This window comes from Triticum aestivum, chromosome 4B, assembly GCF_018294505.1.
Source record: "Triticum aestivum cultivar Chinese Spring chromosome 4B, IWGSC CS RefSeq v2.1, whole genome shotgun sequence".
NCBI lineage: Eukaryota > Viridiplantae > Streptophyta > Magnoliopsida > Poales > Poaceae > Triticum > Triticum aestivum.
The window spans coordinates 567,717,914-567,790,002 of record NC_057804.1 but is presented as its reverse complement, the minus strand read 5'-3'; the positions used below and the strand labels follow the sequence as shown (position 1 = coordinate 567,790,002).

At 46.3% G+C, this 72,089-nt stretch overlaps 2 protein-coding genes and 1 pseudogene across 2 annotated transcripts; all 3 read right to left on the bottom strand.

Annotated features, from left to right (window-relative positions):
• Nucleotides 1–8,024: 8,024 nt before the first annotated feature.
• LOC123090222 (uncharacterized) lies at nt 8,025–12,276 on the bottom strand. Its single transcript, XM_044511628.1, has 3 exons — nt 12,263–12,276; nt 10,311–11,602; nt 8,025–8,472 (listed from the first exon to the last, which is right to left on the bottom strand). The coding sequence occupies exons 1-3, from the start codon at nt 12,274–12,276 to the stop codon at nt 8,438–8,440; spliced, it is 1,341 nt and encodes a 446-aa protein (XP_044367563.1). The 3' UTR covers nt 8,025–8,437.
• Nucleotides 12,277–17,027: 4,751 nt separating this feature from the next.
• On the bottom strand, nt 17,028–50,812 carry LOC123090221 (uncharacterized; annotated as a pseudogene).
• A 15,122-nt stretch (nt 50,813–65,934) lies between these two features.
• LOC123090220 (uncharacterized) lies at nt 65,935–66,935 on the bottom strand. Its single transcript, XM_044511627.1, has one exon. The coding sequence runs from the start codon at nt 66,739–66,741 to the stop codon at nt 65,935–65,937; it is 807 nt and encodes a 268-aa protein (XP_044367562.1). The 5' UTR covers nt 66,742–66,935.
• Between the last annotated feature and the right edge of the window lie 5,154 nt (nt 66,936–72,089).

The window sequence follows — 72,089 nt, the reverse complement described above, 5'->3', positions numbered from 1 at the left end:
CTCTCGTGAAAAAGACAAATTTCCGCCGATTCAGGTGGAAGCGGGTCAAATTTGAACTGCAGCTGCCTCATAGTTTTCTATTTATTTTTTCCAAAAATCATTTATAGTTACATAAGTACCTATTTAATCATATATACATGGTTTGGTGGCGATACGTCGAGGTTTGGGCGGTGGCCGAGGGCCCCAACTCTAGAGCGCGTAAACTCGCATGCCTGCCGTGTGGTCACCGCGTGACCATGGTGTTGCCATGTGTTCTGGGCGGCCTAGGTATGTCTAGTGGGTTGGGCACTCCCCAGGTAGGTGCTAGGAAGAAAATCACAACATAAGATTCTCACGAGGAGACCGATCGATGCTCAAACATGAATAAGCAGCCAAGTGTTTGATTTGCGGTACGTGAAATGCACATGGCTAATGGGCGTGAGTTTTGGCTGAGGATGATCAGTTACTAAGAAGACCGTCTTTACAAATTTTCACCTCAAAAGGAGGAGCCTAGGTGGTACTTGCTTTACAAAGTACCACACTGGACATAAATACGAATTTTGAAGCTCGGCTCAAAATAATGAATGGATTGAGCTGGCATTTGGTGGAGGATGGTTATTTGGGCATAGGAAAGCACTGTAGAAAATGGATACTATTTTGACATGCCAAAGTGGTACTTCCTTCACAAAGTGCTGCTCTGAACAAAATAGGAAAATGAATATTTTCGAATTATTTTTGAACTAGGCAAGGAATGTTTTTGACATTTTTTATGAAGATATGATCCAAAAAACTTATGAGATTTTTTTGGGAATTTTTGGAATAACAGAAATATAGGTTGCTTCACAACCTAGGGCAAAAACTGCCACATGGACATGACACATAGGCAAAACTGATGAGATGACGCCTAGTCATCACAACCCACCACAATCTACAAGGCTATGACCATCTATATTGGTCATTAACAACTAGAAATAAGGCAGCGGACTAGCACTGTTTGCTTTGTGACCATTTCATGTAAGGAAATTACGACCTTTCTGACCAAAATGGTCGCAATGGTTTAGGGTTTGGAGCCCTCCGAACAGCTTTTGACCAATTGGTCTGAAATGGTCATAGATCTATGACCAATTCTTCCAGGGTCATTGACAGAAGGTCACTAGTTGACATATTTCTTGTAGTGAAAGTGAGCGTAAACGGTATTGCAATGATAGGAAACAAGGCCTAGGGTTCATACTTTCACTAGTGCAAGTTCTCTCAACAATAATAACATAGATAGATCATATAACAAGCCCTCAACATGCAACAAAGAGTCACTCCAAAGCCACTAATAGCGGAGAACAAACGTAGAGATTATGGTAGGGTACGAAACTACCTCAAAGTTATTATTTCGGATCGATCTATAAAAGTGTTCGTACTAGAATAACACCTTAAGACACAAATCAACCAAAACCCTAATGTCACCTAGATACTCCATTGTCACCTCAAGTATCCGTGGGCATGATTATACGATATGCGTCACACAATCTCAGATTCATCCAACCAACATAAAAGTACTTCAAAGAGTGACCCAAAGCTACTACCGGAGAGTCAAGAACGTGTGCCAACCCCTATGCATAGGTTCCCAATGTCACGAAACCCGCAAGTTGATCACCAAAACATACATCAAGTGGATCGCAAGACATATATCAAGTGTTCTCATAAAAGACTCAATCCGATAAGATAACTTCAAAGGGGAAACTCAATTCATCACAAGAGAGTAGAGGGGGAGAAACATCATAAGATCCAACTACAATAGCAAAGCTCGAGATACATCAAGATCGTGTCATAGAGGGAACACGAGAGAGAACACGAGAGAGAGAGATCAAACACATAGCTACTGGTACATACCCTCAGCCCCGAGGGTGAACTACTCCCTCCTCGTCATGGATATCCCCGGGATGATGAAGATGGCCACCGGTGATGGGTTCCCCCTCCGGTAGAGTGCCGGAACAGGGTCCCGATTGGTTTTTCGTGGCTCTGGAGGATTTCGGTGGCGGAACTCCCGATCTATCTTCTGTTCTAGAAGTTTTATGATACGTAGGTATATATGGGTGCAGGGGGTACATCGATGGAGCTACGAGGGCCCCACGAGGCAGGGGTGCACGCCCTAGGGGGTGGGCGCGCCCCCCACCCTCGTGAGTACCTCCCGTATCTCCTGACATGCACTCCAAGTCCATCGGGTGGCTTTCCTTCCAAAAATAACTTCTCCAGTTGATTTCGTTCCGTTTTGACTCCGTCTGATATTCCTTTTCCACGAAACACTGAAATAGGAATAAAATAGCAAATCTGGGCTGGGCCTCCAGTTAATAGGTTAGTCCCAAAAATAATATAAAAGTGGATAATAAAGCCCAATATTGCCTAAAACAATAGATAAAGTAGCATGGAGCAATCAAAATTATAGATACGTTGAAGACGTATCAAGCACCTCTGAAAGACTGAGCCGGCATATCATCTTGAAATTTACAAAGTCACCGTAGGCACCTCGGGAACGTCTCCTCCCACTTAATGCGCATCGCCAAAAATCCTGAAATAAATCCAGGAACATATGCGAGCACCAGGATTTGAACCTTGGTGGGCTAGGGATACCACAGTCCATCTAACCATCCAACCATAAATTGGTTTGCGTGCCGCACAGTTCAGAAGGTTGCCATCATGTTTCTCAAAAAAGAAGTGTTGCCACATTTTCTCTAACCTTTTTATTTTTATTAATTAAATTTTATATTGTAATAATAGAATTATGGGTTGAGGTCAGACCATCAGATGGTTAGCGACAGAACTGTGTTAATGAAAGTTTCACGGTTATTTTATCTAACCCTTTTATTTTAATTTTTCTATTAATATAATTTAATAACATGATTACTTGTTGTGGTCCCGTAGCTGTCCGATATGAGGAAGGTCATGGGTTCAATCCCCCATCGAGACCAGTCTTTTATTTATTTTTTAAATTTAATTGAAGTTTTTTTAAGTTTTTTTTGAGGGATGAACATAACTTTATTCATCGAAAACCACAGTTTGTGGGATACAGTTTGGATCATGTTGGTTTAGAAGCCACACATGGCGCCCATGTACAAGAGTTAACGAAAATTTAGCTAACCTATGAGCATCTGTATTTGATCTACGACCTTCATATACAATCTTGCTAGTGAAATTCACCGCCCTTGCTCTAATCTCATTGATGATAGAGCCATATGGTCCTCTAGCATTGCTGTGAATGTCAACAACCAATTGCTTTGCATCCGATGCCACAATAAAGTTGTGAAGCACTAGATCCTCAGCCAAAGCATACGCTTCACGACAGGCAATTGCTTCAAGTGTAGCCGCATCATGAACTCCCGTGACCACTAGGGAGGAGCTCCCCAGATAGTTGCCATGCTCGTCTCGACAAACTGCCGCTGTTGCACCTCTCCTATGATGGATAGATACACCGGCATCAACGTGTATTTTGGCATGTCCCAGTGGCGGTGCCCTAGGGCGAGTTCTTCCAGCAGCTCGCCCCTGGTTCCTGGTTGCATTGTGCGTCGTTTGCGGCTTCTCCTTGATGATCTCCAAGTCCATCAGGTACATGTTGATGAATGCATGTGTGGCTCCTGGACTCTGGAAATCTCCTTCATGGATGGCCTTCCTTCTTGCAGACCAGATCGCCCAAAGTGTTACTGCAAGCCTGAGAAAAGCTTCATGCAATAGTGCTTGAATCATAAAGAACAACCAAGATTTTGCGGCTGGTTCCGATGTTAACCTCAGTTGCTCTGCCAGCTCTCCATGAACTAACGCCCAAATGCATCGTGACATTGTGCACTCTAGCAAAGAATGCCGCCACAAGTCTGGAGCGCCACATAGTGCGCATGAGCTTGTCGAAGACATGTGTCGATGTTCTCTGACATCTTCCGTTGGCAGCGAATGCCTAGCAAGCCTCCAGAGAAACATCCTTATCTTCCCCGGTACCTTAGTGATCCACAATGACCTCCAAGAACTGCGCTCACGCGCTGTGTTGGACGGTCCTGCAACTCCCTCTAGCCACGCTTCCCGGCGCTCTTTTGTGTGGACAAGCATTTTGTATGCAGATCTAACCGAGAACAGGCCATATCTTTCATGATTCCAAGCCCAAAAATCTGCAGTTGTTCTGGTGCAAAGCGGGATGCTAGTTATGATTGGTATGTCGATAGGGAGCATAACTTGCTGCAGGCGGTCCATGTTCCAGCTGGCTGTAGTTGGGTCGATGAGCTCGGACACATATTGGGGAGGGTTTGATACCTTGCAACCATATGGTCTCATCATCTCCTCCCTAGGCAGCCAATTGTCAGCCCAGATGCTTGTGGTGGCGCCGTCCCCAATTCTACGAATCAGGCCAATTTTGAGTATGTCTCTCCCTTCTACTATGGCTCTCCAAATTTGGCTTGGGTGGTTTCTGAGTGCTGCCTCAAGAATAGATGTATTTGGAAAATAGACGGCCCTGAGAACACGTGCACTCAATGAGTCTGGCGACTGTAGTATCCTCCACGCCAGCCTAACAAGTAATGAAAGGTTAAATAGCTCAAAATCCTTAAACCCAAGACCTCCCATGTCCTTCGGTTTGGTCATGTCCTCCCAGGCCACCCATGCAGGTTTTCTCTTACCATCCCGGCTTCCCCACCAGAATTTGCGAATCAGCATGTTGAGATGTTCACACAAGCCTCTAGGGAGCTTAAAACATGACATAGAAAATACCGGAACTGCCTGAGCCACCACCTTGACAAGAACCTCCTTCCCCGTCATTGCCATAGTCTTTCCTATCCATCCCTGTACCTTACTCCATAATCGGTCTTTGAGATATTTGAAAGCACCATTTTTTGAAGAACCTACATCCGATGGCATACCCAAGTATTTCTCACTGAGGGTTTCATTAGGGACATTGAGCAATCCCTTAACTTCTGCCCTCACACTATCTGGAACTCCCACACTGAAGAAAATCGATGACTTGTCATAGTTGATCCTCTAACCTATGGCCTGGCAATAACTATCCAACATCTGAAGCACACCCAATGCTCCCTCTCCATTTGCATTGAAAAATAGCAGGCTGTCATCTGCAAATAACAGGTGGCTAACTGGTGGCGCCATTAGAGCCACTTGTATACCACTGTGGTTAGATGACTCTTCTCTGGATTTTATAAGGCACGAAAGGCCCTCTGCTGCTATCAAAAACAAATAAGGGGAGATCGGGTCCCCCTGTCGGATTCCACGTGTAGGTGTAAACTGGTGAAGTTTCTTACCATTGAACAAAACGGAAAATTTTACCGACATGACCATGTTCATCACAATGTTCACCCGGCCTTCTGTGAAGCCAAGTTTTATCATAATAGCCTGAAGATAAGACCACACCACCCTATCATAGGCCTTCGTCATATCTAGCTTCAAAGCGCAGTGTTGGTTCTTCTTAGCTTTGTTCCGTTTCATGAAGTGAAGGCACTCATATGCCGTGATAATGTTGTCTGTGATTAATCTCCCAGGCACAAAGGCTGACTGCTCCTCTGAGATTATATCCGGCAGAACTATCTTCAAACGATTAGAAATAACCTTGGAAGCAATCTTGTACAAAACGTTGCATAAGCTGATCAGGCAAAACCGAGTTAATAACGTTGGTTTTTTTACCTTTGGAATAAGGACCAACATAGTATCATTGATACTTTCTGCAGACTCTGTTCCAGACACAATTCTGAGTACTGCTTTTGTTACCTCATCACCACATACCTCCCAGTGTCGCTGGAAAAGTGTGCTGGAAAGCCGTCAGGGCCCGGTGCCTTCAGCGGAAACATTTGGAACAACGCTTTTTGACCTCGTCCTGTGTGTATGGGGCATTCAAGATGACGTTCATATCATCAGTGACTCTACGAGGTACTGTATCAATAACCTGCTCCATGTTTTGTACACCCTCCGAGCTATATAAGTCAGAATAAAATGCTGATGCAGCTTCCTCCAACTCATTTTGTCCTCCGTGACTCGGCCATCAGGTAGCTGAAGGGATTTAATTTGATTCTTCCTTCGTCTCCTGCTTGCTCTTAGGTGAAAAAAGTACGTATTTTTGTCCCCGTGAGCTAACCACTCTAGGCGAGCTCGTTGCCTCCAAAGAATCTCTTCCCGATGATAGAGCTCGACTAGTCTATCAGTGATTTTAGTTTCCACGTGAGATGGAGCAAAACGCCCTGGAGCCGGTCACAAAGTGTCCAGTTCCTTTTTTAGATTTGCAATTTCCTACCTAACATTCCCAAAGTTTGTCCGCTCCCAGTTTGACAAATCAGTTGAAAGTGCGTTGAGCTTTTCATGCATGGCCGCAACGCTGTCCGCCGGGTTTGAAGTCCATCCAGCAGCGACCACCTGCTGCAGCTCCGGATGTCTCTCCCAGGCTAGCTCATATTTAAATGACCGCGGACCCGATCTGCATGCATGCACGCAGTCTCGTCGTAGTAACAGTGGTGAGTGGTCGGACGATGCAGCCGTTTTATGTTCCAATATTGCATGTGGATATTGGGCGATCCAGCTGGGCGTTGCTACGCATCTGTCCAGGCGCACACGCGTAAACGTCCCGCCCGTAACTTTCTTCTCAAACGTCCAGTTGTTCCCGTGATATCCTATGTCCACCAGTCCGCAAGTATCGAGTGCATCTCTGAATGCATCCATTTGCGCCTAACTGCGTTGCCCGACGCCATCATGTTCTTGGGGTGTAAGTACCTCATTAAAGTCCCCTATAACTGCCCAAGGTAAGTTAGACACACTGACAATGCCCGTCAACATGTTCCATGTCTTGTATCTTTCCGGGACTTGAGCCTCTCCATACACAAAAGTTAATCTACAAGCTGATCCTCCGTCCTCGACAGTAACATCTATGTGATATTCCGAATAGCCAATTACTTCTAACTTTATTGATTCATTCGAAAATATTCCGAGTCCTCCGCTCCTACCAGAGCTACTTACAGCAGAGCTACTATCAAAACCAAGTGTACCAGCAAGATTGTCTACTCTAGAGCCCTCTATTTGGGTTTCAAGGATACAAGCTATAGAGGGGCAAATTGCCTCGTCATATCACGAAGCTCGCGAACTGTCGCGGGTTTGCCAGCCCCACGACAGTTCCAACATATGATATTCATTGCGCTAGGCGCGACCCCCCAGGAGAGAAGCCCGTTGGAAAGAACACTGCGGTTTTTTTAAGTATGCATCGAAAGCACGATCTGGGCTGAGCTGGGCTGGGCTGGGCTGGAGAGGGACGAGGGGAAGAGGACCCTTACGCGCGGCCGAGCCATCACCTAGTTTAGAAGAAGAAGAAAAAACCTGGTTTAGAAAGTACATTCTGAACCCATGGCAAAACAATAACTCATTTCGCAATGCCAAAAAATTCTAAAAACAATTTCACACCGACAGCTTCACATTCTATGCATGTGCAGAAAGTTTCGCGGAAAAACAACTTTTTCTTTGACCTATGCAAAAAAGATACAAAAAGGTGTCGTGGAACACTATTTAGAAGCACTGAAAATTGTCTTTTTCGAGGATTCAAATAAAAAGAGGTTTTCCCACAATATTTTGTGCCGCGCACACATTATGTGAAGATGTATGCATGAAATTTTGTTTTTAATATTTGACATTTTAAAACACGTTTAAAATGCATTCTTTTAAAGCGGGTTCATATGCACATGGGTTCAGGGGGTCCTCACTCTACAAGTGAAGAATTTTTATTTGTGCTCTGTGACAATCCGCACTTCCCGAGATGCAAAGATCATCGTCGACACATAAGACATAAGACATAGGACGAAGAAGATGCGCTTGTGGCTATATCTTGCGTGATTTATCTAGCGGATTCGTGGCAACTTCCTGTGGTTTCAAGTAATACGTGATTGCTGAGAGCTCAACAAATTAAGACCACCACAGCTTGGCCACAGGCCATCCAACAAATAAGTGACAAATTGCACCAAAAAGACGTGTTTTATCACTAATAATCTGTCTCTTGGCCACATTGTCCATAGTTTAAAGCCAGACAGAAACAGTGAACCCGGGTGGGGATTTACTTCCCCTGAAATTTCTTACTGCATAGCATAGAGAGATTCCACATCAAAAATCTCAGTAGAGTGCATTTTCGAGACAACAACATCATCTCTAACAGCCAAAGATAGAGAAGGAGAAATCTGCACCAATTCATCATGCCACAAAACCGCCAACCGATCGCTAAAACTTCTCCTGATGGACAGTTTGAGCTGCACCCAACTCGGACGAACAAACAAACTCGAAGTTTATGGCACAAGCACAAATAGGACAAAAGCGCATCCACACTAACCAAACTGTTCAACACAACCGGCAGTGAATGAGGCTCAAGTTCACTTCAAATTCTTCCTGGGTAGAGAAAGTAAACCCAAGTCCTGGCGCCATTTGGTTATATCATTGTAGCATCAACAACTGCGCGTTAAGCTTCATCAGATGCTGGCAAAGGCCCCCATGCTGCACCATAAGAGACAAGGCTTCATAAGATGACATGATGACTAGAGAGTGCCCTCAAAATCATTTCATTTCTAGCTGTTCAAATGAACAAAAGTGATAGCAGGAAGCATCCACATCACAACACGATTCAATCTGGACCTACAATGCTACAATGAAATCATATCTTTCATTCGGGCAGGCTCGTGGGCAAATGCCAAATGCATACATGGGACTAGGTTATCCTACCCAAAACACCACAGGGATGTTTGGCTTCCAGAGACCTCTTGGCTCACAGCAAAGCTCTCATCACTTAGTTGCTTTACAAACTGCTCTTGGCAATCTTAGGGCCTGATCAGCAAAGCTTTGACTAAGGCTTACCAACTCGTAACACCAATCAGCGAAACATATAATAGAGCAGCCAATGAAACATAAATCTATACATCCACCATCAAATTCTTTGGTCAGCCGCCTAGTTAGTCTGGCTAACCCAATTCCACACAACTATTGTATCCTTGTCTCTGGCTTCTATCAACACAAAGACAAAGATGGCAGGAAAAATCACAGGCCACTCATGGTTGCCTACAATCACCAAGGTATGCAGCACGACTCAACATCTGAATGGTATAACAGCACAAAGAATGGGCTCCTACTTCCTACTCCCTCAGTCCCATAATATAAGAGCGTTTTTTACACTACACTAATGTCAAAAACACTCTTATATTATGGGACGGAGGGAGTACATCTCTACAAATCACCCACAAACTAGACCGCATACAGATATGTATCTACTTATGCAGAAAAATAGAAGAAAAAACTCTACATACTCTTTGACATTTAGGAATCGCATACCACACTAGGAACTCTCAGACTTAAATTATTCAACAATCTAAGCTATAAGCAATAATAGTAGTCGATGGTATGCTTAGCATTCATGACTTAATGTGCGTGTCTGTACCTCCAGTGTAGAAGCTCATGTAGAGACAAGGCTTCATAAGATGACATGATGAGTAGAGAGGAGCACACTGCTCTCAAAATCATTTCATTTCTAACTGACCAAATCAACAAAGCGATAGCAGGAAGCATCCACATCACAACACGGTTCAATCTGGACCTACAATGCTCTAAGTACGCAACAATGAAATCATCTCTTTCATTCGGGCAGGCTCATGGACAAGTGCCTAGTGCATGCCTGGGACTAGGTTATCCTATCCAAAACACTACACAGATGTTTGGGTGCCAGAGACCTCTTGGCTCACAGCAAAGCTCTGATCACTTGACTGATTTGCAAACTGCTCTTGCCAATCTTAGGACATGATCAGCAAAGTTTTAACTAAGGCTTACCGGCAGTAAAGCCAATCAGCACAACATATAATAGCGCAGCCAATGAAATTATACATCCACCATGGAATTCTTTAGTCAGATGCCTAGTTAATCTGCCGGACGCCAATTCCACGCGACTACTGTATCTTTTTCTCTGGCTTCTATAGACGCAAAGACAACATGGCATGAAAAATCACGGGTTACTCATGGTTGCCTATAATCACCCAGGTCTGCAGCACGACTCAACACCTGAATGAATAGTATAACAGCACAAAGAATGGGCTCCTGCTTCCTAACATCTCTACAAATCACCCAAAGGCCAGAAAAATGCGAGCAGACCCACATACAGATATCTATTTAGTTATGCAGAAAAATAGAAGAAAAACTCTACATACTCGCCGATGTTTAGGAATCACATACCACACTAGGAACTCAGCCTTTAAATTATTCAACTATCTAAGCTACAAGCAATAATAGTAGTCGATGGTGTGCTTAGAGTTCATGACTTAATGTGCATGTTTGGAAACAGTTATCTGTACCTCCAGTGTAGAAGCTCATGTAGGGTATGACCTTATTGATGTACCCTCTGTGCACCAACCTTATTGCCTGGTCGCTTTGTTTTGATTTGAGCTGAATTGTGTACAACCCAACCCTTGTCTTGATGAAGATGATACCAACACCTTCCGCAAAACCAACCGCCGACACTTCGGTGTTGTCCACGAGGACAGTACTAGGGAGCAACGGCCCGAGCTCGATGAACCTGCTTCGTGCCCGTCCCGCAGCTCCCCTGGGACCAGCCTCCATTGACCATAGGTAGAGTCTAGGCTTCACCACAGACGCAAACAGCAGCATTCCGTCCTCCACCCCCATGAGCTCAATCTTCTGGTCCTGGACCTCAAATGGCGCCTTGATCACAGATAGCTTGTTCTCAGACGTGTTGTACTCCACGACACTGCCATCCTTCACACAGGGGACATAGACCTTATTTCCCAGCACAGCACTGTGCCCCCTGCCATCGATGACATTCGGGTGCTCGAGGAAGGCCGGGCCAATCCACCTGCGAGTAACTGATGAGTAGAACATGGCGCTGGCTATCCTCCGGTTCCCTGCCACGACGGAGACCACGCAGGCCACGAGGAAAGGGCCGCCATGGCAATCACGGTGGTTGCATCCGTCCTTGGCACAGAGCACTGCAACATTACACGCATCCGGGGACGCTATGTGGGCGTTGATTCTCCAGTGCTCCCCGGTGACGAGGTCGGAGACGACGAGGCGGCCGTTACTCTCAGGGGCGTCGAAGAGGACGAGGCCGTGCCGGGAGTCGAGAGCGCGCCAGTGCTTGCGGTCGCGGCGCACCCGCTGGGGGAGGGCCGCGGCGGCGCGGAAGTGGGACGTCCAGTAGGGCGCTCCCTCGTCGGTGTAGCGGTAGTTGTAGAGGAAGCCCAGCATGGGCGGCGCGTCGCGGAGCCTGCGGTAGGCGGGGGCGAAGTTGGGGTCGGAGACCATGGCCAGCCAGCTCTTGCAGCCGCCGGCGATGCGGACGAGGCTCGCGGGGTTGTCCGCCGGTAGGCGGAGGAAGATCTCCTCCATGACGTCGTCTGGCAGCTCCAGCGTCCGGCGGGAGCGGCGCGGCGGAGGCGGGCTCGTCGCCATGGCCGGGGATTGGGGATTTTGTGGAGGGATTTGGTTTTGGTTTGGGGGGCGAATTCGGAGGTGGAAGACGCCGCGGCGTGCAGTTTTCCCCCCTTTTCTTCTCTTCTTTTGGAGAGAAGAGAAGTGGAGTCGGGTTTTTCCTTTTTCGCCTCGATGGACTCGTGTCGTCTGTGGGTGGCTGGTCACTTACGGGAATGGGCTGGGCGGCTTATACCTGGGCGTATCTCGGGCCGGGCAAAAAAAGCCTGGTGCTAAAAACCCAGGCCTGAGCCCAGCCCGGCCCAACCATCAGGCCTACTAAATCGGGCCCAAGCCCGAGAAAGCCCAACCTGGCCCGGTTGGCCCGGCCTGACTACGCCGAAAATTGCATTTTCTTCAGGCCCGAGCCCGGCCTGATGGCACACTCGGGCTCAGTCCGGCTCGGGTCGGGTCAGGCCATCCGGGCCGGGCTGCCCATGGCCAGGTACAGTTGGGCTGCTGCAATTTTTTTTAACTTGTGATATATATTCATTTTTAATCATGGTTGTATAACGAACATCAAAAATTATATAAAAAATAAGCACTCAAAAGAGGCGAAGGCGTGCCGCCATCATTGGCCCTCCATCGCCGGAGCTGGGCAATTTGTTGTTTATAATATATTGTTGTAAATTATGATTATATGTTGTTGTTTATGACTATGAGTTGTTCAAATTGATGCTTTGCAAATATGGGTAATTTTACCCGTGGGTACCCCCCCCCACCCCCAATCGTTATGGGTGTTGGAAAAAAATGGGTAAGGGTGATGGGTAAGCTCAGGGGGGCGGGCAAGGGTATGGAGTGGCTCCACCCGTACCCATACCTTGCGGGTGCCATCCCTAGCAGGACAAAAAACCTAACAAAGCTCAAAGAAGATAAAGCCCTCCCGTCAGCAAGGTCGGGATCCACCGCGCTTTCATGGCCCGAAACGGACCGATCACTGCGCCGGCGAATGGCAGAGGAACCCTAAGTTTTTTCTTAGAAACGGGAGGAGGCAAAGTCATGCTCCATGCAAAGTTTTTTTAGGGGAATGTTTTGTGAAAACTAGAAATGGTAGATTCCACTAAAATTAAAAACGGTAACTTCTCTAAAAAAACTATAGTATAAATAGTAAAAAAAAGTAATTAAAGAGAATATGAGTAGTTGATTTAAAAGCACTCATGTGTGTGAATATGAATACAAGAAGAAAACGACTTGTCAAACATACTCATGTGTTTGATTACGAATACAAGAAGAAAACAACTTGTCAAACATACTCATGCTTGTGAATGTGAATATAAGAAGAAATGAAAAGAAAATGACTTTTATTTAGTCAATTTAAAAACCGTTGCTATTTTTTTTGGTCAATTCTTGAGAGTTGTCGAATCAAGATGGATGAGAGTTTTTCAGCTTGAGATCAAATGAGCTCGGTGAATAGTAAATTTTGAAGAAAAAATAAAATATATTGAAATTTCTCCGGGGCAAACATTGAGGAAAGTTTACAGTGCTTACAAAAATTCATCAAACAATCACATTTATGGATGCCGTGGCAAAAAAAATTGATGCTCCACAAGTGTTATTTCCGCAAGCATTTTGAAGTGTTGATTTTGTTTATTTTTTCATGACTTCCACGAATGTGATTTCGTGCTCACATTTTGCAAGCACTTAAAACATTTGTCAAAGATCATCATAAAGAAAATGGATTTTTTTTATTTTTTTTTTCATTTTTTTTATGATTTTATTGTTTACCGCGAGCTCAAATGAGCTTGCGGGCAGAACATGACTTTCGCATCAAGATTTTATTCTCCCATTAGCATCTATATGAAGTTTTTTTCTTAAAAAAAGCATGCATAACGAAAAACCCTAACCCTGCCGCCCGAGGAGCTGGTACGAATCTACTATAGAGCTCAGTCTAATATGCTCTGGTGGACGAACTTGATGAGTTTGGGAGCCTAGAATACTGACTCGAAGAAGAGCTGCCATCTGTCCGGGTGTCGCCCCTGTGAGAACTAAAACTCTAGTCTATCTACTAGCCGGAGCCAAGACATTAGGATTCCTCTCACGGTTGGCAGAGGCGAATCCACAGGCTCAACGACGGAGATCGAGGGTAGGAAGGTTTTGCTTTAACTGCCTTGCGATAGGGGAAAGAAAGACCTTCATCATCATCATCTTCGTTCCACAAAACCTAAAGTTCGACCGTGATGGTTTTGAATTGGGAACAATTAGTTCTTAGCCGCCGACAGAAAGCATGGAACTATCTTTTTAAGCACAAACGTATGTCTGCCATGTAAAAAGTTAAGTTGGATTTGACAACCCCACAAATTAAAAGAAGAGATAATTCGGTTGCAAATTTAGGGTTGCATGAGGCGGTGAATTTAACCCGATAATCCACGGACTCGCCTTTCTTTCTTTCTCAAGCAACGAATTAAATTAGAAAAATTGTGGGAAAATTTAAAAATTATGATGTTGTTATATATGTCTATTGATCTATGTAACAATAGTCCCAGAAAAAAATCATGGGTTATGGCAACACTGTTGACTTTAGAATACAACGAACAAACTATTTGAAGTACCTGAACTTTTTAAGCACAACGTATGTCTGCCATGTAAAAAGTTAAGTTGGATTTGACAACCCCACAAATTAAAAGAAGAGATAATTCGGTTGCAAATTTAGGGTTGCATGAGGCGGTGAATATAACCCGATAATCCACGGACTCGCCTTTCTTTCTTTCTCAAGCAACGAATTAAATTAGAAAAATTGTGGGAAAATTTAAAAATTATGATGTTGTTATATATGTCCATTGATCTATGTAACAATAGTCCTAGAAAAAAAATCATGGGTTATGGCAACACTGTTGACTTTAGAATACAACGAACAGACTATTTGAAGTACCTGAACTTTTTAAGCACAAACGTATGTCTGCCATGTAAAAAGTTAAGTTGGATTTGACAACCACACAAATTAAAAGAAGAGATAATTCGGTTGCAAATTTAGGGTTGCATGAGGCGGTGAATTTAACCCGATAATCCATGGACTCGCCTTTCTTTCTTTCTCAAGCAATGAATCAAATTAGAAAAAATGTGGGAAAATTTAAGAATTATGATGTTGTTATATATGTCTATTGATCTATGTAACAATAGTCCCAGAAAAAAATCATGGGTTATGGCAACACTGTTGACTTTAGAATACAACGAACAAACTATTTGAAGTACCTGAACTTTTTAAGCACAAACGTATGTCTGCCATGTAAAAAGTTAAGTTGGATTTGACAACCCCACAAATTAAAAGAAGAGATAATTCGGTTGCAAATTTAGGGTTGCATGAGGCGGTGAATTTAACCCGATAATCCACAGACTCGCCTTTCTTTCTTTCTCAAGCAACGAATTAAATTAGAAAAAATGTGGGAAAATTTAAAAATTATGATGTTGTTATATATGTCTATTGATCTATGTAACAATAGTCCCAGAAAAAAAATCATGGGTTATGGCAACACTGTTGACTTTAGAATACAACGAACAAACTATTTGAAGTACCTGAACTTCTTAGGAAAAAAAATGAGACCAACTCAAGGGCTAACCCTCGTTGGCATTTATTTATAGGAGAAACTCCGCGAGCACCACGCGTCCAAGCTGGGACTTGAACTCGGGTGGGCTGGCAGCAACCTCAGCTGCCCAGCCAACGGGTCGACGCCCCGTCCTCCCATTGAAGGTGGTTGTTCATGGTGATAGCCAAAGGAATTGATCATCAACGAGGGAAATTTTTCGTTTGTAAACGGTCCCTCCTTTTCTTGTCTCAACACCATCCAAACCATGCTGTCTTCTTTAACGAGGAATAGGCCGCATCCACTCTACTTCTGTTGTATATTGATGAATGTCTAGAGCAGAGGTTGTGAAGTTGCTACTCTAATACTCAACTTTACAATTTAGCTAGTACTGAAGTCTAAGCTCATAAGTTAGAGAGTGTTTGTTTCCAGGGACTTATTGGTCTAGGGACTTAAAAAAGTCCCTATAAGTCCCATCTAAACCAAACAGGAGGGACTTATAGGGACTTAAATGGGCATTTGGGACTTATGAAATAAGACTCTCAAGAAGAGACTTATAGGGACTTATAGTTGTAATATGGTCTTATAGGGACTTATAAGTCTCAGGAACCAAACAGGTAGGGACTTTTAGGGACTTGGAACTTATAAGTTGGGACTAAAAAAAAATCGTAGGACTTATGAACCAAACAGTGCCTTACTTGTCACCACCGATCAAGTTCATGCATGGCTTACTTCCTTATCTTAATTCGCGAGTAAAACATAAATACCTCCTGGGGTTACACACACAGTACACGCCACTCGTAGCAATGGACTAAAGTTTTGGCACATGCACAAACAAAGCAAAAGCGCATCCTTCCAACCTGACCAAGCATTCCAACACAACCAGAACAAAAGACACGGAAGCTCACTTGAAATTGTTCCAAGGAAGCAAAAGTAATTAGGTCCATCGCCTTGACGCCATTCAAACCGCCGTAGCACCAACTAGTCGTGAAGCTGCATCACAAGACAAAGCTTAACAAGACAATCTCATGAGTAGAAGAAGAGCACACTTTGCCCCTTGGGTAAGTGTTTAGCGGCCTGCATAGGACTATCTTATCGTTTAGCTGCTCTTGGCAAAGTTAAGGCCTGATCAGCAAAGCTCTGACTAAGTTGACCTATCCGTAAGGCCTGATAAGGCGCAACATATATACTAGAGCAACCAGCGAAACATAGAGCACCCAAGTACGCAATCACCATGGAGTTCTTTGGTAAGCTGCTTGGTGAATCTGCAAGCCCAATGCAGGTTCCACACAACTACTGGAACGCCACATACAAATGTCTAACTAGCTATGCAGAAAAATGAAAAGAAACCACTGCATACTTATCAAACTGCTCAAAGGTAGTCAATGGTGTGCTTACTGTTCATGAGTTCATGTGCATAATCAAAAGCAGTACTGGAGTCTAGTCGGTACCTGGCTCTAGTGTAGAAGCTCATGTAGGGCACGACTTTTTCGGCGGATGTCTCTCCGTGTACCTTCTTGCTTAGGCCTGATCTGAGTTCAATTGTGAACAACCCAACCACTGTCTTCAGCAAGATGACACCAACCACATTGGTCTGTTCTTGTTCTATTATATGTTCCCATCTTAATTTGAACTAGTCCAGAAAGTTCAGACCACCACAGCTTGGCAACAGGGCATTCAAAGACCAAGTTAGAAACAACACAACTAAGAAGCAACAGGAACACATAAAACTTGGCGAGAACTTTCAGTTTGCAACAGACCAAAAAGCATTGTACACCATAATCCTAGAAGAGTGCATTTTTTTCAAGACAATAACATCCTCTCTATCAGCAAAGGGTATAAGAACAAATATGCAGCAATTCATGCCACAAAACCGTCAATCAGTTTGAGTTGCACCCATCTCAGACAAACGAACTCAAGTTCTTGTCACGAGCACAAATAGAACAAAAGCGCATCCACCCCAACCAAACTGTTCAGCACAACCAGCAGGAAATAAGACTGAAGTTCACTTCAAATTCCTCCCGGGCAGAAAATGTAAGCCAATCCAGATGTCCTGATGCCATTTGGTTATATCTTAGTTGCATCAACAACTGCACGTGAAGCTTTATCAGATGCTGGCAAAGGCCCCCATACTGCACCATAAGAGACAAGGCTTCATAAGATAACATGATGAGTAGAGAGGAGCACACTGCCGTCAAAATCATTTCATTTCTAGCTGCCCAAATCTACGAAGCAATAGGAGGAAGCATCCACATCACAACACGGTTTAATCTGGACCTACAATGCTGGAAGTACGCAACAATGAAATCGGCTCTTTCATTCGGGCAGGCTCACGGGCAAGTGCCTAGTGCATGCCTGGGACTAGGTTATCCTATCCAAAACACCACAAGGATGTTTGGGTGCCAGAGACCTCTTGGCTCACAGCAAAGCTCTCATCACTTAACTGATTTGCAAACTGCTCTTGCCAATCTTAGGACATGATCAGCAAAGTTTTAATTAAGGCTTACCGGCTAGTAAAGCCAATCAGCGCAACATATAATAGCGCACCAATGAAACATAAACAACCATGGAATTCTTTAGTCAGCTGCCTAGCTAATGTGCCCAACGCCAATTCCACATGACTAATGTATCTTTTCCTCTGGCTTCTATCGACACAAAGACAACATGCCACTAGTAGAAAAGGGGGCACTGGTCCACGCCGGGTCAGTCCATTAGTCCCGGTTCAATCTAGAACCGGGACCAATGGTGGCATTGGACCCGGTTCGTGAGCCCCGGGGGCCGGCCGGGCCACGTGGGCCATTGGTCCCGGTTCGTCTGGACCTTTTGATCCCAATTGGTGGAACGAACCGGGACCAATGAACCTCGCTCCTGGCCCACCACCATTGTTCCCGGTTGGTGCCACGAACCGGGACCAAAGGCTGCCCTTTAGTCCCGGTTCAAGCCACCAACCGGGACCAATGAGTTGCCTATATATACCCCCTCGCGTAAGAGCAGAGCACACTGCTCTATTTTTTCTGGTAGCCGCGAGGGGGAGAGGGCTTGGTGGTGCTCTAGCTCACCTCCTATGCACACAAGGTGTTCGATGGAATGCCCGAGCCACACTACTTAATCTTTCTCCTCTCCAAGCACGACCTCCGAGCTCCATTTTCCTCAGTATTTGTCTAGGTTTAGTGGTCCGTCACGCCTCGTACCCGTCTTCACCACCGTCGATCACCCGCGCCGATCTCATCGCCGGCACCACCGTGGTGAGCCTCTTGTTCTTATCTTCTTTCTGGAAGGAAAGTTATCCTTACTTGTATGTTTAGATAGATACTTATATTATTTTCTTACTTTTATTATTGCATCTTATATAGTGTGATGGTTTTGGTATCCGCCCCCGTCGGCCCTCGTCCTGTCTATGATTCGGATGTGGTATATATTATCTTTTCATAACTATTGGTTCATTTATTGTTTATAAAAATTATGCCTACCAACATTGACATAGATTTTATTTATCTAGGAGGTTGTTGAACCGAAAATTCCAACCGACCCTATTGTCGAGAGGTTAAATTTAGTTGAAGAAGAAAACAATTTCTTGAAGGAAAAAATAAGAAAAATTGAGGAGGAGAAGATGATATTGGAGTTGCATGTTGCGGATGTCGTCGATGATCACAAGATCAAGATGGATGCAATGCGCTTGAAGATTAGAAAGATTAGAAAATATGTCATTCATACCGAGGCTTGGTATCATTATGTCGTTGGATCAGTTGTTACCTCGGTTGCGATTATGATCACATTTGTTTTTGCATTGAAATGTTTTACATAGTTTCAATGTATGATTTAATTAATTTAGATGCTCTGCAGAGCTTTATGTTGTTCTGTAATAATTTTTGCTTGAAGATGAGAACTATGTATGTACTTTGGTTTTAATATGATGATGAACTTCTACTAATTTGGTCACTTAGTTATCCATTCATAATGTTCTGTAATGATTTTTGACACACTTAATTATATATAATGCACGCAGATGAACCGGCAATGGATGTACGATAACAGACGCACCTCCGAGTATATTAAGGGCGTGCTTGATTTTCTCGAAGTGGCTGAGGCAAACAAGCAGAATGGTTTTATGTGTTGTCCATGCCCTATATGTGGGAATACGAAGTCTTACTCTGACCGGAAAATCCTTCACACCCACCTGCTTTACAAGGGTTTCATGCCACACTATAATGTTTGGATGAGGCACGGAGAAATAGGGGTTATGATGGAAGACAGCGAAGAAGAAGAGTACGATGACAACTATGTACCCCCTGAATACGGTGATGCTACTGAACATCAAGAGGAAGCAGACAATGTGCACGATGATGCTGCAACGGGCGAAGCTGCTGAAGATCAAGAGGAACCAGACGATGTGCCCGATGATGATGATCTCTGCCGGGTCATTGTCGATGCAAGGATGCAATGCGAAAGTCAAAAGGAGAAGCTGAAGTTCGATCGCATGTTAGAGGATCACAAAAAAGGGTTGTACCCCAATTGCGAAGATGGCAACACAAAGCTCGGTACCGTACTAGAATTGCTGCAGTGGAAGGCAGAGAATGCTGTGCCAGACAAAGGATTTGAGAAGCTACTGAAAATATTGAAGAAGAAACTTCCAAAGGATAACGAATTGCCCGACAGTACATACATACGCAGCAAAAAAGGTCGTATTCCCTCTAGGATTGGAGGTGCAGAAGATACGTGCATGCCCTAATGACTACATCCTCTACCGCGGTGCGTACAAGGATCTGAATGCATGCCCGGTATGCGGTGCATTACAGTATAAGATCAGACGAGATGACCCTGGTGATGTTGACGGTGACCCCCCCAGGAAGAGGGTTCCTGCGAAGGTGATGTGGTATGCTCCTATAATACCACGGTTGAAACGTCTATTCAGAAACAGAGAGCATGCCAAGTTGATGCGATGGCACAGTGAGGACCGTAAGAAAGACGGGAAGTTGAGAGCACCGGCTGACGGGTCGCAGTGGAGAAAAATCGAGAGAAAATACTGGGCTGAGTTTGCACGTGACCCAAGGAACGTATGGTTTGCTTTAAGCGCGGATGGCATTAATCCTTTCGGAGAGCAGAGCAGCAATCACAGCACCTGACCCGTGACTCTATGTATATATAACCTTACTTCTTGGATGTGCATGAAGCAGAAGTTCATTATGATGCCAGTTCTCATCCAAGGCCCTAAGCAACCTGACAACGACATTGATGTGTACCTAAGGCCATTAGTTCAAGAACTTTTACAGCTGTGGAATGGAAACGGTGTACGTATGTGGGATGAGCACAAACAGAAGGAATTTGACCTAAAGGCGTTGCTATTCGTGACCATCAACGATTGACCCGCTCTCAGTAACCTTTCAGGACAGACAAATAAGGGATACCACGCATGCACGCATTGTTTACTTGACACCGAAAGTATATACCTGGGAAGCTGCAGTAAGAATGTGTACCTGGGCCATCGTCGATTTCTTCCGACCAACCATCAATGTTGAAAGAAAGGCAAGCATTTCAAAGGCGAGGCAGATCACCGGAAGAAGCCCGCCATGCGTACCGGTGATCACGTACTTGCTATGGTCAATGATTTACACGTAATCTTTGAAAAGGGTCCCGATGCACTAGCTGTTCCGAATGACGCTGGGGGCCACGCACCCATGTGGAAGAAGAAATCTATATTTTGGGACCTACCCTACTGGAAAACCCTAGAGGTCTGCTCTTCAATTGACGTGATGCACGTGACGAAGAACCTTTGCGTGAACCTGCTAGGCTTCTTGGGCATGTATGGAAAGACAAAAGATACAGCTGAGGCACGGGAGTACCTGCAACGTTTGCACGAAAAAGACTGTAACATCCCAATTTTCAATTTGGATGTTTATAATAGATCATTCATATGCATCCATGATTTATGCATTTTGCCCCATTTGCTTTATTTGATTTTTGATCCAAGGAACTTTGAGCAACTCAAGGACCAAAAGAGAGAGTTGGAAGTTTCCCTAAAAACCAATTTTGAATTTTTTTTCGAAGTTGGGAGTTTGGATCAAATTTAGTTTCACCAAAAAGATTCATTTCCATTATATCAAAAATAAAATAAAGAGAGAAAATAAAATGACTTCTTCAAAAACACAAAGAAAATATTGAAAATTGAATTTGGAACCAAAATATATTTGTTGATTTTTATTTGCAATTTATTTTATTAGCACATCAAAAAATTTATTTTTGAAAACTTGCAATTTTAGGCCAGATAAAAGTTCACTAGGTCATATATAAGACCATATAACTATGTGAATTTTCTGGGATTTTTTAGGCTAATTATTATTTGTCTTTTGGTGCTTTAATGCTGCTGTAAAAAAACGATTTAAAAAAAAAAACAGGCGGCCCAGCTAGCGCCAGCCAGCCCAGCCAGCGAGCCGAGCGAGGCTCCAGCGCTCACTCAGCGCCCAGCCCCACAGTCCCACCTGAAAAAAAAGGGTCGTTCGCCTCAGCGCCCCACGCACGTTTTCTGTTCGCTAGTTCGTTTCCTCTCCAGGAACAGAAAATTAAGCTTTCCTGCTCCTGACTTTGCTTCGGTTCCAATTCCTGAAAATCAATTCTCCAACTCACTTCACGTCCAAGAAAGATGTCCTAAATATAGCCACGACTCTTCTTGACCGATTCAGTCGAAAATCTCTCGCCAAAACTATCTCTAGACGACGCACTCGACGTTTCAATCTCGCCTCAGAAGCTGCAGTTCATCGCAAGTTTCCGATGCCGATGAGCTGTCCCGAGCCTTATCCTTTTTGTTTCCGACTTCTCTCGATCCCTACAACCGTTTTGACAAGGTCTCGCGCTCCCTCTTCATCTACAGAGGCCACCTCGACCACGTTGTCTTGACCGGAGCACCCGGAGCACCGAGCTTCGCCGCTTTGTTTCGTCGCCGTTCGTCCTCCCTGATCATCACTGACTACACCACCGGACGAGAAACTCTCCACCGCATCGCCTAGACACCTCCGCTGCCGCCCACAATCGCCGGAGCCGCCTCCACCACCACGCCACAGCCGCCCCAGTGTACGTACATTTATCTGTAGGTTTCAGTTTGTTTCAGTCTAAAAAAACGTTTTCTTTATGGATCGGCCGCCCTCTTCAAATCTAGCAGCAAACACCAGCCCAACTAAGCACAGAGCGCCACTTGTCGCCGGCCGAAATTAGTTGTTTTTCAGATAAATTCATATTTCAGATTTCTGTCAGATTTTTCTTTTAGCGTATCTTTTAATCTATAGATCCAAATTAGGTGATTCTTTTTCGTACAAGTTCATAAAAACCCCCTCTAGCCAGAGAACCAAACGAAAAATATTTTTGAAAATTTTAATATTTGAATTCAAACAGATCTGAATTCAAATTTCGTTAGGCCGTAACTCGAGTTTCGTAACTCCGTTTTAGGTGATTCTTTTTGCAAATCGAAGCTCGTGACGTGTATTTTCTGTTAAACCCAAACACACATATTTTTGCTACTATAAAAATTGCGTTCTGTACAGAAACTTTATTTGGATGTTTTGGAGTTTTTCGAAGTCTTTCATTTGTTTTCTTTTTGGATCTTTGCTTATATGCTTATGTATGTTATTGCTTGCTTATGCTAGATCATTCGGAGTGCGAAGCTTGCTACTACGAATCTTTACAGTTCAATGAACGTCAGCAATGCAAGTTCACACTTTGATCATAATTTTTTAATACCCAGTTTTTACTATGCATTAGTTTAACCCTCAAAGATTGCACGGATAGGATTGAGAACATGTGGATATGCTATGTAGTTCATGTGGTAGGAACCTATGACCTTTGATCACCCCAGGAATTTTCGTTATGTTATATATTGCTTAGCCATGCTCGTAGACGGGGATTGGTATGAGTGATCCATGCAAGTTGCGAGAGATAATAATTTTGAGACAACATAAGGTGGCAACTTTAATACACATCTGGGTGGATTGTTTGGGGCACCTGGAGTAACCAGTGCTTGCCCAAGGGGAATCCCGGAGTACCCGTGTGATTACCCTAGGTCCGCCACCCAGGCTCAAAGGGATCATAACATATTTCATGCCTAGAAACTTCCGTATGCAGCCACAAGCCATTATGGGCTCTGGCATAGTTGAGTAATTTGTGTGACCTCTTTACGTGGTAGACTAGCTGATGTAGGGGAAAGTAGGTGTACCGGTCTACCCAGGGTTAAGGGTAAACGCTTCTGAAAGGCTATGTCTCGATCTTCCGATCATGGAGGTGGTCGAGTCTTGTGAGGAAAAGTGCGCAAACCTCTGCAGAGTGTACAAACTAATCATGATTAGCCGTGTCCCCGGTTACGAACATCTTGAGTATCTAGAAGTGAATTATTGGTTGATCTCATCACTCTATTTAATGAAATTATTGGGTTACTAATAACTTGGGAATTTTGGGACTGAGTTGGAGGAACCTTCTCAATAATGGCATTTTAATTTAGTAGTAAGAAAAAAATTATTTCTTTGTTGTAGGGTAATTTGGCTTTATGCAAAAATTAAACTTAGAGCCTCCACCAGCTAAATTTGCATATAGAGATAAAAAAAATTTCATTATTATTCTATGGTGTGAAATTGCCAGCATATTCCATGTGCTGACCTACACGGCTGCAACTTCTCATGTTGCGGACTTTTCCGACGAGGATTAAAGGTGCGATAGGTCGTTGTTCTGCACTCAGTTTGCCGTGGAGTTGGATGGACTCATTTACCTTCGATGCTTCCGCACTTATTTTATTTTAAATGGCCTTTGGCCATATTATTGTAATAAATACTCTTTTGAGGATCTCGATGTAAGAAAGTGTGTGATTGAACTCTGTTATAATTCCTCGAGTACTGTGTGTGTCAGCATACCGATTCAGGGATGACACATAAGCACAGAGACTTCGATCCATTTGGGTCGGGTCGCTACAAGATGGTATCAGAGCACACGCTGACTGTAGGACACGACCACTAGGAAATGGAAAGCCATAGGAAGAAAACTCTATTTTACGACTTCCTTCAATATCCGTTGGTCCATACAGAGTTGACTTTGATTTGAGAAGATTTAGTTCAGACCACCACTACCAAGTTGAGTCCAACGAGTGATTGCGGTAGAATGAAGAGATCATCTCTCTTGTAGATATGACCTTACCTGTAGGTTTTTGCTTGTGTGGTGTGATATGTGTGAATTTCTTGATTTGAAATTTTCTTGCTATCATAAGCATATGGGTAGTGATTTCTCTCATTAGGCCTTTATTCTATTCTAATTTCTCATCCACTCTAAACCTAACAGATGCCTCCAAGACGTGACCCGGAATTCCCACCGGAACTTACCCAGTTGATCCAGAACCAGAATGCCCTCATGTAGCTACTCATCCAGAATCAGAACCAGAACAACAACAACCCACCACCACCACCCCCGGTCGACAACCTTACCCGTTTCCTTAGGTTGAATCCACCAGTGTTCTCGAGCAGCACGGAGCCGATTGTTGCAGATGACTGGCTTCGCAAGATCGGAAGAGAGCTGACCACCGCAGGATGCACTAACACTGAGAAGGTGCGCTTTGCCGCACATCAACTGGATGGACCAGCAGCCTCGTGGTGAGAGAATTACACCACCACATTCCCCATAGCCAATGTGACTTGGGATCAGTTCTAGCAGGCGTTCCATACCGCACATGTTTCAGCCGGAGCTATGAGTCTGAAGAAGCGTGAGTTCCGCAACTTACGCCAGGGAAATCATTCTGTTGGTGATTATGTGGAGGAATTCAACAAGTTATCCAGGTATGCTCCCGGAGACGTGGCTGATGATGCCGCTAAGCAGGAGAAATTTCTGGAGGGACTAAACGATGATCTGGGACTTCAGCTGACTGTGGCTACCTTTAACAATTATCAAGAGTTGGTTGACAAGGCTCTCATTCTGGAAGGCAAGCAGCAGCAGGTGGAGAATCGCAAGAGGAAGTACGGACAGGGAAAGTACAACTCTGGTGTTCAGCAGAAGCCTCGCTATACCCCGTACTCGGGAAATAATGGATCAGGATCCGGCAAGTATGGTGGACACACTCACCATAACCATGGAAGACATTCACATCATGGAGGGAATGGACACAACCATAATGGCCATAGGAATGGCAATGGGAATGGAGGAAACAACAATCAGCATCAGTCGAACCCCGCTACACTGGCAAAGAAGGATCTGAGTCACATTACCTGTTTCAAGTGCGGGAAAACTGGACACTATGCCACCGATTGCCCTGAGGCGAAGAACGGGAATGGAAATGGAAGCTCTGGAGGCAAGAAGCCCAATCCTTTCACCAGAGGTCAGGTGAACCATGTCAATGTGGAGGAAGTTTATGACCAGCCTGACATCGTTGTTGGTAAGTTCTTGGTTAATTCATTTACGGCCCTTGTTCTTTTTGACACTAGTGCATCACATTCATTCATATCAAGGGGGTTTGTGGATAAGTTTAAGTTGCCGACCGTAGCCCTTAAGTCACCTATGTTAGTGAGTTCCCCAGGAGCAGAGTATATGGCTAGTCGGGGATGTTTTCAGTTGCCATTGACCATAGGGAGACACGTTTTCCCCACAGACCTCATCATCCTAGAATCACAAGGATTGGACGTAATTCTAGGCATGGATTGGCTATCCAAGTATGAAGGGAATATTGATTGTGCCCATAAGTCGATTCTTCTCACCACCCCAGAGGGGAAACAGATCAAGTATATTTCGAGGCATACACCAAGGAGGACTCAAGTGAACTCTCTTTCGGGAGTTGTTTAGGAGGAAGTGCCAGTTGTGAAGGATTATCCCAATGTATTCCCCAAGGAATTGCCCGGCATGCCATCGGATCGGGACATAGAGTTTTTGATCGAATTGTTACCAGGCACCGGACTAATATCCAAGAGACCGTACCGGATGCCCGCAAATGATCTGGAGGAAATTAAGAAGTAGATTAAGGAATTATTGGAGAAAGGTTATATTCGACCGAGTTCATCACCTTGGGGAGCACCACTGCTTTTAGTTGAGAAGAAGGATGGAACCTTGAGAATGATTGTAGATTATCGTGCGCTAAACGAGGTGACGATTAAGAACAAATACCCTCTACCAATGATCAATGATTTGTTTGACCAGCTACAAGGAGCAAAAGTTTTCTCCAAGATCGATCTTCGATCAGGATATCACTAGCTGAAGATTCGAGAACAGGATATACCCAAGACATCCTTTACCATGAGATATGGGCTTTATGAGTATATGGTCATATCTTTTGGTTTGACTAATGCCCCTGCCTATTTTATGAGTATGATGAATAAGGTATTCATGGAGTTCTTGGATAAGTTTGTTGTGGTATTCGTTGATGACATATTGATTTACTCGAAGAATGAATAAGAACACAAGGAACATTTGCGCTTGGTTCTAGAGAAGCTTAGGGAACATCAATTATACGCAAAGTTCAGCAAGTGCAAATTCTGGTTGAAGGAAGTCAGATTTCTCGGACATGTTATATCAGGAGAAGGAATAGCAGTAGACCCCTCCAAGGTTGAAGCCGTCACCGACTGGAAGGCACCCACCTCAGTCAGAGAGATTCGTAGTTTTCTTGGACTTGCAGGATATTACCGGAGGCTTATTGAGAATTTCTCCAAGATCGCGAAGCCCATGACAGAGTTACTGAAGAAAGACACTAAGTTTGTTTGGACCGACGAATGTGAGGCCAGTTTCCAGGAGCTAAAGAAATGTTTGGTCACAACCCCAGTGCTAATTCTTCCAAATATACGCAAGGATTTCCAAGTATATTGCGACGTTTCTCGTCAGGGACTTGGAGGTGTTCTTATGCAAGAAGGAAGAGTTGTTTCATATGCCTCACGTCAGCTTCGACCTCATGAGCAGAATTATGCCACACATGATTTGGAGTTAGCAGCCGTAGTGCACGCACTCAAGACCTAGAGACATTTTCTTATTAGAAATAGGTGTGATGTTTACACAGATCACAAGAGTTTGAAATACATCTTCACGCAGAAGGAGTTGAACCTCAGGCAGAGAAGATGGTTGGAGCTCGTAAAGGATTATGACATGAAATTGCACTCTCACCCAGGAAAGGCCAATGTTGTGGCAGATGCATTGAGCTGCAAGAGTTATGTCAATACTCTCACAGCAGGAGGACTACCTCAGGAGTTAATTGATGATCTCAGAGATCTTCGATTGGAGATAGTACCACGAGGTTTTGCTGCCGCAATGGAAATTCAATCCACTTTGTTGGGAAAGATCCGAGAAGCCCAGAAGTTAGACAAAGGTATTGCGGAGATAAAGGGAAGGATGAACCAAGGAAAGGCAGAAGGATTTCGTGAGGATCAACATGGAACCTTATGGTTTGAGCAGCGTATTTACGTGCCAAATGACCCAGAGATCGGGAAATTGATTCTTCAGGAGGCTCATGATTCGCCTTACTCGATACACCCAGGCAACACCAAGATGTATTTAGACTTGAAGGAAAGTTTCTGGTGGACGGGTATGAAGAAGGATATTGCCGAGTATGTTGCAGTATGTGACGTATGTCAGAGGGTTAATGCAGAGCACCAGAAACCAGCAGGATTACCTCATCCTTTGCCGATACCAGATTGGAAGTGGGACAAGCTTTGCATGGACTTCATTACAGGATTACCCAGGACCCGATCAGGCTATGATTCTATTTGGGTAGTGGTTGATCGCTTGACTAAGGTAGCTCACTTCATCCCCGTGAAAACCACATATACAAGTGCTAAGTTAGCCAAGATATACATGACCAGGATTGTATGTCTGCATGGAGTTTCAGGACCATCGTATCAGATAGAGGAACACAATTTACCTCAAAGTTTTGGCATCAGTTACACGAAACTTTGGGTACCAGGCTGGAGTTCAGTACAGCTTTTCATCCATAGACAGATGGACAGACCGAGAGAGTCAATCAGATTCTGGAGGACATGTTGAGAGCTTGTGCGCTAGATTATGGATCTAGTTGGGATGATAATTTGCCTTACGCAGAGTTCTCATATAACAACAGCTATCAAGCTAGTTTGAAAATGGCCCCTTTCGAAGCTTTGTACGGAAGGAGGTGCAGGACACCATTGATGTGGGATGAAGTTGGAGACCATAAATTATTCGGACCAGATTTAATTAGAGATTCGGAGGAGAAAGTCAAATTGATCCGTGACAGACTCAAAATAGCCCAATCCAGACAGAAGAGTTATGCCGATACTAAATGCAAGGAGGTAACCTATGAAGTCGGAGATAGAGCATATCTGCGTGTGTCGCCACTTCGAGGAGTTAAACGATTTGGAGTCAAAGGAAAGTTAGCACCACGGTTTGTGGGGCCGTACAGAGTTTTAGAACGCATGGGTGAAGTTGCCTACAAGTTGGAATTACCCGAAGCCTTGTCAGGAGTTCATGATGTGTTTCACGTTTCCCAGTTGAAGAAGTGCCATGCAGAGATGGCCGATATTCCTCTAAGAGATACAGTGCCACTGGAGGCCATACAGTTGGATAGTGATCTGGCCTATGAGGAGAAGCCCGTCAAGATTTTCGAGACTGCAAGCAGGGTTACCCGCAACAAGGTCATCAAGTTTTGCAAGGTTCAGTGGAGTCATCACACTGAGGAAGAAGCCACTTGGGAACGAGAAGATGATCTCCGACAGGACCACCCACACCTTTTTGCTAGCCAACCCGAATCTCGAGGGTGAGATTCATCTTTAGGGGGGTAGGTTTGTAACATCTCAATATTCAATTTAGATGTTTATAATAGATCATTCATATGCATCCATGATTTATGCATTTTGCCCCATTTGTTTTATTTGATTTTTGATCCAAGGAACTTTGAGCAACTCAAGGACCAAAAGAGAGAGTTGGAAGTTTCCCTAAAAACCAATTTTGAATATTTTTTTTTTGAAGTTGGGAGTTTGGATCAAATTTAATTTCACCAAAAAAATTCATTTCCATTATATCAAAAATAAAATAAAGAGATAAGATAAAATGACTTCTTCAAAAACACAAAGAAAATATTGGAAATTGAATTTGGAACCAAAATATATTTGTTGAGTTTTATTTGCAATTTATTTTATTAGCACATCAAAAAGTTTATTTTTGAAAACTTGCAATTTTAGGCCAGATAAAAGTTCACTAGGTCATATATAAGACCATATAACTATGTGAATTTTATGGGATTTTTTAGGCTAATTATTATTTGTCTTTTGGTGCTTTAATGCTGCTGTAAAAAAACAATTTAAAAAAAACAGCCAGCCCAGCTAGCGCCACCAGCCCAGCCAGCGAGCCGAGCGAGGCTCCAGCGCTCACTCAGCGCCCAGCCCCATAGCCCCACCTGAAAAAAAGGGTCGTTCGCCTCAGCGCCCCACGCATGTTTCCTGTTCGCTCGTTTCGTTTCCTCTCAACAGAAACGTAAGCGTTTCTGCTCCTGACTTTGCTTCATTTCCAATTTCTAAAAATCAATTCTCCAACTCACTTCACGTCCAAGAAAGATGTCCTATAAATAGCCACGACTCTCCTCGACCGATTCAGTCGAAAATCTCTCGCCAAAACTATCTCTAGACGACGCACTCGACGTTTCAATCTCGCCTCAGAAGCTGCAGTTCATCGCAAGTTTCCGACGCCGGTGAGCCGTCCCGAGCCTTATCCTTTTTGTTTCCGACTTCTCTCGATCCCTACAACCGTTTTGACAAGGTCTCGCGCTCCCTCTTCATCTACAGAGGCCACCTCGACCACGTTGTCTTCACCGGAGCACTCGGAGCACCGAGCTTCGCCGCTTTGTTTCGTCGCCGTTCGTCGTCCCCGATCATCACCGACTACACCACCAGACGAGAAACTCTCCACCGCATCGCCTAGACACCTCCGCTGCCGCCCACGATCGCCGGAGCCGCCCCCACCACCACACCACAGCCGCCCTAGTGTACGTACATTTATCTGTAGGTTTCAGTTCGTTTCAGTCTAAAAGAACGTTTTTCTTTATGGATCGGCCGCCCTCTTCAAATCTAGCAGGAAACACCAGCTCAACCAAGCACAGAGCGCCACTTGTCGCCGGCCGAAATTAGTTTTTTTTCCAGATAAATTCATATTTCAGATTTCTGTCAGATTTTTCTTTTAGCGTATCTTTTAATCTATAGATCCAAATTAGGTGATTATTTTTCCTACTAGTTCATAAAAATCCCCTCTATCCAGCGAACCAAACGAAAAATATTTCTGAAAATTTTAAAATTCGAATTCAAACAGATCTGAATTCAAACTTCGTTAGGCCGTAACTCAAGTTTCGTAACTCCGTTTTAGGTGATTCTTTTTGCAAATCGAAGCTCGTGCCGTGTATTTTCTGTTAAATCCAAACACACATATTTTTGCTACTATAAAAATTACGTTCTTTACAGAAACTTTAATTGGATGTTTTGGAGTTTTTCGAAGTCTTTCATTTGTTTTCTTTTTGGATCTTTGCTTGTATGCTTATGTATGTTATTGCTTGCTTACGCTAGATCATCCGGAGTGTGAAGCTTGCTACTACGAATCTTTATAGTTCAACAAACGTCAGCAAGGCAAGTTCACACTTTGATCATAATTTTTTAATACCCAGTTTTTACTATGCATTAGTTTAACCCTCAAAGATTGCACGGATAGGATTGGGAATATGTGGATATGCTATGTAGTTCATGTGGTAGGAACCTATGACCTTTGATCACCCCGGGAATTTTCGTTATGTCATATATTGGTTAGCCATGCTCGTAGACGGGGATTGGTATGAGTGATCCATGCAAGTTGTGAGAGATAATAATTTTGGGACAACATAAGGTGGCAACTTTAATACACATCTGGGTGGATTGTTTGGGGCACCTGGAGTAACCAGTGCTTGCCCAAGGGGAATCCCGGAGTACCCGTGTGATTACCCTAGGTCCGCCACCCAGGCTCAAAGGGATCATAACATATTTCATGCCTAGAAACTTCCGTATGCAGCCACAAGCCATTATGGGCTTTGGCATAGTTAAATAAGTTGTGTGACCTCTTTACGTGGTAGACTAGCTGATGTAGGGGAAAGTAGGTGTACCGGTCTACCCAGGGTTAAGGGCAAACGCTTCTGAAAGGCTATGTCTCGATCTTCCGATCATGAAGGTGGTCGAGTCTTGTGGGAAAAAGTATGCAAACCTCTGCAGAGTGTACAAACTAATCATGATTAGCCTTGTCCCCGGTTACAGACATCTTGAGTATCTAGAAGTGAATTATTGGTTGATCTCATCATTCTATTTAATGAAATTATTGGGTTACTAATAACTTGGGAATTTTGGGATTGAGTTGGAGGAACCTTCTCAATAATGACATTTTAATTTAGTAGTAAGAAAAAAATTATTCCTTTGTTGTAGGGTAAAATTGGCTTTATGCAAAAATTAAACTTAGAGCCTCCACCAGCTAAATTTGCATATAGAGATAATTTTTTTTAATTATTATTCTATGGTGTGAAATTGCCAGCATATTCCATGTGCTGACCTACACGGCTGCAACGTCTCATGTTGCAGACTTTTCCGACGAGGATTAAAGGTGCGATAGGTCGTTGTTCTGCACTCAGTTTGCCGTGGAGTTGGATGGACTCATTTACCTTTGATGCTTCCGCACTTATTTTATTTTAGATGGCCTTTGGCCATATTATTGTAATAAATACTCTTTTGAGGATCTCGATGTAATAAAGTGTGTGATTGAACTCTGTTATAATTCCTCGAGTATTGTGTGTGTCAGCATACAGATCCAGGGATGACACATAAGCACAGAGACTTCCATCCATTTGGGTCGGGTCGCTACAAAGACGGCATGCCTCCAAAGTAGTATGAAGGTCCTGCCAGCTATGCTCTTACCAAAGAAGAGAAGGAAATCTTCTTCGAATGCCTGCTTAGTATGAAGGTCCCGACTGGCTTATCGTCGAATATAAAGGGAATAAGAAATATGACAGAGAAAAAGTTCCAGAACCTAAAGTCTCATGACTGCCACGTGATTATGACGCAACTATTTCCGGTTGCATTGAGGGGGCTTCTACCGGAAAACGTCCGATTAGCCATTGTGAAGCTATGTGCATTCCTCAATGCAATCTCTCAGAAGGTGATCTATCCAGAAATCATACCAAGGCTAAGGAGTGATGTGGTGCAATTTCTTGTCAGTTTCGAGCTGGTGTTCCCACCATCCTTCTTCAATATCATGACGCACGTCCTAGTTCATCTAGTCGACGAGATTGTCATTCTGGGCCCCGTATTTCTACACAATATGTACCCCTTTGAGAGGTTCATGGGAGTCCTAAAGAAATATGTCTGTAACCGTGCTAGGCCAGAAGGAAGCATCTCCATGGGCCATCAAACAGAGGATGTCATCGGGTTTTGTGTTGACTTCATTCCTGGCCTTAAGAAGATAGGTCTCCCTAAATCGCGGTATGAGGGGAGACTGACTGGAAAAGGCACGCTTGGAAAGGACTCAATAATATGCAGGGACGGATATTCTTGGTCTCAAGCACGCTACACAGTTCTACAGAACTCTACCTTGGTGACCCCGTATGTCGATGAACACAAGAATAGTCTGCGCTCCAAACATCCGGAGCAGTGCGACGACTGGATTACATGTGAACACATCAGGACTTTCAGCAGTTGGTTGGAAACATGTCTCAGAGGTGACAACACTGTTTGTGATGAGCTGTACTTGTTGTCTACGGGACCATCTTCGACTGTTACAATTTGGAAAGGATACGAGATAAATGGGAATACATTTTACACGATTGACCAAGATAAAAAGAGCACCAACCAAAACAGCGGTGTCCGCTTTGATGCAACAACCGAGAGGGGAAAGGACACGTATTATGGTTACATAGTGGACATATGGGAACTTGAATACGGACATGATTTTAAGGTTCCTTTGTTTAAGTGCAAATGGGTCAATCTGTCAGGAGGCGGGGTATAGGTAGACCCACAGTACGGAATGACAACAGTGGATCTGAAAAATCTTGGGTACACTGACAAACCGTTCGTCCTAACCAATGATATGGCATAGGTTATCTATGTGAAGGACATGTCTACCATACCGAGAAAAAGAAAAGATAAGGAAGCGAATACATCATATGATGAGCCAAAGCGCCACATAGTTCTTTCAGGAAAAAGGGACATCATGGGAGTGGAGGGCAAGACAGACATGTCTGAAGATTATGAAAAGTTTCATGAAATTTCTCCCTTCAAGTCAAGGCTAACCCCAACATCCTGATAAATGATGAAGATTATCCATGGTTACGGCGCAATAAGCAAATGACACAAGCGAAAAAAAAGTGAAGACTTTCTCCCGCAACTATTATGATGATACCATGCCAACTTTGTAACAGACGAAATTATGATACCATGCCAACTTTCAACTTTCAACTTTTTCAGAGTTCATTTGGAATGCTTTAATGTCTTATGGTTCGGCCCTCGTAATACCATTAATCCCGGTTCCCTCCTTTTCTAAAACTAAAAGCAAAAAAGAATTAAAAATAAAGCAAAAAACAAAAGAAAATAAATAATGCAGAAAGCAAAACAAAAAAACTGGGAAAAAAATAGCAACAATAAGTATTTTGTTGTAAGTAGAAACAAAATAAAATAAATAAAGCAAGAAACAAAAAAAGTGTTTTCAAATTTGAGAACTAATGGCACTAACAGAAAGTTTATAATTTTTCTAAAACTAAAAGCAAAATGGATTAAAAAATAAAGCAAAAAAACAAAAAAAAAATGTAGAAAACAAAACAAAAAACTGGGAAAAAATAAAAATAGCAACAATAAGTATTTTGTTGTAAGTAGAAACAAAATAAAATAAATAAAGCAAGAAACAAAACAAAAAAACAAAAAAAGTGTTTTCAAATTTGAGAACTAATGGCACTAACAGAAAGTTTATAATTTTTCTAAATCTAAAAGCAAAAAGAATTAAAAATTAAAGCAAAAAACAAAAGAAAATAAATAATGCAGAAAACAAAACAAAAAAACTAGGGAAAAAAAATAAAAATAGCAACAATAAGTAAAGAAAAAAAGTGCCTCCTACTGGGCCCCAACGGTCTGAATACGACTAGAAACCCACCATGGGCCAGGATTCAGGCCCGCAGGAGGCCCAGTAAGCCCATCAGGCAAAGCAGTAGTAAGTAGGCCCGTAAGCCTGCAGTGGAGAGGAGCTCGAGAGGGGTGCGACAGTGGGGCTTATAAACCACTACGCACCCCTCTCAGCTAGCGAGGTGGGACTAAACTTTCGTGCCGCACCGTGCCAGCACACGACCTTTGGTCCCGGTTGATGCCACCAACCGGGACTAAAGGAGGGCATTGGTACCGGTTCGTGGCACCAACCGGTACCAATGCCCACCCTTTAGTCCCGGTTGGTGGCACCAACCGGGACCAAAGGCCATCGCTTCACGCCCTTTGGGCTGCTGAAAAGAGGCCTTTGGTCCCGGTTGGTACCACCAACCGGGACTAAAGGGTGTATTAGTCCCGGTTGGTGCCACGAACCGGGACCAATGCTCTTGATATATATACAACACTTAGCAGTTTTTGACCAAATCCCCCACTTCTCCCCCGACGCCCCCTGCTCCTCCTCGTCGATGTCACCATTGCCGCCCGACGCCCCTGCTCCACCTTGCCGTCGCCGCCGCCACCGACGCCGTCAGGCTGCTCGCTTTCACCGTCGCCGCTGCCCCCTGTGAGCAGTCCCGCGCCCCTCCCGTCCCGCGCACCTGCGCGGCCGCCGCGCCGCCGCCCTGCCCTGCGCGGCCGCCGCGCCCCGCCCTCTCCTGCGCAGCCACCGCGCCACCGCCCCTGCCCTGCATTTTTTTGTATATGTGTATATATGCATTTTTTGTGTATATGTGTATATATGTGTTTGTATGTGTATATATGTGTATTTTTTGTGTGTATATGTGTATATATGTGTATATATGCATTGTTTTCATATATATAATGTATATATGTATATGGTAGCTACATGATGAATGGATGTGGCTATCTATGTATGAATATAATGTTCATAGCATTTTTTTGTTTATATATGTTTTTTAATATATGTATTAATTTTTTATTTAGGTTGTTAGTATTAGGTTTTAGGTTAGTGCATTTTAGTTTAGTGTAGAGAAAAAAGTAAAATAAGAAGAGGAAAAAAGAAGAAAAAGAAGAGGCTCCTCTATTCCTTTCTTCTTCTCCTATTTTTTTTCTTCTTCTTTTTTCTTCGATCTTCTCCTCTGTCGTCGTCGATATACCCCCCTCGGCCCTCTCGCTCGAACAAAACTCTCGAGAACACCCAAACCCTAGAGAAAAAATGATGTTGGTCTCCTACCCCCTCCCGCTGCGCCCCTACCCGACAAACTCTCTTGAGGCCACCCAAATTTACCAGGTTAAAAGAGCGTTGTCGTCGAGGCCACCCCAAACCCTTGAAGAGTTGTGTCGAGGCCACCCCAAACCCTTGAAGCGTTGTCTAGGCCACCCCAAACCCTAGAGAAGCAGCGTCGAGGCCACTAATTAACATGATTCCTTATTGTGATTAGCTAGCTAGTTCTACGTTTGCCACTAATATATATCCATCTGTACCATGCATGTTTGAATAATAATTGACATGTTGTAAATATTTGCAGAAACTATGGAGCACTACCGAGACGAAGCAACAGAGGCGATGTTGGGGGAGATAATCGCAGAAGGAACTGATGTCGTTGCGTCATTTTTCATCGACGTCGTTGGTCAGGAAGGACTGGGTGAAGAAGAGGGCTATGTTCATGATGGCTCCGGCCCATTAATGCCGGTACAAGAAGAGGGCTATGTTCATGATGGCTCCGGTGATGACCCAATGAAGGTACAAGAAGGAGACAGTGTTGACTGCTCCGGTGACCGAACCGAGTCCGGCCAGGTATATATATATTAGTTAAGCCCATGGTGACTAGTTAAGAGATGCATTCATTGTTTTGGTATATGTACACATATTAATTAACTCTCGTCTTTCTTCCTTTTTCTAGCCCTCCAGATCGAGCACAACTTCGGTAAGGAGACGAGGCCCGAAGAAAAAGTTAAGCTTGGATGAAAAGTTTGAGATCACAACAATCGCGCGCGACGGCGAACCGATTAAACCCATCCGGACAAAGAACACATTTGTTGCTCAGTGCGGGGTTCTTGTTATTGACAAGATCCCGATCAGCATCCACCAATGGTATAAGCCTAAGGAGGAAGACCCTCAGGTGTCTTATGTCAATGATATGCAGAAATATGATCTTTGGACTAAGCTGAAGGCAAATTTCACCCTACCGCCAGAGGAGGATCCGAAGAAGCCAGTTAAAGAGCAATTAATCAAGTCTTCTGCTCTTAAGAAGATGGTAGGCCTATTTAGGAGGTGGAGGAAAGAGCTGAAAAAGTTTGTCGCCAAAGAAGAGACACCAGAATTCATCGGCAGATATGAGAAGATCAGAGATCACTGGCCCGCATTTGTGGCCTACACGACATCGGAAAAGAGTAAGAAGATGTCGGCGACAAACAAGCAAAATGCTGCGAAGAAGAAGTTTCACCAGCGCACGGGGTCAGGTGGCTACCTGCAAGCCCGGCCTAAGTGGTCCAAGGCTGAGAATGATCTGCTTGATAAAGGGATCGAACCAGAGACAATGAGATGGCCAGACTATTGCCGGACTTGGTTCTTCGGGGCTGGCGGAACCTTGGACCCTGTAACAGGGGAGTGCCGTTGGACGGACGAGCAACTGAAAACACCAGTCACAAGGCTTCGGTAGTATATCCGTGCAGCGCAGCAAGGGACGTTCGTTCCAGACAGGGAGAAGGACGAGCTCACAATGGCCCTCGGGAATCCTGAGCACCCTGGACGGACACGAGGCACGCCAGGCTCCATTCCGTGGAAGGTTGGTTTCCCGGACGCAGGGAGTTACAAAACCCACGAGAGGAGGAAGAAACTGGAGCAGAGTCAACTGCAGGCGCTGCACGAAAGGGTAATGGGGCTAGAGGAACGAGAAGCAGATCGCGACAAACGACCTGCCGAAGCTTCCCCCGAAGCTACCCCGCCATCTCAGCGGAGAAGCAGCGTGGCTTCCACGGAGCTGCTTCAACCGGAGCATGTCTTGACGGCTCCTGCCAGCTATCCCGTGGATGCTATCACGGGGACTCAAAATTGCCACCTAATGACGCGATGGATGAATTTGAAGGTCAAGGCCGCTGTTGGCTCTGTTTATCCTACTGAAGAAGGCACAACTTTTCACTGCCGGCCGATTCCAGAAGGATATGCCAGGGTGATGGTGGACGAAATAACGGAGGGATTTGAGGACCTTCAGCTTGACTACCCTACCGGTGAAGGGGAGACTAGGCTGGGTGCTGCTCTGAAGACTCCATGCCTATGGCGGAAGGAGCTCATCAACCTTCCGAACTGGACGCCTCCGCCTCCTCCTCCTCCTCCAGCGAGTCAGGGCACTCCGCCTCCTCCACCGCCTCCTCCTCCCGCGAGTGTCGATCAGGGCACTGGGCCTCCTTCTCCGGCACGTGGCGGCACTCCACCTCCTTCTCCGCCTGCGCCGGCGTGCCCGAGCACCCAGCAGCCTCCTCCTTCTCCGGCGCGTGGTGGCACTCCGCCTCCTTCTCTGCCTGCGCCGGCGTGCCCGAGCAACCAGCAGCCTCCTCCTTCTCCGGCGCGTGATAGCACTCTGCCTCCTTCTCCGCCCGCGCCGGCACGCCTGAGCAGCCAGCACCTTCCTCCTTCTCCGCCTCGCCAGCAAGGGCGGAAGAGACCCGCCGCCGCCCCGGCTGCTCCAGCGCGTCGTAGTCCTTCTCCTCCGCCTCGTAAGCAAGCACGAAAGAAGACAAGCGCCACAGTCGCTCCGTCTGCTCTGGCGTCTAGCAGTACAGCAGCCAGTAGAGGCGGGAGGCAATACAGATACGGTCCACCTCTCAAGCCTCTAGAGAAGTTACCGTACGAGAGGACCGAGGAGGAAAACGAGACGATTGTGCGGGCCCACATGAAGGACTTCTTTGAAGGGGTGAAAGCAAAGAGACATCCACCTCTGGAGGAGAAGGTAGATCTGGTGAAAGCAAAGCGCACTATCGATGCCCTGAGGAAACCACTAAAGTCTCCGCCGAGAACCAACTATCAACGCATTACTGAACAGATATATCTCGAAGCCCAGCGGTCGGGAAGTACTATCAGTGATAAAAGGTTAAAAGAACGAGCAGCTGGGAAAAAAATGCCCAGCTCGGTGAACAAGCACAGCAATCGTGCCCCCCCCCCCGCTCAATGTGTCTAATGCTCCGGGGACGGTGGCCGGTTATGGCAATCTTGCAGATTACCTGCCTGACGATCAACTTCCTGATTTCTTGGAGGTGGACGAACACAAATACGAGTACGGGAAGCCTCTCATCAAAGATGAAAAATCTCTAACAACTATGATGCGAAGATTCCATAATTGGTACATGAAAACCTGCAGAGAGTCTGGGGGGGACGAATGCTTTGTATCTGAATATTAAAGAGGAGCACGACCTCGTTGCAAATGATCTGTTGACTGTTTCATTTGATGAGTTCTTCGTGTTCTTCAATCAAAAGGCCCTCGATAACTAATGGTCTTTTGCTACTGTCTGTAAGTACTATTTCTGTCATTAAGTCTCTATATATAGCTCGGCTCTTTCATTGCATGTATTTATAATTAATTATCCTCACTATATTATGCAGATTGAAGATCGTCGAGTGCAAAAAACAAGAAATGTATGATATTGGGTTCGTTAACACAAATATCATAGATGAATTTCTGGTTAAAAAGCACCCCGCAGAGGCCGAGGAGAACTTGCTACAATCGTTGATCAAAAATCAAAACAAAGATTTAATACTCTTTCCTTACAACTCCAAGTGAGTATTACCGCTGTGTGCATATTCGGTTTCCCTTATTACTCGAGCGAGGTTATAGTAATGTAATTGATGAGTTATGCATGTGTGCGCAGATTCTAGTATGTTTTTCTGGAGATTAAGCTTGAGCGGGGAGTAGTAAATGTCTTAGACTCGAGACGAAAAGATCCCCAAACCTATGCGGACATGACTAAAATACTCAACAAGTAAGTTCAATCGATCATTTATCGCACCATATGGGCAACTTTTTGTTCATTTCCTGATATCTCAAGTAATAATATTTATTTTCTTTGTCTTGCAGGGTTTGAAAACAGTTCACCGCAGAAGTTCCGGGACTGCTGAAGGAGCTGCGATATACATACCCGAAAGTAAGTACTACTAGCTAGCTAGTTGCGCGCATCTCCCGTTGATTCTATAGCTGTACTTTCATCAATGTCATTTATAATGCTTCATTATCAGTTTGATTGACCTCTATTTCTCGTAAAGTGCTTGTGGCAGGAACAAGGGAATGATTTCTGTAGATACTACGCGTGTGAGTTCATCTACAACGCGACTTTGAAACATAAGCGGGGCTACTCTAAAAGACAATATGAAGTGCGTAAGCAATAATATTCACAATTTCAATTTATTACACCATCATTTCTGTTGAGTTTCATTCATATATGTATTAACCCCCTTCTTCAAATTAGACGTGGCAGATGCGGGATGAACTCCTAGAACAAGATTGCATGAAAGCAATTCAAGAGAAATTGGCGGGATTCTTTCTTGACCACGTCATCAATAAAGCCGGAGAATATCATGTGGAAATTGATTTCAATTGCTAGGGGATTGTAAGAGATTTTACATATTGTATATGTATGTAGCCAGCAGCATCGGATAGATAATACGAAAACTTGTTGTTCGGCCAATCTCTCGGAGAAGAAGAGGTCGATCGATCACTTCTCTCGGTATGCATGACGAACTTCTGTACTTAATGGTTCTCTTCATTTTCTTACTAGCTAGCGTGTCGAGGGCCTCTCTATGTACAGTACGTAGCGTCGACCAAGCACGGACATAAGAGAGGACACTTCTCTCTATTAATTAGCTAGCTAACACAATATATTAAACACCTAAATTAACCCCCCAAAACCCCCAACCCCCCTCCCCTTTCAAAAAAAGCAAAAACCACAGCCACTGAAATACTGACGCGTGGATGCCTTCTGATCCCGGTTGGTGCCATCAACCGGGACCAAAGGCCCTCCTGCCTGTGCTCGGCGCACCGGCCACGTGGAGGCACATTTGTCCCGGTTCGTGTTAGAACCGGGACTAAAGGAGGGAGGCATTAGTCACGACCCTTTAGTCCAAGAACCGGGACTGATGCCCCCTTTTCTACTAGTGTGCCATGAAAAATCACGGTTTACTCACACTTACCTTTAATCACCAAGGTCTGCAGCATGACTCAACATCTGAATAGTGTATATAACAGCACAAAGAATGGGTTCCTACTTCCTACATCTCTACAAAAATCACCCATAAACTGGAAAAAAAATGAGCAGACCCACATACAGATATCTAACTAGTTATGTAGAAAAATAGAAGAAAAAAACTGTACATACTCATTGACGTTTAAGAATCACATACCACACTAGGAACTCTCAGACTTGAATTATTCAACAATCTAAGACACAAGCAATAATGGTGTGCTTAATTAGTGTTCATGACTTGATGTGCATGTTTGAAAACAGTTAGTCTGTACCTCCAGTGTAGAAGCTCATGTAGGGTATGGCCTTTCCGACGTCCCCTCCGTGCACCTTTTTACCTTTGCCAGCATCTCCAACAGCCGCGCTATACTAGCGCCGCGCCGCAAATCAGACCGTTTTAGCACGCGCGCAACGCGGCGGGTCGCTTCAGCGGGCGCGCAAAAACGACGCGCGCGCTATAACGAGTTGGGCGCGCGCTCGGAAGCACCATCCCGCGCGGTGTATTTCGGGCGCCTGCTACAGCGCGCGGCACACTCGACCGATCGCGCCGCACTCTCTTCTCTCCTCCTCCTACGCCCCGCGCGCGCCGGTGCCGGCGCCCTGCCACCCGTGGACGTGCACACCGGCACCCCGCTCACCCCGCTGTACAGCCGCGACCCCCCCGCCGCCACCGCAGCAGCCGCCGGAAACCCTAGCGCGGGGAGCATTGGCGTCGCCACCGCCGGAGCTCCGCCGAGCGTCGGCCTCGCGCGCAGCCTCTTCTTGCCGCCACAGATGACCACGGCGACGGGTGGCGTCGCGCCGGCGCCGTCCCGTGCCGCCGCCGCACCGTCGAAGCTCCCCAATGCGGCGCGGCCGAAGAAGGGCAAAACTTCGGCGAAGAAAAACAAGGCGGCGGACGGCTCCGGGAGGCATGGGTGCACCTCCGGCCGCCATGGGAGGCATGGGTGGCTTGGGCGCCATGGGAGGCATGTGTGCACCTCCGGCCGTCATGGGAGGCATGAGTTTCGCTACTCTTATGGGAGGCATGGGTGCACCTCCGGCCATGGTTGGAATGTCTTTCGATGTGCCTCCTCACACACATTCCCATGAAGATGCCGTTGAAGATCTTGCCAACACCGTCGGAGCTTCACGTGATGCGATGCGTGATGAGGATAGGGAGGAAGATTCATCTTCGAAGGCGGAAGAATCGTCTTCGGAAGATGAGGACGAAGACGAGGAAGATGTTTGATGTGTCTTTCATTTATGTCTTGAACTTTAGTTTGCATTTTCAACTTGGTTGAATGAACTTGTGGGCATGAACTTGGTTGGAAGATGTTTGTGACAAATTTCACATGTTCATTGCATTTTGATAATTGTTTCAAACTCATTTTGTGGCTAAGTCGCGCGCTGTGTATTTTTGCGCGCTGCTGGAGCGGCGCGCGCGCTGCATTATAGCGCGGCTGCTGGAGCCAGCGCTCGCGACCGCGCTAAACCAGCCGAAGCGCGCGCGGCAAACATATTTTTTACGTGCGGCGTATAGCGCGGCTGTTGGAGATGCTCTGAACTGAGCTCCATTGTGTACAATCCAACCCTTGTCTTCAGGAAGATGACACCAACACCTTCTGCAAAACCAACCGCAGACACGTCCGACTTGTCCTCGAGGACAGGAAGAGGGAGCACCGGCCCGAGCTCGATGACCCTGCGTCGTGCCCATCCCGCGGCTCCTTTGGGACCATCCTCCATTGACCATAGGTAGAGTCTAGGCTTCACCACAGACGCAAACAACAGCATGCCGTCCTCCACCCCCATGAGGTCAAGCCACGGCTGCTGCATCTGGTCCTCGACCTCAAGCGGCGCCGCGATCACAGATAGTTTGTTCTCACGCATGTTGTACACCACGACATTGTCGTCCTCCAAGCAGGGGACATAGACCGTGTTCCCCAAAACAGCACTGTGCCCTGTGTCATCGATGGCATTCCGTTGCTCTTGCCCAACGGAGGTCACGTTGCTCCACTCGCGAGTAACTGATGAGTAGACGGCGGCGTGGTTCATATACCGGCCCCCTTCCACGCCGCAGCCCACCAAGGCCACGAGGAAAGGGCCGCCATGGCAATCACGGTGGTCACACCCATCCTTGGCACAGAGCACTGCGGCATTGCAGGATATTTGCTCATTCTCGCGCAGGTCGTCCAGCAGCACATTCGACCACATGATGTCGTAGCATTTGGGGTCGGCGCGAATTTCCCAGTCCTCGCCGGTGACGAGGTCGGAGACAACGAAGTGCGCGTCGCTTCTAGGGGCGTAGAAGAGGGCGAGGCCGTGGCGGGAGTCGAGCGCGTGCCAGTGCTGGCGGTCGCGGGCGGCCAGCGGTGGGGAGGTCACGGTGGGGAGAAAGTGGGAGACCCAGTGCTCCCAAGCTGGGCGGTCGTCGTAGAGGAAGCCCAGCATGGGCGGCGCGCCGCGGCGCAAGCGGTAGGCCGGGGCGAAGCTGGGGTCCGAAACCATGCCCCGCCAGCTGTTAAATATATGGTTTGTACATGTCTATTGTATAGTTTGACCCACCTCCTAGTCTTTGTATAGTTGAGGTTGTGGCCCATTTTGTACTCCATATATACGTGCGCTTTGCACCGATCAATACGCCGTGAAGCATTGCCAAAACAATCGTTTCCAACATGGTATCATACCTACGATCCTAACCCTAACCCGTGCCGCCGCCGCCACGATCCCATCGCCGTCGCCGCCACCCGCCGCCGCCGCCACCTCGTGCCGCCGCCGCCGCCGCGATCCTACGCCGCCGCTCCGCCGCCCCGGTCTGCCGCCGCCGCCCGCGCTTCCGCCAGCCACCGCCGCGCCGCCTCCAAGCCGCGCCGCCCTCTTCCCTGCCGCGCCGCCCCCAAGCCGCGCCGCCCTCTTCCCTGCCGCGCCGCCGTTCCAGCGCCGCCGCACCACCCCTTTCGGCCATGGCCTCCCCCGGTTCCACCGGTACCTCCCGCAGCCGCCGCACCAACCCGTTCGAAGGTCCCGATCCCGTCGTCATCCGCGACCTCAACATCCTCGCCCGGGTTCCCGTCGTCCTCGACCACCTCACCTCCACGTACTATGTCTGGAAGACGTACTTCTCCCTCGTGTTCCGTGAGTACAATCTCCGGGATCACATCGATGGCTCCGTGGACTCCCGCTTCATGGAGGACGATGAGGAGTGGACGGCCATCGACGCCACTCTCATCCGTTGGTTCTACACCACCATCTCGAAGGACCTCTTCCACACGATGGTCTCCGCCGACGACGACGCTCACGCCGTTTGGACCAAGCTTAACGGCCTCTTCACCGACAACGCGCTCCAACGCAAGGTCTTCTTGCACGGCGAGTTTTTTGGGTGCCAGCAGCTTGAGTCGTCTGTTGACGATTATTGCATGCGCCTCAAAAAGCTTGTTGACGAGCTCCGTGACCTCAGCGAGAAGGTCTCCGATGAGCTTCTCCTCAGCACCCTCATCGCCGGCCTGAACGATGACTTCGGGAACGCCGCCTCCAACATCCCCCTCATCACCAACCCGACCTTCCCCAAGATCGTCGCGTACCTGAAGCTGGAGGAGCGGCGGATGCGGATGTCACGCACCCGGGCCACCCACACGGCCCTCACCGCCGGTACCCGTGGCGGTGCGCCGCCCACCGCCTCGGCCCCACCGCCGCGGCCCGCCCCGGGCCCCTTTCAGGCGCCGCCGCCGCCCGGGTTTCCCTACCCGGCGCCGCCGCAGGCCCCTCCGCCCCCGCCGAGCAGCAGCAGCGCCGGGGCGGGCGTCGCGGCCGCGGAGGCCGCAAGCAGCAGCAGCCGCAGCACCCGCTGCCGTCGGCGCCCTGGCAGGCCGGCCAGAACCCCTGGACGGGGGTTGTGCACGCGTACTCCATGCCTATACCGCGTGCCCCCGTCCCCGGCTCCTTTGGCGCCCGCCTGGCCCCTCATCAGGCCCTGTACGCGACCCCTCAGGCGTACTAGCCCGCGCCGCTCTACGGCCCCTCGGGCTATGGGTATGTGGCGCCCCCGCCTCAGCCGGCGCCGTCTGCCCCGGCCCTCCCGCCGGTGCCTTGGGATCCCGCGCTCCTAGCGGCTCTCCACACCGCCCCCACGCTGCAGTAGTACACTGGCGGTGGCGACTGGTATATGGACACCGGAGCCACGGCTCACATGGCCGCCAACCCCGGTAACCTTCTTGCCGCTCACCCCGTTCACACCGCTGCTCGCATTACCGTGGGTGACGGTTCTTCCATGCCCATTACTCATGTCGGCCATGCTGCTTTTCCTTCTAACTCCATGTCATTATATCTTTCTAATGTGCTTGTTTCTCCTGACATCATTAAAAATCTTGTTTTCGTTCGTTCGTTCTTACACGTGAAAATCCTGTTACCGTTGAATTTGACATGTTTGGCTTTTCTGTCAAGGATGCCCGTACCCAGATGGTGCTCCACCGATGTGACAACCCCGACGAGCTCTACCCGGTCCACTCACCTACCTCATCTGTTGCTGCACCCATGGCGCTTTCCGCCGGAGTGGACCTTTGGCACGCTCGTCTCGGTCATCCCAACATCGCCACCCTTCGTCATATTCTTCGGAGTTTTTCATTCACGTGTAATAAGATCGACGATCACACTTGTCATGATTGTCACCTCGGCAAACATGTTCGTCTTCCTTTTAGCAATTCCTCGCATGTCGCATCATACCCGTTTGAGTTAATTCATAGTGATGTCTGGACCTCTCCTGTTGCAAGTAACACGGGCTATCTTTATTATCTTGTCATACTTGATGATTTTTTGCACTATGTCTGGACCTTCCCGTTGCGGCGAAAGTCGGACTCTGTTGCCACTCTCACCGCCTTCTACTCCTATGTCTCCACGCAGTTTGGACGTCCCATTCATGTGTTGCAAACAGACAACGGGAAGGAGTTCGATAACCTTGCGATCCGCAACCTTCTCGCCACACACGGCACGATCTTTCATCTCACTTGCCTGTACACTTCGCAACAAAAAGGCCGCGCTGAGCGCGTGCTACGCACTCTCAATGACTGCGTTCGCACCCTCCTCTTTCACGCCAACGTGCCACCACGTTTTTGGCCCGACGTGCTTGCCACCGCATCACTACTCATTAACATTCGTCCCTGTCGCACTCACGGGAATTTCGCACCTCATCACCTCTTGTTTGGCACGCCACCCTCCTATGCTGAGCTCCGCATCTTTGGTTGCCTGTGCTACCCCAGCATCGCTTCCACCGCTCCTCATAAGCTCGCACCTAGGTCTGTGGCCTGCATCTTTCTCGGCTATCCTCCTAACACCAAAGGCTACCGCTGCTATGATCCTATCTCTCATCGGGTGATCACTTCACGACACGTTTACTTTGATGAGATGGTTTTTCCGTTCCAGCAGGTACCTTCGGATGATGCGGCCTTGCCCGCTTCTGGTGATGGCCGCCCACGTGCCTCTCTTGGGCCGCCTCCCGGCTCTGAGGGTGCCCCCCGCGCCACGGGTCGAGTCTCTCCCCGTTTGGCTGCCCTAGGGGTGCACCTCCTTCGACGCCCGCGACGCCCCCGGCGTCCCCGGCCTCGACCCTGCCGGCGGCCTCGTCCGCCGCCACACAGGCGGCCTCGCCCGCCGCCTCGCCGGCGGCATCGTCCGCGGAGGCCTCGCCCGCGGCGGTCACATCGGAGGCGGGCTTGTCTTTGTCCTCGCCCGCCTCCCCTCCGGACCCGCTGCCCCGCCCGATGACTCGCTCTCGGGCTGGCACCCTTCGCCCGAGCACGCGGTACCCCAGCGATGAGTATCTTCTCGCTGCTTCCGCCTCTGAGCCGTCTCCTTTCCCATCGTCAGCTCGAGCCGCCCTTCGGGATCCTCATTGGCTCGCTGCGATGTAGGAAGAGTTCGATGCGCTCCAGCGGAACCGTACCTGGCAGCTCGTCCCTCGGCCGCCCCGTGCCAACATCATCACGGGCAAGTGGGTCTTTCGGCACAAGACTCGTCCGGATGGCACTCTCCAGCGCTATAAAGCTCGCTGGGTGGTTCGGGGTTTTCGGTAACGCGCGGGCGTGGACTTCACCGACACATTTGCCCCGGTTGTTAAACCGGGCACGATCCGCGCCGTGCTCCAGCTAGCCGTGTCCCGAGCATGGCCTGTGCATCAGTTGGACGTGTCCAACGCCTTCTTGCACGGCCACCTGGCTGAGCATGTGTTATGTGAGCAGCCCACCAGCTTCGTCGATGCCACGCATTCAGATCATGTGTGCTTTCTCTCCCGTTCGCTCTACGGGTTGAAGCAGGCACCTCGAGCCTGGTACCAGCGCATCGCCGCCTTCCTGCAGACGCTCGGATTTACATTGACTCGCTCCGATGCGTCCCTCTTCGTGTATCATCACGGAGCTGACACGGCCTACTTGCTGCTATACGTCGACGACATCCACTGTCGCGCTCCTCCAGCGGCTCACTGCTAGTCTTCGTGATGAGTTTGCCCTGAAGGATTTGGGTCCTCTGCATTATTTTCTTGGCATTGAGGTGGTTCGGCGGCCAGATGGGTTCTTCCTGCATCAGCAGCGCTATGCCCATGAGCTTCTTGACCGAGCTGGCATGCTTAACTGCAAGCCCGCTCCCACGCCAGTCGACACCAAGGCCAAGGTCTCCGCTTTGGAGGGTTCGCCTGCTTCTGATGCGGCCTTCTACCGCTCCATTGTGGGCTCCCTGCAGTACCTGACCCTGATGCGCCCCGACTTGCAGTATGTCGTTCAGCAGGTCTATCTTGACATGCACGCTCCGCGCGACTCTCACTGGACTCTGGTGAAGCGTATCCTCCGATATATACGCGGCACCTAGTCCTTGGGACTTACGCTGACGGCCTCCACCTCCACCGACCTCGTCGCCTACTCTGATGCGGACTGGGCTGGCTGCCCGTACACACGGCGCTCCACCTCGGGGTACTGTGTCTACCTAGGGCCGTCCCTGATTTCTTGGTCTTCCAAGCGACAGCCCACCGTCTCCCGCTCGAGTGCCGAGGCTGAGTATCGAGCAGTGGCTAACGCCGTTGCTGAATGCTCTTGGCTCCGTCAGCTGCTTCAGGAGTTGCTTTGTGATGTTCACAAGGCTACGCTCGTCTACTGCGACAATGTCTCCGCCGTTTACCTCTCCGCCAACCCGGTCCATCATCGTCGAACGAAGCATATTGAGCTTGATATACACTTCGTTCGTGAGCAGGTGGCTCTCGGGCGCATCCGGGTCCTCCACGTCTCGACGGCGCAGCAGTTCGCCGACGTCATGACGAAGGGACCGCCTACTTCTGTTTTCGAGGAGTTCAGGTCCAGTCTTTGCATCTCCAGCGACGCTTCGACTGCGGGGGGGGGGGGGTGTTGAATATATGGTTTGTACATGTCTATTGTATAGTTTGGCCCACCTTCCAGTCTTTGTATAGTTGAGGTTGTGGCCCACTTTGTACTCCATATATACGTGCGCTTTGCACCGATCAATACATCGTGAAACATTGCCAAAACAATCGTTTCCAACACCAGCTAATGCAGCCGGCGGCGGCGCGGACGAGGCACGCGGGGTCGTCCGCCGGTAGGTGGAGGAAGGTCTCCTCCATGACGTCGTATGGCAGCTCCGGCGTGAGGGAGCGGGGGCCGCGTCGCGGCGGAGGCGGGCTCGTCGCCATGGCCGGGGATTTGGGGATTTTGTCGAGGGATTTGGTTTTGAAGTCGAGCGAGGCACCGCCACGGCGTCGAGTTTTCCCTTTATTTATTTTTCCACATCTTCTTTTTGGGAGAGAGAGGCGCTGCGTGGTGGAGTTGGGTTTTCTGTGGGAAATGGGCTGGTACTGGGCTGCTGCATCTTGCGAATGGATCCAGGAGGAGGGAAAACCTGCTCTGTGTTATTATTATTTTTGCGGACACTGCTCTGTACAAATTAATTTCGTAGTGTGGATATTGATATATCATATATACCTAACAAGTTCATCCCCACTAACTTATTTATCTCAACATGCAAGCATGCCACATCATCATACAATAATGGATGGGATAAATCCCACCTTAACATGCAATTATGAATGGGAAAAGACCCACCACCCCATGCAAACATGCATGGAAAAGATTGTTCATTTTATTATTCTACATGCAATAAACATTTTACCAATATACATAATCAAATTAAATAATTCACGTGTATCTTTAGCTTTTGTTCGCGTGCAATTAATCTAAAAATATATATTTCACACAATCAAATCTCATTGAAATATATTGCAACTCATTCCCGCAGCAACGCGCGGGGTATCATCTAGTTTTTCTAAAAACTCGGTCAAATATGCACTCGTTTGACTTTTAGAAAAACAAATACATCTTATATAAAGCAACGGAGGGAGTACATTCTTGTCGAACATACTTATGTGTGAATACGAATACAAGAAGAAAATATGGCTTAGTCAATTTAAAAGTAGTTGTTTTCCTGCCAACCGTTGAGATTTGTCCAATCAAGATTTTCTTGTCCCATTTGCACTTATAGAAAATCATTTTCTTGTCAAAAGGCCAAAGGCTATATATTAAGTAGCACAAACTGAGAGACTTACAAGAAATAAAATTATGTCTCCATATTCAGTGTGCCGAAGACTTCTTCCTCCTACAATAATTGATGGCGCGGCGTGAACAAAGCTCGATGATGCCTCTAGGCTCCGTCATAGTGGAGCAAACTTGTTGAAATCAAGAGCTTTTAGAAGTAACGGTCGAAGAATCATCAATGTGCCCAGGAGACGGCGGCTGCCGCAGTCTACATAGCATATCACTGCCCAGAAAAAGAAAACACCGGAGAATACAAAATTCATACCATCTCCAACTGGACTGAGGCTGGCTAAACTTTTCGGCCGGAACTGGAAGTGCTGAACCAAAGACAAACAAGATCTTGGACACACAATCCTCCATACCCCCCCCCCCCCCCCCCCCCCCCCTACGATATGGCGAAGCATCACCGGAACGAGGACGAGAGACCTTATTCCATGCCAACCGCCAATCGCAGACAAATCTAACTTTATTCCTAACACTACCGCCACCAGAACCAAGCCGTTATTTCTCAAGACACTCGGTAAAGCTTGCAACGTGGCCCTTCCAAGTCGCGCCGCTGCACCATGTTCTTGCTAAAAAAAAATAGCTCAAACACCGACAGTTCCACTGATTCCTTCTTTGGCCAATGGCCATCCAAACCATGGCGCCGCACCAAGTCTATACCGTTATTATGCCGTGGCCGGCGATAAGCACGGCTGCATTATGTTGGAATGTGAGGGATCGAGATAGGCAATCAGAGGGGGGGTGAATGATTGCGCGGAAGCAAATTACAACTTTTCCCAAATTTCAAACCCTGAAACTCTACTCTGTTCGTGATGGTAAAACAGTTGTATATCAAGATCTGCTGAACCAAAAATTGCGTATGAATACTCCAATTAAAGCTACGGAAATTATCTAATCAACGCAACAAGAATCAGCTTAATCGGAGTTACCAATCAAAAGTTATGATCAGGACAGTAACAGCTGACAGAAGACTGCGAAAATCAATCTAGATCTAATTTCGAGAATTAGCAAGAAAGATAGATAAATCGCACCACAAACTTCCCTCGATCTCGTGAAAAAAAAACCTGCAGCAAAGTATTAGAGAAATCTAACACGAAGATTTCACCGAGATTAGAGAAGCCCAGAGATGACACCGCCAAAGATCACTTTATTGCAACGATGTCGATCGATTACAGAAGATGCAAACGTGCATCCAAGAACTCTCCAAGAATAGCTCTAGGTTAAAACTCTGAGTTCCCTCACGTTTTCTCCACCTAAACCGTGGCCTGGACCCCTCTATTTATAGAACTAGGCAACACCTAAAAAGAGTCCATATCAAAAACGAAACTGATGTCCGAGCTGGCTGCGCCGGACCGAACGCTCAGCACCAGACACGGAAACGAGCTGTGTCTGCTCTCGTGCGTGAGCGCTCACCTCGTTTGCTGCATGGGCCACGCTGGGCCTGCTCCTCCTGGCATTTAGCCTATGTACGCTCAGCTGCAGACACATGCAACGAGCAAAATCTGCTCCTGCGCGTGAGCCTGGCTGACGGCCTCCGTCGCGCACGCCGCCTTCCATCGATCCGCACGCCTACCACACGGGCGGCCCGCGCTGGACTGGGCCGCACCCGCTCGACTCGCCCGATCGATCTGCTGCTGCGCAAACACATGTGCACACCTTGCACCTCGTGACGTCTTCAGTACCGTACATCTCCGGTACAAGCCATGTACGACAAACCGGTGCCCTCCCGGATCATCGTAGCCTTCACTTCCATTGTTCCTTCGCACGAACGCCCCGCATGACCATGATCCCCAGACCTCAGCTTCTCCCAAGCTTCGTCCCTCGATCCTGTCATCGACCACGTTCCTCCAGCTTTGGCAACACCTGAAAGTGAACACAACAAATAACTAGAACGAGCACAAGTCCACGACTTGACTCAGGGTAAGTTTCACACAACTCACGCCATATTTTCACACAAGAAACTAATGGATCAGCACACCATTAGCAAAGTATTCAGCCCAATACAAGTATCCATATCACGTCGCACAAGTATCCATATCACCCGAAATATCCATATCAATGTTTTACTTAGCACTTGCCAATGTTGCACATCACACATGACTTCACAATCTCCCCCTTGATGAAAACATTGGCAACATCACATAAACACCAAACATTGATTGGCATACACATTCACTTAACTTTCAGATTTTCAAGGTTTTGAAAAGAAAAAAAAAATGAAAAAAAAACTGAAGATCAACAAAAGATCCAAAAATAAGAACACAAAAGAAAAATTGTGTAAAAATGTGGTGTGAATATGTGGTGGAAATCTCTCCCCCTTTGACAATGAATTTCATCAAAACCACAAAACAAACTCTCCCTCTAAAAAGAAATTCTAGAAGCTAGAAAAGGGAAAATATTTTTTTTATGTTTCAATTTTTTTGTTGTAATGAGCATTATAAGACATCATGAAAATGACAATTCTACGTCCAAGTCATGCAAGAAGTAGTTGTACTCGACATGTATACAAGTATAATGCAATCCACACATGACCAAGAATCAAGTATTGTTACGATTTATTGCAAGGCATGGTCTTCCTTTATCAACTATGCCAATACTTGAATACACAATCACTTGAGCAAGTTATATTAATAGCATTTAAAAAAATGAAACTTAATTTCCAAAGAAGTTGTATGCCATGTCAATTCAACCTTGCCAAGCCTATATTCAAAGTACCATGCCAAGCCTATGTTTAAAGTACAATAACAATCAGAAGCTTAAGACAATGGTAGGCAATCAGAAGCTTAAGACAAAGGTTTCAAGAACAACAACAACTTCCAAGTTCATACCAAAGTGCAATGGTAAGCAGTCTCGTGAAGATGCAATGTGACATTGGCATATCTTTTATAAAACTTGCTTGACACCACGTGTCATTTGCACATATTTAATCTTGATACTTTAATAGATTCATCATTGATAGTAATTGAGTAACCAAGACCAACACAGCTAACAAAGTTTAACCATGACAAGATTTAGTTCAAGTTATCATTCGTATTAGAAAGTCATGTGATAAACTACCTTACACGAGCATACATATAAAATGACAATTTCCTCAAAGCATAAACATGATTGCAAAATGTCATTCCAGGATAAAATACAATGCTCATTACTTTTTCAGATTTTCTTTTTGTTTTCATTTATCGAAGATAAAAAAACTGAAAAAGAAGCAACATGAAAATACCAATTATAACTAGAAACACACAAGTGAAAAAGTATTTTACATATGTTACAAAAAGACTCAACTCCCCCTCAAACCATCCCGTATGGTTTGATTACTCCAAGTTCACCTCGAAGAAAAGCAAATCGAGAAGAATCCAATGGTTTAGTGAAAATGTCTGCCAATTGACGTTCAGTATCTATAAAATGTAGCACAACATTTCTTTTTTCAACATGATCTCTAAGAAAATGATATCTTATGTCTATGTGCTTAGTTCGAGAATGTTGCACAGGGTTTTTAGCAATACATATAGCACTAGTGTTATCACAATAAAGTGGTACACTTTCTAGAGTAACCCCATAATCTTTCATTGTAGCTATTATCCATAAAATCTGTGAGCAACAACAAGCAGCAGCTACATATTCACTTTCAGCAGTAGATTGTGCAACAAAACTTTGTTTCTTAGAAGACCAAAGTACTAATGAATCACCCAAAAATAAGCATGTGCCAGATGTACTCTTTCTATCAATTCTACAACCTCCAAAATCAGCGTCCGAAAATGCACGCAATGAAATACTCGAGGAAGCGGAAAGCCAAATGCCAAAAGATTGGGTGCCATGTAGATACCTGAAGATCCGCTTGACAGCTTGTAGATGTGATGCACGTGGAGAAGCTTGAAACCGTGCACACAAGCATACAGAAAATTGTATATCCGGTCTAGAAGCGGCGAGATAAAGAAGTGAACCAATCATACTCCTATACATCTTTTGGTCAACAGTTTCACCTTCCTCATCAAGATCAAGTGACGCCGTAGATCCCATTGGTGTCATAATAGGGTTGAGGTTTTCCATCCCAAAGCGCCGTAGAAGATCCTTCGTATACTTACTTTGATGCACAAAGGTGCCATCCTTTGTTTGTTTGATTTGCAGTCCCAAAAAGTAAGTAAGTTCACCCATCATGCTCATTTCAAATTCCCTGCTCATAGTTTCTGAAAATTCTGACACCAAAGCATGAGAAGCACACCCAAAGATAATATCATCAACATAAACTTGTACGAAAAGTTGATCATTGCCATGTTTGAGTACAAAGAGTGTTTTATCAACGTTTCCCATGGTAAACCCCTTTCCAATTAAAAACGTTTTCAACCTATCATACCATGAACGTGGGGCTTGTTTTAAACCATACAAAGCTTTTGAAAGTTTATAAACATGGTTGGGAAACTTTGGATTCTCGAAACCAGGTGGTTGCTTAACATAAACCTCCTCATCAATAAAGCCATTAAGAAAAGCACTTTTAACATCCATTTGATAAAGCTTAAAACCTTTAGATGCAGAAAAAGTCAATAAAATTCTTATAGCTTCCAATCTAGCAACAGGAGCAAAAGTTTCATCAAAATCAAGACCTTCAACTTGAGTAAAACCCTGAGCAACCAACCTAGCCTTGTTGCGAACAATAACACCATCCTCACTTTGTTTGTTTTTGAAAACCCAACGAGTTCCAATAAGAGTATGACTAGAAGGAGGTGAAACAAGAGTCCAAACTTTGTTACGCTCAAAATTTTCTAATTCCTCATGCATGGCATTGATCCATGATTCATCAGTTAATGCATGAGATATATCTTTGGGCTCAAAAGAAGCAACAAATGCTGAATGAGTATGATAGTCAGAATCAATAAACCTTGACCGTGTGACTCTCTCATCCATGCTTCCAATAATCTGCTTAGGAGGGTGCCTTTTCTGAATATGTCGGGGTGCTGAAATATTTGACTCAGCAGCATGCTCATCCCCAACATTTGTAGTTGAAGTAGTCTCTTGAGGATGTCCAGCTGTAGCAGCAGTAGTTGTAGGTGTAGGAACAGCTGGAGTTTGCGCATGGACAGCAGGGGGCACGCCATCCTCCTCGTCATCTTCATCATCTACAAAGATTTCCTCCCCCTGAACATATGTTCCTGCATCAGAAATGCGAGGACTAGAACCAGAACTAGCCTCATCAAAAGTCACTTCACTGGTTTCCATTATTCGGTTAGTCTCATAAACATAAACACGGTAACCACGTGAATGAGTAGGATATCCAAGGAAAATGCCATCATATGATCTAGATTCAAACTTATCTAGATTGCCAGATTTAAGCACAAAGCATTTACAACCAAAAACTCTTAGGTGAGATACAATAGGTTTACGCCCAAATCGTAGTTCATATGGTGTTTTGCCAATTTTAGATCTCAAGAACACACGATTTGAAACATAACAAGCAGTAGATATAGCTTCAGCCCAAAACTTTCTAGGAGTAGAAAATTCATCAAGCATAGTACGGGCCATCTCAACTAGAGTTCTATTCTTACGCTCCACTACACCATTTTGTTGTGGTACACAAGGTGAAGAAAATTGATGCTCAATGACAAATTCATCACAAAAGTGATTAAAATATGAATTCTTAAATTCAGTTCCATTATCACTTCTTATTGTTTTCAAAGATCCTGGGTGCTCAACACTTAGTCTATGCACAAGACTCTTAAAGTGACTAAAAGCCTCATCCTTAGATGCCATAAAATAAACCCAAGAATATCTTGAATAATCATCAACAATCACCAAAACATACCACTTACCACCAAAAGATTGTACCCTTGATGGACCAACCGTATCAAGATGTAGAAGCTGTCCTGGAGCGTTAGTCATGACACTGGTAATGCGTGCATGTGAACCTGCAACCATCTTACCATGTCTACAAGGAGAGCATACAATATCTTTTTCTCTCTTAAGTTTAGGCAAACCATTTATAAGATTCATACCACTTATACGAGTGAGATGATCAAAACCAATATGCCCAAGTCTACGATGCCAAAAGAATAAATCTGTAGATGTATTGGCAACTAGACACCTAAACTTAACATTTGAAGAAGCATGAAAATCAGCCTTAAAAACTCTCCCAAAGCGTGATATCTCAAAGATAAGATCACCTGAAGCATCTAAAACTTTGCAAGCATTTTTCTTAAATGAAACTTCAAGATCCTCATCAATCATTTGTGAAACCGACAACAAGTTGTATTTCAGATTTTCAACCAAAGCAACATCTTTGAACATAAATTTGTCGGTTACCTTTACTGTACCTTTCGCTACAACAGTAGAAGTAGAAGCATCTCCAAAAGTTACACTCTCAGCCCGAGATGCACGTGTGAGGGAGGAGAACCATTTTTTATCACCGGTCATGTGACGAGAACAACCGGAGTCCACTAGCCATATGTTCTCCTTCCTCGCGCGAAGTGCCTACAAACAACAAACACAAGCCGAGGTCTCAGTACTGGGGTTAGATAAAAAACTTTTAGGTATCCAGTACTGAGACATGCGGCGAGAAGGCATTGCACGAGTTTCTTTATACATTGGGACATATTTTACATGTCTCATGCAGGCAGTAGTAGAAGGTGAAACATTCACCTTAGGCACAAACTTCGGAGCAACGGAATTATGTTGAACATAATGTGCCTTGAAGAAATTAGATCTAGCTTGCTTTCTTTCTTTCTTAATAAGTTTAGCTAGTCTAAAACAGGAACCTACAACATGTCCAGATTTACCACAAAAAGTGCATTTGTACCTACATTCAGGTTTATCATGTAGTGTATCAGCTACATTTGCACTAGGTGAAAGAGCATTAGACATAATGCCGGCAGATTTAAAAATCACATTGGTTGGCTTATCAGATGTTCCAAAAATTCCATTGCCAAGTGATTTAACAATAGTGGGAGGATTAGCCTTGAAGTGAGCATGAGCATTGAAACCAAGTCCTGTCTTATTTTTACTCACTTTAGACTTATCTAAGATCATATTCAGATTTTTATGCCCGCTAGAAAACTTTTGCAAAGAAGCTTGTAGATAATTAACTTGATGAGACAAAGCAAGACAATTATCACAAGCAGAATCCATGGCTTGTTTCCCATTTTTACAATTAGCACACGACAAAATCTCATGGATATGTAAAGCATTTTCAACATGAGAAACCCTAGCATTTGCATCTTTCAACTTCAATTCAAGAATATGACAATTATTACAAGAAGTTGAATCTGTCAAATCAGAAGTATCCACGCTAACATCATTAATTTCTTTACGTTTATGCACAACAAGCTTCTCATTGTTTTCTAATGCAGTTCTAAGCTTATCAAGAGTATCATCATGAATAAAACGCAAAGATGTAAGCTCAGAATAGATAGAATTACAAGACTTGCAAGAATCATCATCAGGAATCATAGATTTAAGTCTAGTAATTTCAGAATTCAGAGATGCAATTTTCAAGTCATATTTCTTAATTCTTTTAGTGGCATGATCTAGTAAGGAGCTCAGTTTGCTGGCACTTTCAAGTAATTCATCATAAGAAAGTTCTACCTCATTGTTGTTGTCGTTGTCGTAGTCGTCGCAGGAGGTAGCACTTTTGCTACCAGCCATAAGACACATCCCACTAATGTCGCGCTTGGCTTTGGTTGCATCATCTTCATCGGATTCGATGTCCACATCACTCAAGCATGGTTCACCATATTCATTGATGACCGAGAAAATACTGTGAGCCACCGCTCGAGCAAAGTCACCCCTCTTCTTATTCTTAATGTTGAAAGTGCGCTTATTCTTCTTGTCCTCCTTGACAGAATTATCCCTATCCCCTTCTTTCGCCATCTTGGATAAAAACTTGGGGCAGCTTTGGCGAAAGTGGTTGGGATCACCACATTCAAAACACCTTGGAATGTTGTTCCCACCTCTCTTCCTCGAGCGAACATTTTGTAGGGCACGTGAAAAACGAGAAGTGAGGAGTGCCAACTCTTCTTCTGGACATTGCTCTAGTTGTTCATCGGTTAGTTGAGACAAAGAAGACAGTGCATAGCAATGCGAATAAGTACCATCATTAGAGTTGCTAGGGTTAGTAACAAGAGCAATTGATTTAGAACCAGTTCTCCTAGCAAGAATGTCTAATTCATGAGTTTTCAGTTTTGAATATAAGATATCAAGTGTAAGTGTGCTCATGACAGTAGACTCTCTAATAGATGTAACTTTCATCTCCCAGATGGACATATCTAAAGCACTCAAAAGCTGCCTAGAAGTCTCAGCATCAGTATAGGTAACACCTAATGCACGTAGATTGCTGAGAATCTTATTAAAGCGAGCAAAAAATTCATCCAAAGATTCACCTGTTTTCATCTCAAACCTCATGTACTCCTTTTTATACATGTCCTGACGCACTTCCTTAACTGAGTTTGATCCTTCATGATAGCTACAAAGTGCGTTCCATACCTCATGAGCGGATGCAAGGTGAGAGACACGGTCGAAGTCACTCCGTTGTAGACCTTGGATGATGAAGTTCCTCGCCTTGTAGTTGTTCTCCACATGAACCAAGTTTGCTGGCGTGATTGCATCGTCTGCGGGAAGCACGTAGGGCTTGGCGACTTTCTCCCAGATGGCGTAACTTTGCGCCATGATGTATGCCTTCATCTTCGCCTTCCAGAACTGAAAATCAACACCATCGAAAATACAGGGTTTGGTAGAATACCTATCCATGTCTAGCAATTCTAATCAACCGGTTAAGATAAATTAGAAAAACCTTGCTCTGGTACCAATTGAGGGATCGAGATAGGCAATCAGAGGGGGGGTGAATGATTGCGCGGAAGCAAATTACAACTTTTCCCAAATTTCAAACCCTGAAACTCTACTCTGTTCGTGATGGTAAAACAGTTGTATATCAAGATCTGCTGAACCAAAAATTGCGTATGAATACTCCAATTAAAGCTACGGAAATTATCTAATCAACGCAACAAGAATCAGCTTAATCGGAGTTACCAATCAAAAGTTATGATCAGGACAGTAACAGCTGACAGAAGACTGCGAAAATCAATCTAGATCTAATTTCGAGAATTAGCAAGAAAGATAGATAAATCGCACCACAAACTTCCCTCGATCTCGTGAAAAAAAAACCTGCAGCAAAGTATTAGAGAAATCTAACACGAAGATTTCACCGAGATTAGAGAAGCCCAGAGATGACACCGCCAAAGATCACTTTATTGCAACGATGTCGATCGATTACAGAAGATGCAAACGTGCATCCAAGAACTCTCCAAGAATAGCTCTAGGTTAAAACTCTGAGTTCCCTCACGTTTTCTCCACCTAAACCGTGGCCTGGACCCCTCTATTTATAGAACTAGGCAACACCTAAAAAGAGTCCATATCAAAAACGAAACTGATGTCCGAGCTGGCTGCGCCGGACCGAACGCTCAGCACCAGACACGGAAACGAGCTGTGTCTGCTCTCGTGCGTGAGCGCTCACCTCGTTTGCTGCATGGGCCACGCTGGGCCTGCTCCTCCTGGCATTTAGCCTATGTACGCTCAGCTGCAGACACATGCAACGAGCAAAATCTGCTCCTGCGCGTGAGCCTGGCTGACGGCCTCCGTCGCGCACGCCGCCTTCCATCGATCCGCACGCCTACCACACGGGCGGCCCGCGCTGGACTGGGCCGCACCCGCTCGACTCGCCCGATCGATCTGCTGCTGCGCAAACACATGTGCACACCTTGCACCTCGTGACGTCTTCAGTACCGTACATCTCCGGTACAAGCCATGTACGACAAACCGGTGCCCTCCCGGATCATCGTAGCCTTCACTTCCATTGTTCCTTCGCACGAACGCCCCGCATGACCATGATCCCCAGACCTCAGCTTCTCCCAAGCTTCGTCCCTCGATCCTGTCATCGACCACGTTCCTCCAGCTTTGGCAACACCTGAAAGTGAACACAACAAATAACTAGAACGAGCACAAGTCCACGACTTGACTCAGGGTAAGTTTCACACAACTCACGCCATATTTTCACACAAGAAACTAATGGATCAGCACACCATTAGCAAAGTATTCAGCCCAATACAAGTATCCATATCACGTCGCACAAGTATCCATATCACCCGAAATATCCATATCAATGTTTTACTTAGCACTTGCCAATGTTGCACATCACACATGACTTCACAGAATGTCAACTACAGCGGTTGTGCACTTGCTACGGCAACACTCAGGCTTGGAATTCAACCAATGAAGTCTACAGTCATAAGTTACTGTCACCACAGATCATGTTCATGCATGCCTTCTACTAATACAAATACATTAACTTAGTTCGCTAGGTAAAACATAACTTCCCAGTTGGGGTTACACACGGTACACACAAACTCAGACGAACGAAGTCAAGTCTTGGCCCGAGCACAAATTGAACAAGCGCACATCCACCCAGATCAAACGCCCAAACACACAAACAACAACAAAAGGCGCCCAACTTCACTTCAAATTCTTCCTGGGTGGCAAAAGTAAACAGATCCGTCATCTTGACGCCATTCTTACGTGAAGCATCAACAACTGTGCGTGAAGCTTAGTCCAAAAGTCCCCGTTCTGTACCACCGTAAGAACACAGGGTTTAGTAATATGATGTGATAAGCAGAAAAGGAGCACACTTTGCCCCTCAAAATAATTTCAATTGTAGCTGTCCAAGTCAACAAAGCAAAAGCAGGACGCATCCACAGCACAACATGATTCGACCTGGAACTACTGCAATGTTGGAGGTTCACAATAATGAAATTATCTCATTCATCTGGGCCGGCTCGCGGGCAAGTGCCTAGTGCATACATGGGACTAGGTTATCCTATCCAAAACACCACAATGGGGTTTGGGTGCCTGAGATCTCTTGGCTCACAGCAAATTGCTCTTGCCAATCTTTTTCTTTCTGAACCATGCAAGAAGACAGTATGTATATTATATTGAGAGAAGGAGAGATACAACTAGGCTTCCATACTGACTCAAAAAATGGCCAAAAGACTGAAAGAAGCAAACACCACATGACACTAGATCAACGAGCAAGACGACCCAGCAACCGACCTGATCATCTACAAAGGAAAGCGACAAGAACAACCTACGGCCCACCTGTCTAGCATCAGCCATGATCTGATCTAACAATTGCTGGACATGGGTAAAACTTTTGAAAAAACAAAACAAAAGCTGTTTCTTTCTCTCCAAATACTCCATGTAACTCAATCTCTTCCTCCTTGTCACTTGAAGCATTAATTCCATTCCTATAAATAGGGGCAGAAAATAAGTCACACTCTGACTTACATTCATAGAACAACCAATAATTAATTAAACTAAGTAGCTAAACAGTTGCGGCCACGGCTGGATTCCCCGGTGGGGGCGGGGGCGGCGTCGAATGCGGCAATGCGGGCCTCGTCCCAGGCCAGCCATGTGTCGCCGGCATTGCGGGCCTCGATGCCCTAGAGAAGGGCCTCGGTGCGCTCGTCCTAGGACGGCCATGCGTTGGCGGGGGCGGGGCCGTCGTCCCAAATCCGCCGCTCCCTTCCCACGTCTTGCTTCCGACTCTCGTCCATGGCCACGTCGTGCAAGTTCCAAAAGGGGGCCATGGGATCTGGCTTCTTCTGCTCCTCATCCCCAAAACTGAAGGTGAGGGGGAGCTCCTTCCGCTGCGCCATTGACGAGGAAGTGGTGGATTGGAGATGGGCGAGAGGGGACTAGGGGGCACCGAAGGGTGGAAAGGATAAGGCAGAGAGGGGAGGGTGCTGGTCTTTATAGACCGCTGCAGGCGCCATTAAGGAGGCAGTTGGGGAGGCGGGAGGCCATCAAGCGGGTTGTTTCCCGACGAGAAACACGTGGTTGTGCTGCTCACACACCTCCTGGCCTCACAAGCTAGCCAAGAGATGATGCCGTGTGGCGACCACCCGATGGGCCGCCACGGGAGTCTGAGGGAGCGGCCACGCCATTAATATGGTGGGTGATTAGAGGTCAATCCCTTCCTCGCCGTTGATCATCTGTGCACAGTGGTGCGTGTAATGGTCGTAGGGAGCTTCAAAACCTGGCCGGGGCGCAAGGAGGAAGAAGATGAAACTTCCCTCCTGCGCTGGTAGTTGGGTTTCGAGCGAGCTCCAAACAAGGAGGCTGGGACGCCATTTTATGGAGGGAGCTCCAAAATAAAAGCAGATTGAGGGGTGGATGGCGACACTGTTAGAGCTGTTTTTTGTGCTCCGTGCTCCATATGGCAGTTATTATGCAGTTCCGGTGGATATGCTGACTGTGCTAGAGTTGTTCTGAGGACCTGATCAGCAAATCTTTGACTAAGGTTAACCAACTTGTAATGCCTAAACATCGTAACATATATACTAGTGCAGCCAACGAATCATAAATCACCAGCTATACATTCACCATGAATCTTTCTGGTCAGCTGCTAGTTAATCTGCCTAACGCCAAATCTCACAGCTACTGTATCTTTTTCTCTGGCTTGTATTAACATAAAGACAACATGGCAGGAAAAATCACGACCTACTAACGGTTGCCTACAATCACCCAGGCCTGCAGCACACCTCAACACTTGAATAGTATATGTTGGCCCAGTCCACGCCGCCGAGTACTTTCCGGCGACAGCAACGACCGACGACGAACGACGATGACGAAAGAAGCTCGCTGACGAACTCGACGAGTTGACTTTACGTCGAGATGCACCGTAGTAAGCAACGTAGCAAGCTAGCTCAAACAGCTGCACTGGCCGATTGATTCAACTAGCTCGTCTACTACGTACGCAACTAGCTAGTCGATTTCGTGGATCGATCTACTAGTACTTAACACACGTACGCACACGAAGCTGATGTATTGCCACAGGGGCGTATCGCTCCTGGTTCTTTGTATTGCTTCACAAATCACGGTACTAAGAGTACAGGGGTACATGAGTATTTATATTAGCTAGCTAACCTGCCAACTAATCTTATCCTACTCGGTGAAGGTTAGGAAAATCAACACGGATACGTACGTGCACGCACTGCCGGACACGGACACGTCTTGTCGTGTTTAATTCCAACAATCACCCCCCTAAACACGACATCGTCACGTTACAGCGCCGACATCGATTCTTCTTTGCAGCCCCAAGAACTTCTCTCGATCCAAAGCCTTGGTCTGGATGTCCGTCAACTGATCATCGGTGCAACCGTAGTTGACCTTCATCTTACCTTCTTCCACGCAATCCTTTGTATAGTGATATACCGTATCAATGTGCTTGCTCCTATCATGCCGCACTGGATCTTCGCGTAGAAAACTTTCAGACTTGCAGTCAACATTAAGCACCACCTGTCACACTTTGGCACAACGCAGTGGTAGCTGCAATATACTCTATTGCATCAACTGCGAATACTTTGCTCTTCTTGCTCAGCTCAAGACGAGGTTCCATTAGAGCGTCAACTGGATTGCAATAATTCATGCCACTGCTTTCAAGTACCTTCCTTACGTATGCCTCCTGGTATAGTGTGACCCTCTCCGGCTTTTGATGTACCTCTATCCCGGGGTTGCAACTCAATAAACCTAGATCATCCATCTTGAAAAGCTCCTTCATTTGTAGCTTAAACTTTGCAATCGCCTCTTCATCTGCTCCAGTTATCAACAGATCGTCGACGTAGATGCCAACTAGTAGACGATCCCTGACTTCACCTCTCTTGTACATTGGATGCTCTAGTGGGGCTTTCTCAAATCCAAGAGAAATCAATGTCCGATCAAGTTTGATGCTCCATGCCCGAGAGCCTTGGCGTAGCCCGTACAAGATTTTCTATAACTTCAGTACCTTGTGTTCTTCTCCCTCTTTGATGAAATCCGGTGGTTGATTCACATACACATCTCCTTCTATCTCGCCGTTCAAAAACACGGATCTTACATCCATGCGATGTATGCTCCATGATTCCTGAGCCGCAAGAGCGATGAGTAATCTCACCGATTCCATCTTTGCAATGGGAATGAACACTTCTTCGAAATCCACACCTTTCTCTTGCACATACTCTTTGGCCACAAACCTCGCTTTATGCTCCATGCACCCTTCAACATCTTTCTTGACCTTGAATTCCCACTTGAGCTCTATAGCATTTTCATTGTTGGGAAGATCCACAAGCTCCCATGAATTATTGTCATGGATCGACCCCAACTCTTCTTTTATAGCATGACGCCAACACTCCTCCGTATTTGCGTCCACAAATTTCGCCGGTTCCTCGGTGCTTTCTAGACACCATTGCCCACTCCCTTTCACTTTTGCCGGGTCAATCGTCCGAAGAGTCTTCTCCGAATATGGGTGTAACACCGGTTGTAGCAGCACATGTGTAGGTGGCGTTGTCCTCGTCTCTTGTGCCTTCGGAGACGACATTATTTGCATGGCTCCTTGTACCTTCAGGAGTAACTCACCGTTTGCTTCGCACATTGCTTTTGGCAAAGCTAGACTTTCATCCCCGGGTACGGACGTTACTTTGTCGTTCCCATCTTCTTGCATTATAGTGGCCAAGCATAGCAAAACTGTACGTACATGCGCTGGTAATGGACCTTGCATATCTCCTGGATCACTTGCAACGTCACTAGGTATAGATGGCCCTAGCTCACCACGTGAGCCACCAAGCCCTCCTGCTGGACTGGTTTGCCGCCCACCACATGAGCCTTGTTTTGTGGCTAGGCCGCCACACGTAGTTGCCTTGGAGCTTCCTAGTGTAGCACTCCCTGCTGGGTGTGAGGCGCCCTCACTCCGTGCAAGGGATCCGGCTTTGGTGCTTGCGGCCAGTACTTTCGGCCTAGTCAGCAGAACATCACGTCCAGTGCTGTTTTTACGGCCGCCTACGGACCCTTGAACAGCACAAATACCACTTTTCCATGGTCGGGCACACGCGGCTATCGCCGCATCCGCTCCAGCAAAGTTGGCACTTACGTCCATAGCATTGACATAAGTTTCGAAATTACTTCCCGCATCTGTAGCTTCGACACAGGTTTCCGAACCACGATTATGATGGCAAATTTTTTCTTCCACGAGCGCGACAATTTCTTTAGTCGGCGCTCGAAGAACTGGATCCTCCTCATCCACGAGTTCAGTCATCAACATCATGTCACCGTCGTCACCTTGCTGGGCTATGAGCGCCTTCTGCTTCGGTGCTTCCTAGCAGTCAGCCTTGAAGTGACCAAGGAGGCCACAGTTATAACACCTCACTTTCCTGATGTCAAACTTCCTCCTCGGTGGTGCAGGTGCAGCCTCATCGTCTGAGTCGTCGTCCGAGTCGGCGAAGTTCTTTCTCGTCGAACGCTGCTTCCCCTTCTTCTTGCTACTGCTTATGGATCCGCCTCGCTTTTCCAGGGCGATCCACTGCGCCTTTGTGAGCATCACAAGCTCGTCGTTCTTCCCGTCCCCAAGACTGTACCGCATACGCTCATCGTGAGCCTTGTACCGTCCGACAAGATCGTCGATGGAGAGAGTCGCGAGATCGACGCACTGCTCGATCGCCGTGACAATTTGCAGGTACCGGGGAGGGGCTGCGCGCAAGAACCGCCGGACAACCGAGGTCTCCGTGAGGTTTTCACCAAGCGCACGGATCCGATTGACGAGAGTAGCCACCCGTGAAGCGAACGCATCCACGGACTCATTGTCGCCCATGACCAAAGTCTCATAGTTCCTTAGGAGAGTTTGGAGATTGGCTTGCTTGACGCGGGTGTGTCCCTCGAACATGAGCTTGAGCGTATCCCACACCTCCTTCGCCGTTGCTTTGGCGATTAGGTGCTGGAGGACATCCATCGGCATCACCGAGTAAATCGCTGACGCCGCCTGCCGATCCTTCCGGTGCTCGGCTCCCTCCTTCTTGAACGCGTCGCCTCCGGGATCCACCGCGTCCCATAGCTCGTTGGCGCGGAGACCACACTCCATGAGGGCCTTCCAGACCCCGAAGTTCTCGCGATCAAACCGTGGATACGACGAACTCGCCGGAGCAGCAATTACTTTAGCTGCACCGGAGTACTCCACCAGCTGCTTGGTCTTGTCCTTCTCGTCGTCCGACATGATCTCCCGTTACTAGAAGATCAACCTTGCTCTGATACCAATTGTTGGCCCAGTCCACGCCGCCGAGTACTTTCCGGCGACAGCAACAACCGACGACGAACGACGATGACGAAAGAAGCTCGCTGACGAACTCGACGAGTTGACTTTACGTCGAGATGCACCGTAGTAAGCAACGTAGCAAGCTAGCTCAAACAGCTGCACTGGCCGATTGATTCAACTAGCTCGTCTACTACGTACGCAACTAGCTAGTCGATTTCGTGGATCGATCTACTAGTACTTAACACACGTACGCACACGAAGCTGATGTATTGCCACAGGGGCGTATCGCTCCTGGTTCTTTGTATTGCTTCACAAATCACGGTACTAAGAGTACAGGGGTACATGAGTATTTATATTAGCTAGTTAACCTACCAACTAATCTTATCCTACTCGATGAAGGTTAGGAAAATCAATACGGATACGTACGTGCACGCACTGCCGGACACGGACACGTCTTGTCGTGTTTAATTCCAACAATATAGCAGTACAAAGGATGGGTTCCTACATCTCTACAGATCACCCAAAAAAGGGGAAAAGAAAGAGCGGACCTACATACAAACATCTACTCCCTCCGTTCCAAATTACTTGTCACAAATATGGATGTATCTAGATGTATTTTAGTTCTAGATACATCCATTTCTAAGACGAGTAATTTGGAACGGAGGGAGTATCTAGTTATGCAGAAAAACTGAAAGAAAAAAAAATGTACATATGCATTGACACTTAGGAATCACATACTCCCTCCGTTCACAAATATAAGATGCTTTGGTTATTTCAATATGGACTACATACATTTTGAAATGAGTGAACAGACACTAAAACATGTCTATATACATCCGATTCAGAATTAAGTTAGAATATTTATATTTGTGAACGGAGGGAGCACAACATCGGGAGCTCTCAGATTTAAGTTATTCAACAATCTAAGCTACAAAGCAAAAACACTGTAATCTAGTAAATGGTTTGTTCAGTGTTTGCTAGTCTGTACCTCCAATGTAGAAGCTCATGTAGGGCATGGCCTTTTGAACGTGTTCCTCTACATTTACCTTGTCACATCGTCCTGAGCTGAGCTCAATTGTGTACAACCCAGATTGTGTACTCACGAAGATGACACTGACACCTTCCGCAAAACCAACCGCTGACACGGTGGAATTGTCCAGGAGGATAGAACGAGGGAGCAACGGTTCAAGCTCAATGAACCTGCGTCGCGCCCATCCTGCAGCTCCGTTGGGACCAGCCTCCATTGACCATAGATAGAGTCTAGGCTTCATCACAGACGCAAACAGCAGCATGCCGTCCTCCACCCCCATGAGGTCGACGTAACGCTGGCTCTCGTCCTGGTCCTCATATGGCACACTGATCACTGATAGTTCTTGCTCACCAATGTCGTACTCCAAGACACAGCTACTCTCCACACAGGGGACATAGACCTTATTTCCCACAACCGCACTGTGCGCCTTGTCATAGATTAAATCCGGTTCATCAACATCAACAGAGATCACGTCGCTCCACTCACGAGTCTTTGAAGAGTAGACGGTAGCCAAGGCCATTGACCCTTCTGCATCGTCGGAGCCCACCAAGGCGACGAGGAAAGGACCGCCGTGGCAGTCGAGGTGGTCACATAGGTCCTTGTCACAGAGCACTGCCGCATTACAGCGTATGCCCTCGGACACATCCTCGGGGCCGTCGTCCTCCCACCGCATGATGCCGTGGCACTTGGGGTCAACGTGAATCTCCCAGTCCTCGTGGGTGACGAGGTCGGAGAAAACGAAGTATTCACCCATGATGACGAGGTCGTAGGCGCAGGAAGATCTCGCGCATGGCGTTGTCTACCGGCGACGGCGTCCGGCGGCGGCGGCGTCGCGGCGGAGGCAGGCTCGGCGCCATGAGGATTGGGGATTTTGTCGAGGGATTTGGGGGGCGCATTTGGCAGTGGGAGCTCGATTGGGGCGCCGCCGCGTCTAGGTCTCTTTTTTGTTTTTCGAGCTGCCGCGTCTAGGTCTTTTTGAGAGGGGCCCTTTTGAGAGAGAGTTGTTTTTTGAGAGAGAGTGAGAGAGAGTACGATGGGCTCGTGTGGCTATGGGAATGGGCTGACTCCTCTCCTCTCGGTCCAATTCGCAAAAATGCAATAGCCGAGGTCTTCTCAAGAAGAGAAAAGAAAAGAAATGCAATAGCCGAGGCAAAACTATAACAAATAATCCACATAATCCTAAGAGCAACTCAAACGCAGGACCCAACGCAAAGACATGCGGCGGACCCATTTGCTGCCTCTGCGACTGGTCCCGCCGGCGAAGCAAGCGCCCGTGCAGCTCGAGCAGGAAGCAGCGGGGCTAGAGTGGTCGGGCATGGCCGGGCGCGGCCAGAAGCTTGAGAGCGGGCGCGGCCAGGAGCACCCATGAACGCGGTCAGTCGCTCCAGAGCAGGCGCGGCCGAAGAGCGCGACGGCGGGGAGGCGGAGGGAGGTGAGGAGGAGGGTGGCGTCTCCGGCGAGAGAGAGGTTGGCCAAGATTTGGACGGATGTGATGTCCGTTTGGGTCGCCCCATTGGGCCAAGATTTGTGTCCGGATGACCCAAATGGACAAAATGGGTCACCCGGTTGGAGTTGCTCTAAAGAAACTACTTAAAAAAAGCAGAATGAATTAGAAATGGTAAATCCTATCTAAGCGGAAAATGGTAAAAAAAAACAAGGATTATCCCCGAGCCTTAAGAAACTCTTGTTCCACTAGGAAAGAAAAACTAAATTCTCAGTGTGGGGAGCGCGACGGAAAGCAATGTACAAGGACATCTATCAAAGCCCATTTGTTGTCCATAGCTTTGTGCAACATTACCTAGGTGAGCTGCAAGCAATCCAACTCAGAGTGACTCAGGTGCCTGTTTCATCCCCGAATAGGTCAACACAGTGGATCGCGCCTCCTGTTGGGCTAGCAAAATTAAATGTTGACGTCGCTATTGCAAGAGGAGATTCATATGGAGCTGCCGGTGCCATTTGCAGAGATCAAGCCGATATGTTCCTTGGTGCGTTAGAAGTGGTTTTCCCAAATATTTCTAAGTCGGCGACTCTCGAATCACTTGCTATCAGGGAGGTGTTGGCCTTAGCAGATGATTTGTACGAGAGGAGCATTCAAGTGGCATTGGATTGCAAAGTGGTAGTGGACGATATACGACAGAAGAACCCAGCACTTTACGAGGCGATCATACATGAAATCATACATCGGAAAACTCTTTTTACTTTTTGTACTTTATTCATGAATTTAGGAGTTCGAATGTCGAGGCTCACAAACTCGTGAAGCACGCATTATCCCTAGGGGCTGGCCGCATGTTTGGTTAGGTCAGCCCAATGGTCGTCATTTCGTCCTTGTAAACATTGTGACGGTTGAATAAAAAACTTCAGAGTTTGCCTAAAAAAATCCATGTGACTTTTTTTTTTGTTCCTAAAAAAATGTGTGATTTTTTTTCTTTTCCTTTTTCGAAAAAGGGGAAACCCGACAAGTCTATGAATGTGAGTACCAGAACAAAGTTAGTGTGGCTCATCACACTTACAGATAATTGTTACTTGATATTTCTCTGTTAACTCCTAGAAAAGTTATTTATCAGCTGCTAGAGAAAATAGCGAAACCGACCCAAGATTTCATAACTTGGTGAGTAATATTAGCTTCTTTTTGAGATGCTCTCATAAAAGTTGAAATTCATCTAAATAGTGGAACAGCGTGTGGCTACCATCTCAGAAAATTTAAATCTTCTATAAATACTCAAAAGGGAAAATAGGAAGGCGCATTTGGATACGGATGGTAGCTTGTCCATATTTTATTTTATCAAAGATGGCTCATTATTCGTACAAACATTAAGAGTTTACAAGATTATGGACACAAATAAGGATACAACGGCGATACAACGAATGAGCAGCGTTCACTCAGATCTAGCCAACATATGAGCCACCTCATTAGCACTATGGTTACATGAACAAAAGAAATAGAAGAAAAACTACTAGCCAGCGATTTGACGTCTGCAACAATTGAGCCTGCTGCCTCTAACAGCAGCATTCAACTTTGTGATCAGAGTAAGACAATGAGACTGAAAGGCCAAGGTTCCATATTTAGGATATGAATTTAATCTATTATGAGCATCAGATTTTGTCTTGCTTGGTTTTCAAGCTGTGGATTAAATTTATACTCCCTCCATTCCTAAATATTTGTCTTTCTAGAGATTTTAACAAACGACTACATACCGAGTAAAATGAGTGAATCTACACTCCAAAATATGTCTATATACATCCGTATGTGATAGTTCATTTGAAATCTCTAAAAAGACAAATACTCCCTCCGTAAACTAATATAAGAGCGTTTTGATCACTAAAGTAGTGATCTAAACGCTCTTATATCAGTTTTCAGAGGGAGTATTTAGGAACGGAGGGAGGAGTACTTTGTGGCATTATATACACATGTTTTCTCTCTGTCATCACGGTATTTGTAGGCTTTGCATTACAAATACAAAGAACACAAAGACCGAACTCCAAACCGGTAGCAAAACACATATTGTGCCTTGTGTACCTCAAACACTCCGATTGTTTGTCATGGTACAAAAGAATATGGTGATAGGTTAAATACAAAGAGTATGGTGATGATTAAACCATTCTTCAACGGGAACTCAGTTTTTCCTTTTTCGCTTGACACGCTGCCACCCTCTATACTTCAACTCTAATGCCGTGGCTGGCGACAAACATCACCCCAATTGTACGACGTCAAAATGTCATCGAAAGAAGTTGTGCAGTAGCTGCACCAGTACTCAAGTTTAATGGCTAATTTTATAGAACAACTAGTCATTCTGGCATCTCGGTCTTGATAAAATTTATGAAACCACCCGCGCAAACGACATGGGCTTGTCTTCGAGCACATTGCACAACACAGAAATATAGAATGCCCTTCCAGAGATCGACGCACCACATAGATATCTTCGTCTTCTGAAAATTTAGGTCCATACATAAGTCTACACTCATAAGTTACTGTCATAACCGATCATGTTCTTCATGCACTAGTACTCTAGTAGCGCTTCCTGACATTCATTAGGTGAAGCATAGGATCCTGCTGGGGTTACAGGGCACAACACAATGCACGCAACTCGGACCAACAAACTCAAGTTTTGGCACAAGCACACATATGCCAAAAGTGCATCCATTCTAACCAAACTGTCCAACACAACCAGAAACAGAAGACACCGAAGTTCACTTCAAATTCTTCCCAGGCAGCAAAAGTAAACAGACTGATCATTATCTTGACGCCGTTTGATTACATCGCTGTAGCACCAACAATTGCGTGGGAAGCTTAGTCAGAGGTCGGCAACCGCCCCCATTCTGCATCGTAAGAAGACGAGGCTTAATAAGATGATCTGATGGGTAGAAGAGGAGCATAGTTTGCCCCTCAAAACAAATTCAGTTGTAGCTGTCCAAATCAATCAAGCAATAACAGGAGGTATCCACATCACAACCATTCAATCTGGAACTACTGCAATATTGGAGACACATAGCAACAGAACTTTCCCTTGCTAAGTGTTTGAGACTAGGTTATCCTACCCAAAAGACCACAAGGAGGTCTGGGTGTCCGAGACCACAGCAAAGCTCTGGTTACTTAACTGCACTCTCTGTTCCTAAAAATAAGACGTTTTGGCAGTTTAAATTAGTAAACTGCCAAAACGTCTTATATCTAGGAACAGAGGGTGTACTTTACAGATTGCTATTGGCAATGCTAGGAGCCTAGGACCTAATCAGCAAAGCTCCAACTAGATTAACCTATCCATTAGGCCTGATCAGAGCAACATATCTACTAGAGCAGCTAGTGAAACATACAGTACCAACTATAAAATCACCATGGAGCAGATATGTTGATCAGCACAAGGCTGATGATTCCACACAAGACACACTACTGGGAAATGTGCATAAAAATGTCTATCTAGCTAGTGGGAACCATACATACAAATGTCTATCTAGATACGCAGAAAAGTGAAAAGAAAAACTCAACATACTCATCACATGAGTCAATGGTGTGTTTCGTCTTCATGACTTCATGTGCATATTTACAAAACAGTACAAGGGTAGTTTGTTGTACCTCTAGTGTAGAAGCACATGTATGGCATGATTTTTCCGAGGCTTGGCTCTCTGTCCATGTTCTTGATTCGGCCCGAACTGAGCTCAACTTTGTACAACCCAGCCTTTGTACTCAGGAATATGACACCAACACCTTCTGCAAAACCAACGACCGACACGTCCAAGAAGGCATAAGCAGAGAGCTTTGGCGCGAGCTCAACGATCCTGCATCACGCCAAAGCCGTCGTTCTATACGGACCTCCATTGACCATATGTGGAGCCTAGGCTTCAGCACCGTCGCGAACAGGAGCAGGCCGCCCTGATTTTTTGTTAAAAGAGACCATCCGTCAAACAAAATTGTCAAAAAAGACCCCCTCTAAGACGAAGTGACAAAAAAGACCCTCTTGACCGTGACGGCAGGCCCGGCAAGCAACACGTGGCAGCTGCCGCCACGGCGCGAGGCGGCAGGACCTGCCGCCACGGGACCAGGCGGCATGCTACGCAGAACGGGATTCTCGCGCTCGCGACGCAACGGCAGCGGCAGTGGGCCCTGCCGCCTCGCGGGCTGGCGGCAGCCCTGTTTCCTCGCGTTGCGCTGCCTTTCCTCGTTTCATACACGCTGATTACTCCAATATCCGCAGTCCGTTCGTTTAATTATTTTGATGTATGTCCGTTGTTAGAGAGTAGACAAGCACTGAGACAACCAGAGATTCGAGCTCGTGACCGAGCGTCTGCGCATGGTGCAGAGAAGGGTATAAAAAGAAACTGAGTACTGGAGTGTCGGCACAACGGACAAACATCAAAAGAATTAAACGATAGACTGTGTGGAATACTGGAGTAATCAGCGCGTATGAAACAGCGAAAGGCAGCGCAGTGCGAGGGAACAGGGCTGCCGCCAGCCGACGAGGTGGCCGGGCCCAGCCGGCACAGTCCTGCCGCCAGGCCCCACAGTCGCTGTCGTTCCGTCGCGAGCATGAGAATCACCGTTCTGCCCAGCATGCCGCCTGGCCCGGTGGTGGCAGGGCCGGCCGCCTCACGCCGTGGCGGCAGGTGCCA

Coding starts and splice junctions, on each gene's coding strand:
- LOC123090222 (XM_044511628.1), bottom strand. Junction 8,473..10,310: donor CATGAGCTTCTACACTGGAG/GTACAGATAACT, acceptor CTTATGGTGCAG/CATGGGGGCCTTTGCCAGCA.
- LOC123090220 (XM_044511627.1), bottom strand. CDS start 66,741: ATGGGTGAATACTTCGTTTTCTCCGACCTCGTCACCCACGAGGACTGG.